This window comes from Triticum urartu, chromosome 7A, assembly GCF_056163025.1.
Source record: "Triticum urartu cultivar PI428250 chromosome 7A, HENAU_Tu73, whole genome shotgun sequence".
NCBI classification, from domain to species: Eukaryota; Viridiplantae; Streptophyta; class Magnoliopsida; order Poales; family Poaceae; genus Triticum; species Triticum urartu.
This window is the reverse complement of record NC_141879.1, coordinates 614,218,170-614,290,258: the sequence shown is the minus strand read 5'-3', so window position 1 is coordinate 614,290,258 and position 72,089 is coordinate 614,218,170. Positions and strand designations below refer to the sequence as shown.

The 72,089-nt window shown below is 46.8% G+C and overlaps 1 long non-coding RNA gene and 1 pseudogene across 1 annotated transcript; one reads left to right on the top strand and one right to left on the bottom strand.

The window, feature by feature from the left end:
* The first annotated feature begins 27,799 nt into the window (after positions 1–27,799).
* On the top strand, positions 27,800–29,752 carry LOC147960691 (uncharacterized). The gene is made up of 7 exons (XR_015611934.1): positions 27,800–27,934; positions 28,203–28,248; positions 28,333–28,424; positions 28,580–28,676; positions 29,057–29,161; positions 29,241–29,340; positions 29,413–29,752. It is a non-coding gene; the product is annotated as an uncharacterized LOC147960691 (long non-coding RNA).
* Positions 29,753–30,684: 932 nt separating this feature from the next.
* On the bottom strand, positions 30,685–38,169 carry LOC125525529 (L-lactate dehydrogenase B-like; annotated as a pseudogene).
* Between the last annotated feature and the right edge of the window lie 33,920 nt (positions 38,170–72,089).

The window sequence follows — 72,089 nt, the reverse complement described above, 5'->3', positions numbered from 1 at the left end:
ATCAAGGAGTTGATCACGGGATGATGTGTTACGGAACGAGTAAAAGAGACTTGCCGGTAACGAGATTGAACAAGGTATCGGGATACCGACGATCGAATCTCGGGCAAGTAGCATACCGATAGACAAAGGGAATTGTATACGGGATTGATTAAGTCCTTGACATCGTGGTTCATCCGATGAGATCATCGTGGAACATGTGGGAGCCAACATGGGTATCCAGATCCCGCTGTTGGTTATTGACCGGAGAGTCGTCTCGGTCATGTCTGCATGTCTCCCGAACCCGTAGGGTCTACACACTTAAGGTTCGGTGACGCTAGGGTTATAGAGATATTAGTATGCGGTAACCCGAAAGTTGTTCGGAGTCCCGGATGAGATCCCGGACGTCACGAGGAGTTCCGGAATGGTCCGGAGGTAAAGAATTATATATAGGAAGTGCTATTTCGGCCATCGGGACAAGTTTCGGGGTCATCGGTATTGTACCGGGACCACCGGAAGGGTCCCGGGGGTCCACCGGGTGGGGCCACCTGCCCCGGGGGGCCACATGGGCTGTAGGGGGTGTGCCTTGGCCTATATGGGCCAAGGGCACCAGCCCCAAGAGGCCCATGCGCCAAGAGATGGGAAAAAGGGGAGAGTCCTAAAAGGGGAAGGCACCTCCGAGGTGCCTTGGGGAGGATGGACTCCTCCCCACCCTTGGCCGCACCCTTCCTTGGAGGAAGGGGCAAGGGCTGCGCCTCCCCCTCTCTCTTGGCCCTATATATAGTGGGGAAAAGGAGGAGCAAACCAATCTAAGGCCTGGCGCCTCTCTCTCCCTCCCGTGACACATCTTCTTCCTCCCGCAGCGCTTAGCGAAGCCCTGTTGGAATCCCGCTACTTCCACCACGCCGTCGTGCTGCTGGATATCCATCAACCTCTCCCTCCTCCTTGCTGGATCAGGGCATGGGAGACGTCTCCGTTCCGTACGTGTGTTGAACGCGGAGGTGCCGTCCGTTCGGCGCTAGGATCATCGGTGATTTGGATCACGACGAGTACGACTCCATCAACCCCGTTCTCTTGAACGCTTCCGCGCGCGATCTACAAGGGTATGTAGATCCACTCCTCCCTCGTTGCTAGATGACTCCATAGATAGATCTTGGTGACACGTAGGAAAATTTTGAGTTTATGCTACGTTCCCCAACAAAAGGACGGTAATGAGAGAGTCGGATCCTCTAACATGCTCAAGAAATGTCATAGAGCTACAGTGTTCTTGTGTAAAAAAGAGAAAGAAAGTCAGGGAGCTTATGAAATTGAAATAGTTCTTTTGAAAAAAGTGAAACCAGTTTTTCTAAAATTGAAATGAGTCTTTTAAAATTGAACATGGTGTCACGAGTTGAAATTGATCTTTTAGAAGTTGAAACATGTTTTTTGGAAATTGAAATAAGCACTGTTCATGGGCTAAGAGTGAAGGGAAGTTAGGTTACTGTAGCTTACCTACCTTCCATTCGAATGTTAGAGGATCCAACTCCGGTAATGAGGGCGTTTAGACCATGTTGCTTCGTGGCACACGTGTGACACTTATTATTTGGGTTGCAATTTGCGAGCTGTGGAATTTTGGACGCGCCAGTCGACTCCGCGATGAAGAATAACAGACGATTCTGATGAAGAATAGCGGCACATCTAGTTGACTAGTTCCAAGGCAGTTCTAAGGCATCACAAGTTGTAGCGAGCGAGAACCGGCGAGCAGATATGAGTTCGAGACTTGACAAGTGTTGGTGGGAGTCTTTCCAGACTAATCCTAGTTGGATTAGATGAAGTCCAAACCGAAGTTGGGAGTGAAGGAAATATGCCCTAGACGCAATAATAAAGTTATTATTTATTTCTTTATTTCATGATAAATATTTATTATTCGTGCTAGAATTGTATTAACCGGAAACATAATACATATGTGAATACATAGACAAACAGAGTGTCACTAGTATGCCTCTACTTGACTAGCTCATTAATCGAAGATGGTTGAGTTTCCTAACCATAGACATGAGTTGTCATTTGATTAATGGGGTCACATCATTAGGAGAATGATGTGATTGACATGACCCATTCCGTTAGCTTAGCACCCGATCGTTTAGTATGTTGCTATTGCTTTCTTCATGACTTATACATGTTCCTATGACTATGAGATTATGCAACTCCCGTTTACCGGAGGAACACTTTGTGTGCTATCAAACGTCACAATGTAACTGGGTGATTATAATGGTGCTCTACAGGTGTCTCCAAAGGTACTTGTTGGGTTGGCGTATTTCGAGATTAGGATTTGTCATTCCGATTGTCGGAGAGGTATCTCTGGGCCCTCTCGGTAATGCACATCACTTAAGCCTTGCAAGCATTGCAACTAATGAGTTAGTTGCGGGATGATGTATTACGGAACGAGTAAAGAGACTTGCCGGTAATGAGATTGAACTAGGTATAGAGATACCGACGATCGAATCTCGGGCAAGTAACATACCGAGGACAAAGAGAACAACGTATGTTGTTATGCGGTTTGATCGATAAAGATCTTCGTAGAATATGTAGGAGCCAATATGAGCATCCAGGTTCCGCTATTGGCTATTGACCGGAGACGTGTCTCGGTCATGTCTACATAGTTCTCGAACCCGTAGGGTCCGCACACTTAATGTTTCGATAACGGTTATATTATGAGTTTATATGTTTTGATGTACCAAAGGTTGTTCGGAGTCTGGATGTGATCACGGACATGACGAGGAGTCTCGAAATGGTCGAGACATGAAGATTGATATATTGGAAGCCTATGTTTGGATATCGGAAGTGTTCCGGGTGAAATCGGGGTTTTACCGGAGTACTGGAAGGTTACCGGAACCCCCCAGGGGCTTAATGGGCCTACATGGGCCTTAGTAGAAATAGAGGGCAGCAAGGGGAGTGTGGGCGCGCCCCCCAAGGCCCAAACTGAATTGGTTTAGGGCAAGGGGACCGGCCCCCTCTTTCCTTTTCCCCCTCTCACTTTCCTTCTCCCAAGTCCTAATCCAACTAGGAAAGGGGGGAGTCCTACTCCCGATGGGAGTAGGACTCCTCCTGGCGCGCCTCCTCCCTGGCCGGCCGCACCCCCCCTTGCTCCTTTATATACGGGGGCAAGGGGGCACCCCAGAGACACAATAATAGATCATTTGATCTTTTAGCCGTGTGCGGTGCCCCCCTCCACCATAGTCCAGTTCGATATTACTGTAGCAGTGCTTAGGCGAAGCCCTTCGTCGGTAGAACATCAACATCGTCACTACACCGTCGTGCTGACGAAACTCTCCCTCAACACTCGGCTGGATCGGAGTTCGAGGGACGTCATCGGGCTGAACGTGTGTTGAACTCGAAGGTGCCGTACGTTCGGTACTTGATCGGTCGGATCGTGAAGACGTACGACTACATCAACCGTGTTGTGCTAACGCTTCCGCTTTCGGTCTACGAGGGTACGTGGACAACACTCTCTCCTCTCGTTGCTATGCATCACCATGATCTTGCGTGTGCGTAGGATTTTTTTTGAGATTATTACGTTACCCAACAGTGGCATCCGAGCCTGGTTTTATGCGTAGATGTTATATGCACGAGTAGAACACAAGTGAGTTGTGGGCGATACAAGTCATACTGCTTACCAGTATGTCGTACTTTGGTTCGGCGATATTGTTGGATGAAGCGGCCTGGACCGACATTACGCGTACGCTTATGCGAGACTGGTTCTACCGACGTGCTTTGCACACAGGTGGCTGGCGGGTGTCAGTTTCTCCAACTTTAGTTGAACCGAGTGTGGCTACGCCCGGTCCTTGGGAAGGTTAAAACAGCACCAACTTGACAAACTATCGTTGTGGTTTTGATGTGTAGGTAAGAACGGTTCTTGCTCAGCCCGTAGCAGCCACGTAAAACTTGCAAGAAACAAAGTAGAGGACGTCTAACTTGTTTTTGCAGAGCATGTTGTGATGTGATATGGTCAAAGCATGATGCTAAATTTTATTGTACGAGGTGATCATGTTTTGTAACCGGGTTATCAGCAACTGGCAGGAGCCATATGGTTGTTGCTTTATTGTATGCAATGCAATCACCCTGTAATGCTTTACTTTGTCACTAAGCGGTAGCGATAGTCGTAGAAGCATAAAGATTGGCAAGACGACAACGATGCTACGATGGAGATCAAGGTGTCGCGCCGGTGACGATGGTGATCATGACGGTGCTTCGGAGATGGAGATCACAAGCACAAGATGATGATGGCCATATCATATCACTTACATTGATTGCATGTGATGTTTATCTTTTATGCATCTTATCTTGCTTTGATTGACGGTTGCATTATAAGATGATCTCTCACTAAATTTCAAGATAAAAGTGTTCTCCCTGAGTATGCACCGTTGCCAAAGTTCGTCGTGCCCAGACACCACGTGATGATCGGGTGTGATAAGCTCTACGTCCATCTACAACGGGTGCAAGCCAGTTTTGCACACGCAGAATACTCAGGTTAAACTTGACGAGCCTAGCATATGCAGATATGGCCTCGGAACACTGAGACCGAAAGGTCGAGCGTGAATCATATAGTAGATATGATCAACATAGTGATGTTCACCATTGAAAGCTACTCCATTGCACGTGATGATCGGTTATGGTTTAGTTGATTTGTATCACGTGATCACTTAGATGATTAGAGGGATGTCTATCTAAGTGGGAGTTCTTAAGTAATTTGATTAGTTGAAATTTAATTTATCATGAACTTAGTCCTAGTAGTATTAACATATCTATCTTGTAGATAAATAGCTCGTGTTTAACTCCCCTATTTTATTATGTTCCTAGAGAAAACTAAGTTGAAAGATGTTAGTAGCAATGATGCGGATTGGATCCAAGATCTGAGGATTATCCTCATTGCTGCACAGAAGTATTATGTCCTTAATGCACCGCTAGGTGAAAGAACTATTGCAGGAGCAGATGCAAACGTTATGAACGTTTTGACAAAAGTTTGGTATGATGACTACTTGATAGTTTAGTGCACCATGCTTTACGGCTTAGAATCGGGACTTCAAAGACGTTTGGAACGTTATGGACCATATGAGATGTTCCAGGAGTTGAAGTTAATATTTCAAGCAAATACCCGAGTTGAGAGATATGAAGTCTCCAACAAGTTCTGTAGCTAAAAGATGGAGGAGAATAGCTCAAGTAGTGAGCATGTGCTCAGATTGTCTGGGTACTACAATCGCTTGAATCAAGTGGGAGTTAATCTTCCAGATAAAATAGTGATTGACAGAATTCTCTAGTCACCATCACCAAGTTAGTAGAACTTCGTGATGAACTATAGTATGCAAGGGATGACAAAAACGATTCCCGAGTTTTTCATGATGATGAAATCGATGAAGGTAGAAATCAAGAAAGAGCATCAAGTGTTGATGGTTGACAAGACCACTAGTTTCAAGAAAAGGGCAAAGGTAAGAAGGGGAACTTCAAGAAGAACGGCAAGCAAGTTGCTGCTCAAGTGAAGAAGCGCAAGTCTGGACCCGAGCCTGAGACTAAGTGCTTCTACTGCAAAGGGACTAGTCACTGGAAGCGGAACTGCCCCAAGTATTTGGCGGATAAGAAGGATGGCAAAGTGAACAAAGGTATATTTGATATACATGTTATGAATGAGTACTTTACTAGTGTTTATAGTAACCCCGCGGTATTTGATACTAGTTCAGTTTCTAAGAGTAGTAACTCGAAACGGGAGTTGCAGAATGAACAGAAACTAGTTAAGGGTGAAGTGATGATGTGTGTTGGAAGCAGTTCCAAGATTGATATGATCATCATCGCACACTCCCTACACTTTTGGGATTAGTGTTGAACCTAAATAAATGTTATTTGGTGTTTGCGTTGAGCATGAATATGATTTGATCATGTTTATTGCAATATGGTTATTCATTTAAGTTAGAGAACAATTGTTGTTCTGTTTACATGAATAAAACCTTCTATGGTCATACACACCAACGAAAATGGTTTGTTGGATCTCGATCATAGTAATACACATATTCATAATATTGAAGCCAAAAGATGCAGAGTTGATAATGATAGTGCAACTTATTTGTGGAACTGCCGTTTAGGTCATATTGGTGTAAAGCGCATGAAGAAAATCCATGCTGATGGGCTTTTGGAATCACTTGATTATGAATCAGTTGATGCTTACGAACCATGCCTCATGGACAAAGATGACTAAGACTCCGTTCTCCAGAACAATGGATCAAGCAACTGACTTATTGGATATAATACATACTGATGTATGAGGTCCGATGAGTGTTGAGGCTCGCGGCGGGTATCGTTATTTTCTGACCTTCACAGATGATTTGAGGAGATATGGGTATATCTACTTAAAGAAACATAAGTCTGAAACATTTGAAAAGTTCAAAGAATTTCAGAATGAAGTGGAAAATCATCGTAACAAGTAAATAAAGTTTCTACGATCTGATCGCAGAGGCGAATATTTGAGTTACGAGTTTGGTCTTCAATTAAAACAATGTGCAATAGTTTCACAAACTCATGCCACCTGGAACACCACAGCGTAATGGTGTGTCCGAATGTCATAACCATACTTTATTTGATATAGTGCAATCTATGATGTCTCTTACCGATTTACTACTATCGTTTTGGGGTTATGCATTAGAGACAGCTGCATTCACATTAATAAGGGCACCATCTAAATCCGTTGAGACGACACCGTATGAACTGTGGTTTAGCAAGAAACCTAAGCTGTCGTTTCTTAAAGTTTGGGGTTGCGATGCTTATGTGAAAAAGTTTCATCTTGATAAGCTCAAACCCAAGTCGGAGAAGTGCGTCTTCATAGGATACCCAAAAGTAACTGTTGGGTACACCTTCTATCACAGATCCGAAGGCAAGATATTTGTTGCTGAGAATGGATCCTTTTTAGAGAAGGAGTTTCTCTCGAAAGAAGTGAGTGGGAGGAAAGTAGAACTTGATGAGGTAACTATGCCTGCTCCCTTATTGAAAAGTAGTTCATTACAGAAATCTGTTTCTGTGACTCCTACACCAATTAGTGAGGAAGCTAATGATGATGATCATGTAACTTCAGATCAAGTTACTACCGAACCTCGTAGGTCAACCAGAGTGAGATCCGCACCAGAGTGGTATGGTAATCCTGTTCTGGAGGACATGTTAATTGACCATGACGAACCTACGAACTATGAGGAAGCGATGATGAGCCCAGATTCCGCGAAATGGCTTGAGGCCATGAAATCTGAGATTGGATCCATGTATGAGAACAAAGTATGGACTTTGATTGACTTGCCCGATGATCGGCGAGTCATTGAGATTAAATGGATCTTCAAGAGGAAGACAGACGCTGATAGTAGTGTTACTATCTACAAAGCTAGATTGTCGCAAAAGGTTTTCGACAACTTCAAGGTGTTGACTACGATGAGAGTTTCTCACTCGTATCTATGCTTAAGTATGTCCGAATCATGTTAGCAATTGTCACATTTTATGAAATCTGGCAAATGGATAAACAAAACTACATTCCTTAATGGATGTATTAAAGAAGAGTTGTATATGATGCAACAAGAAAGTTTTGTCAATCCTAAAGGTGCTAACAAAATATGCAAGCTCCAGCGATCCATCTATGGACTGGTGCAAGCATCTCGGAGTTGGAATATACACTTTGATAAGTTGATCAAAGCATATAGTTTTATACAGACTTGCGGTGAAGCTTGTATTTACAAGAAGTGAGTGGGAGCACTACAACATTTCTGATAAGTATATGTGTATGACATATTGTTGATCGGAGATAATGTAGAATTATTCTGCAAAGCATAAAGGAGGGTGTGGGAGTCCTGGATTAGGGGGTCTCCGGACAGCCGGACTTTATCCTTTGGCCGGACTGTTGGACTATGAAGATACAAGATTGAAGACTTCGTCTCGTGTCCGGATGGGACTCTACTTGGCATGTAAGGCAAGCTAGGCAATACAAATATGGATATCTCCTCCCTTGTAACCGACCTTGTGTAACCCTAACCCTCTCCGGTGTCTATATAAACCGGAGAGTTTTGGTCCGTGGAACAACATCAACTACAACATACAATCAAACCATAGGCTAGCTTCTAGGGTTTAGCCTCTCTGGTCTCGTGGTAGATCTACTCTCGTACTACCCATATCATCAATATTAATCAAGCAGGACGTAGGGTTTTACCTCCATCGAGAGGGCCCGAACCTGGGTAAAACATTATGTCCCCTGCCTCCTGTTACCATCCGGCCTAGACGCACAGTTCGGGACCCCCTACCTCAGATCCGCCGATTTTGACACCGACATTGGTGCTTTCATTGAGAGTTCCTTTGTGTCGTCACCGTTAGGCTTGATGGCTCCTACTATCATCGATAGCGATATAGTCCAGGGTGAGACTTTCCTCCCCGGACAGACCTTCGGGTTCGGCGGCTTCGCACTTCGGGCCAACTTGCTTGGCCATCTGGAGAAGATCGAAAGTTACGCCCCTGGCCGTCAGGTCAGGTTTGGAAGCTTAAATTACACGACCGATATCCACAGAGACTTGATCTTCGACGGATTCGAGCCCTTGCCTTGTGCGCCACACGGTCACGGTGAGTACGATTTAGCTCTACCATCGGACCGTATTCAGGTGATCGCACCGGCAGCCGCTCCGAGCCTCAATTCGGAGCCAGTTGCGCCACCCATGGACGGGCGGATAGACCCCGTCACGAAGGCCATATCCTCAGCGGCGATCGAGACGAATATCGACCTTACCCTTCGCAAGAGCCGTGTTGTTAAACCGCCGGATACTTCTCCGACCACGGACTAAGAACCGCTTGCGCCCGTTCCTATCGAATCCGGTCGGGCGCCGATCATGGAGTTTACCTCCGCGGATATCTTTCAGCACTCGCCCTTCGGCGACATACTGAATTCATTTAAGTCTCTCTCCTTGTCAGGAGAGTCCTGGCCGAACTATGTCCGGCAGGACTGGGGTACGGACGACGAAGAAATTCGCGACCCACCCACCACCCATTTAGTAGCCACTGTCGACGACTTAACCGACGTGCTCGACTTCGACTCCAAAGACATCGACGGTATGGACAACGATGCGGGAGATGAACAGGAACCACTGCCTACAGGGCACAGGATGTCCACCTCATCACATGACGTATACATGGTGGACACACCAAAGTACTCAACGCAGCAGCAAAGTACGGCGACAATCGCCCCACCAAGAGTTACCCAAAGCGGAAGTTACTACCCGAATTCAATGAGGAGGCCTTAGATCCCCCGCAACCAAAAATTAAAATGGCCACCTGGCCGGATAGACGACCTCACGGCCAACATAGAGCGGCAAACAATGCCACATATAAGCCAATACGCGATCCACGCGAGGGCTCGCATCAAAAGGATGGCGCAACCAGATCCATCTATGGACCACGCAAGCGCTCTCCAGCATACGATGCAACACAACAAACATCTGAACAATGAGGCACGCCCAGATACAGGGGCGCCGCACACCCCCTATGTTTCACCGATGAGGTGCTGGACCATGAATTTCCAGAAGGATTCAAACCCATAAACATAGAGGCATATGACGGAACAACAGACCCTGGGGTCTAGATTGAGGACTATATCCTCCATATCCATATGGCTCGAGGAGATGCTCTCCACGCCATTAAATACTTACCCCTTAAGCTCAAAGGGCCAGCTCGGCACTGGCTTAAAAGCCTCCCCGAAAACTCCATCGGAAGCTGGGAAGAGCTCGAAGACGCTTTCCGGACAAATTTTCAAGGGACTTATGTCCGACCTCCGGACGCGGACGATTTGAGTCATATAACTCAACAGCCCGGAGAGTCAGCCCGAAAGCTCTGGAATAGGTTTCTTACTAAAAAGAACCAAATTGTCGACTGTCCGGACGCCGAAGCCTTGGCAGCCTTTAAGCATAGCATCCGTGACGAATGGCTTGCCAGACACCTCGGCCAAGAAAAGCCGAGAACAATGGCAGCATTAACAAGCCTCATGACCCGCTTTTGCGCGGGTGAGGATAGCTGGCTAGCCAGATGCAACACCAGCGACCCTAGTACATCCGAAGCTAGAGATGAAAACGGGAAATCACGGTGCAACAACAATAACAAACGCCGGAATAAGGAAGACATCACGAAGAGCACGGCAGTAAACGCCGGATTCAAAAGCTCTCGGCCAAGTCAGCAAAAGCCGCCCTTTAAAGGCGCCAGAGACGGACTGTCTAGCCTAAACAAAATTCTAGACCAAGTATGTCAGATCCTTAGCACCCCCGGTAAACCCGCCAATCATACCCACAGAGAATGTTGGGTCTTCAAGCAGTCCGGCAAACTCAACGCCATAGACAAGGGGGAGGATACACCAAGCGAAGACGAGGATGAGCCTCTCAAGCATGACACTGGGGAACAAAAGAAGTTTCCACCAGAAGTCAAAACAGTAAACATGTTACACGTGATCAAGGGGAGCAACAAAGCGGCACTCCCAGATAAATATGCCCAAGGGCCTATCACCGCCGAGCCCTGCCACTGGTCATTTCAACCGATCACTTTCGACCATCATGATTACTCAGCAAGTATCCGGCGGGCAGGATGGGCTGCCCTGGTACTAGACCCAATTATTGACGGATACCACTTTACACAAGTCCTGATGGATGGTGGCAGCAGTTTAAACCTGATATATCAGGATACAATCCCGCGAAATGGCGATAGACCCAACGAAAATCCGCCATAGCGACGCTACCTTTAAAGGAGTAACGCCAGGCCCAGGGGCTCACTGCATGGGCTCCCTGCTACCTTCATCCGTAGCGAACATTTAAGCTTCCACATCGCTCTGTTCCAATACCGCATTATGCTTCCCTCACGCTCAAGATGCCCGGTCCACGTGGCATCATTACAGTGAGCGGAAATATTGAGCGATCTTTGCGCGCCGAAGAGAATGCGACTGCCTTGGCAGCCGCACACTAAAAATGGCCTCACCAACTACAACATTTGACAGGTCGTCAGGACCACGGACGCGGTTTGACGAGTCCGGCGCTGCTATATGTAATTTGTACCGGATTGAGGGCCACAGCCTTATTATAAATACAAGGGGCTCAACGCGCGCAGACAAGTGGCAATTTTTACTCATTCTTAATTATACATGGTTTCTTTAGAAAACTACCTTTTTGCACGACAACTTTTTCACCTAAGTTCCTCTCTTTTATAGATGATCATCGTGCTACACCCATCCAGGATACGGCACAACGGAGACACAGGCGCAGACGTGCAGCAGGGACCCGCTCCAAGGATTCTTTTTAGATTAAGATCCTGCGTAAACCTTTTTTACTATCTCTTGTTGATACACATCCCTCGAACTCTCAGCGTAATTGAGAAGGATGCTGACGTCTTGGCATGTGGCCACGTCAGAATAATGCACGTACCTGGACACAAGGGGCTTCTTACAAAGGGCACTATTCAGGCCCAGTTTACACCGTAAAGACCGAATACCTTAGGGAGTATTCGGCGTCGCGAGTTTGGCCTTATATGCATCAGCTCTGAATCATGTCTTTGGTCAAATGTTGGGTTTGCCCGGCTCCTATGTTTTGGTACCTTATGTTCCGCTCTATCGGTTAAGATAGCACTAGGAGAACTACTGCGATTGTGCCCCGGGTCATCCGGACGAGCACCTCAGTAGAGAAAGCCGAAAACTGACTATCATGATATAGCGTGAGACTGGTCAACCACTCGATGACCTATCGGAATGTTAGAATTCCTCCGCCTTAACGAAGGGCCATTTCCTGGCCAGGCATGAACGCACCCCGAATTCGAGAGAGTGCGGAGCCAACAGGGGCTATATAGTAGTCCCACCGTCAAACTCCTATGGCTAAGTGAAAGTGCTAAAGCATTATAGTCCGGTTGCCTTGTTCGCTGCGCTATCACCTCCTTAATATGACCAAGACGTTGGGTCAAGAGTGAACACGCTTCTTCTGCAAACACCCCCGCATTATATGCGTGGGGGCTGAAGCCGACGACTGCAATCTTTTAGGTTATACGCATGTATACATAAACGGCCGCACAGGAGGCATCATATTACTTTCAGGGAAAAGTATAAATATATCCTTAATAAATTTCATAAAAAAACATTGTGTTTACAATGGGAATACATGTCACTCAAACATAATATTCTTTGAGCATTGGGACTCTATCAAACGAGCACCCTCAAGAACCTCTTCGAAATAGTGCTCGGCAGCCACTCATCCTATGGCCGAACCCTGCGCCGCAATAGCGGTAGCATCCATCTCCGCCCAGTATGCTTTAACACGGGAAAGGGCCATCCACGAACCTTCTATGCACGCCGACCTCTTCAAAGCATTATTGCGCGACACGACACCAAGGAACTGCTGCACTAGGCTGAAATAGCTGTTCGGCTTCGGCTTTTCCGGCCACAGCTGATCCACAACGGACCTCATGGCGAGTCCGGACAACCTATTAAGTTCAGCCCATTCGGCTAGCTGATCCGTCAGGGGAAGCGGACGCTCTGGAATGTTAAATTGCGACCAGAATAACTTGTCCACTTCACGATCTGACTGTTCTCGGAAGTACTCGACCGCGTCGGCAGCGCTTGCCGCCAAGTCCATATACGCGTCTTCCGAACTCCACAGCCGATCCAGAGGGGCATAACACGGATCTCCGAACTTCCTCTACAGCAGAAAGGGCTTCCCAGCCGCAATATCCCCGTCTTCGCACAGCTCCTCCATCTTCGCCCTCATAGCGGAGCGAGTGTCTTTGGTCGCCATCGTGGCCTTCTCAAGGTCCGCTGCCTTCACTCGGTTCTCTTCTTCAAGGAACTGGAAACGGTCGGCAGTGCCTTTTAATTCCACAGCCATCTTGGCCATTTTTTCTTTACTTTCACAATGGGCGGCCTTCTCAGCTCTTAACTCTTCGGCTGCCTTCAAAGCAGCCGCATTACTAACCCTCGCTTGTTCCTCGGCTCGGGCAAGTTCCGCCTGAAGGGTCTCCACGATGGCAGATCCGTCTGCAGTCACAACATATTAAAGATACTGGCATTATGCTGCTCTTATTATGTGACATTCACCAGGAAAACATCACTTACCCCGTGACTCGTCAAGCCGCCTGTTAACAAGCTCGATGTCGGCGTCCGCCGCATCTAGTTGCCGCTTTAGCTCGGCAAACTCATGAGTCCGGCTAGCCACCGGAGCTCCCATTACCTGCACATTAAAGCGGTATAATTATTGCCTGGGACTATGATCCTCTGTTCGCCGCCATTTTCGATGACAACCAGAGTCTCAGGGGCTACTATCTACACAGGGCACACTTCACATGTGCGGTACTATAAAAAAGTATATCATTTCATGTACCTCAAAACCCGTCAGTAGACTCATAAAAGCTTCATGCAATCCGCTTTCGGCGAACGAAACTCTTTCCATCACCGTACCCATTAACATACGGTGTTCCTCTGAGATGGTTGCTCGCCCCAACAGCTCCCTCAGTATGTCCGACCGCATACCGGACGGTGCCGGACTCTTCTGTTCGCTCTCTTCATGAGCCGGATGCTGAGGACTTCGAGTGGCTGTAGGATTATCTCCTGGCCTCACCAAATCCGGAGAGGCCCTCCATGATGACACTTCAAGGTCACCCTCTTCTTGAGCAGGGGAGTCCGGAGGAGGCGTTTCGCTCTCCATCATCTCCGGAAGAAGATCCCCCGAAGATGAGCTCCGTAGAGAAGGGCTAAGATCCGAACTGCAAGATAAACGCTTCGGTTATTTTCCTCAGAGGAAAGGTAACATACCTTCACTATTGAAGTGCTTTCTAAATACTTACAGCTCGTTGGAGGGCTGACCCTCGCGCGGACTTTGTGCGGTAAAAGTGTTGGGGAACGTAGCAGAATTTTAAAATTTTCTACGCATCACCAAGATCAATCTATGGAGTCATCTAGCAACGAGGGAGAGAGGAGTGCATCTACATACCCTTGTATATCACGAGCGGAAGCGTTCAAGAGAACGGGGTTAATGGAGTCGTACTCGTCGTGATCCGAATCACCGAAGATCCTAGCGCCGAACGGACGGCACCTCCGCATTCAACACACGTACGGAGCGAGGATGTCTCCCGCGCCTTGATCCAGCAAGGAGGACGGAGAGGTTGAGGAATAGGGCTCCAACAGCAGCACGACGGCGTGGTGGTGGTGAAGCTGCAGTACTCCGGCAGGGCTTCGCCAAGCTCTTACGGAGGAGGAGAGGTGTTGGGGAGGGGAGGGGCTGCGCCTTGGATGTTGTGTGCAGCCCTCCCCTTGCCCCTCTATTCATAGGGGATGGAGGAAGGGGGTCGGCCCCCTCTAGATGAGATCTAGAGGGGGGGCGGCGGCCAAGGGGAGGGGGCTTGCCCCCCAAGCAAGGGGGGCGCCCCCTTTAGGGTTCCACCCCCCCAACCCTAGGCGCATGGGCCCAAGGGGGGGATGCGGCCAGCCCATGTAGGGCTGGTTCCCTTTCCTCTACAGCCCATTAGGGCCTCTGAGAGAGGTGGCCCCTCCCAGTGGACCCCCGGAACCCCTCCGGTGGCCCCGGTACAATACCGATATGCCCCCGAACCTTTCTGGTGACCGTATGACAACTTCCTACATATAAATCTTCACCCCCGGACCATTCCGGAACTCCTCGTGACGTCCGGGATCTCATCCGGGACTCCGAACAACATTCGGTAATCACATACAAGTCTTCCTAACAACCCTAGCGTCACCGAACCTTAAGTGTGTAGACCCTACGGGTTCGGGAGACATGCAGACATGACCGAGATGACTCTCCGGTCAATAACCAACAGCGGGATCTGGATACCCATGTTGGCTCCCACATGCTCCACGATGATCTCATCGGATGAACCACGATGTCGAGGATTCAATCAATCCGTATACAATTCCCTTTGTCAATCGGTACGTTACTTGCCCGAGACTCGATCGTCGGTATCCCAATACCTTGTTCAGTCTCGTTACCGGCAAGTCACTTTACTCGTACCGTAATGCATGATCCTGTGATCAACCACTTAATCACATTGAGCTCATTATGATGATGCATTACCAAGTGGGCCCAGAGATACCTCTCCGTCATACGGAGTGACAAATCCCAGTCTCGATTCATGCCAACCCAACAGACACTTTCAGAGATACCTGTAATGAACCTTTATAGTCACCCAGTTACGTTGTGATGTTTGGCACACCCAAGGCACTCCTACGGTATCCGGGAGTTGCACAATCTCATGGTCTAAGGAAATGATACTTGACATTCAGAAAAGCTACAGCAAATGAACTACACGATCTTTGAGCTATGCTTAGGGTTGGGTCTTGTCCATCACATCATTCTCCTAATGATGTGATCCTGTTATCAATGACATCCAATGTCCATAGTCAGGAAACCATGACTATCTTTTGATCACGAGCTAGTCAACTAGAGGCTCACTAGGGACGTGTTGTCGTCTGTGTATTCACACATGTATTACGATTTCCAGATAACAAATTATAGCATGAACAATAGACAATTATCATGAACAAAGAAATATAATAATAACCATTTTATTATTGCCTCTAGGGAATATTTCCAACAGTCTCCCACTTGCGCTAGAGTCAATATTCTAGTTACATTGTGATGAATCGAACACCCATGCAGTTCTGGTGTTGATCATGTTTTGCTCTAGGGAGAGGTTTAGTCAACGGATCTGCTACATTTAGGTCCGTATGTACTTCACAAATCTCTATGTCTCCATTTTGAACACTTTCACGAATGGAGTTGAAGCGACGCTTGATATGCCTGGTCTTCCTGTGAAACCTGGGCTCCTTGGCAAGGGCAATAGCTCCAGTGTTGTCACAGAAGAGAGTCATCGGGCCCGACGCATTGGGTATGACTCCTAGGTCGGTAATGAACTCCTTCACCCAGACTGCTTCTTGTGCTGCCTCCGAGGCTGCCACGTACTCCGCTTCACATGTAGATCCCACCACAACACTTTGCTTGCAACTGCACCAGCTTACTGCCCCACCATTCAAAATATACACGTATCCGGTTTGTGACTTAGAGTCATCCAGATCTGTGTCGAAGCTAGCATCGACGTAACCCTTTACGACGAGCTCTTCGTCACCTCCATAAACGACAAACATTTCCTTAGTCCTTTTCAGGTTCTTCAGGATATTCTTGACCGTTGTCCAATGTTCCATGCTGGGATTACTTTGGTACCTTCCTACCAAACTTACGGCAAGGTTTACATCAGGTCTGGTACACAGCATAGCATACATGATAGACCCTATGGCCGAGGCATAGGGGACGACACTCATCTTTTCTCTATCTTCTGCCGTGGTCGGGCATTGAGCCGTGCTCAATCTCATACCTTGCAATACAGGCAAGAACCCCTTCTTTGACTGATCCATTTTGAACTTCTTCAATATATTGTCAAGGTACGTACTCTGTGAAAGACCAATGAGGCGTCTCGATCTATCTCTATAGATCTTGATGCCTAATATATAAGCAGCTTCTCCAAGTTCCTTCATTGAAAAACACTTGTTCAAGTAGGCCTTTATGCTTTCCAAGAATTCTATATCATTTCCCATCAACAGTATGTCATCCACATACAATATGATAAATGCTACAGAGCTCCCACTCACTTTCTTGTAAATGCAGGCTTCTCCATAAGTCTGCATAAACCCAAACGCTTTGATCATCTCATCAAAATGAATGTTACAACTCCGAGATGCTTGCACCAGCCCATAAATCGAGCGTTGGAGCTTGCACACCTTGTCAGCATCCTTAGGATCGACAAAACCTTCTGGCTGCATCATATACAATTCTTCCTTAAGGAAACCATTAAGGAATGCCGTTTTGACATCCATTTGCCATATCTCATAATCATAGAATGCGGCAATTGCTAACATGATTCGGACGGACTTCAGCTTCGCTACGGGTGAGAAAGTCTCATCGTAGTCAACCCCTTGAACTTGTCGATAACCCTTAGCGACAAGCCAAGCTTTATAGATGGTCACATTACCATCCGCGTCTATCTTCTTCTTAAAGATCCATTTATTTTCTATGGCTCGCCGATCATCGGGCAAGTCAGTCAAAGTCCATACTTCGTTTTCATACATGCATCCTATCTCGGATTTCATGGCTTCCAGCCATTTGTCGGAATTCGGGCCCCCCATCGCTTCTTCATAGTTCGAAGGTTCACCGTTGTCTAACAACATGATTTCCAAGCCAGGGTTGCCATACCACTCTGGTGCGGAACGTGTCCTTGTGGACCTACGAAGTTCAGTAGTAACTTGATCTGAAGTTTCATGATCATCATCATTAACTTCCTCTCTAGTCGGTGCAGGCACCTCAGGAACATTTTCTTGAGCTGCGCCACTTACCGGTTCAAGAGGTAATACTTCATCAAGTTCTACTTTTCCTCCCACTTATTTCTTTCGAGAGAAACTCTTTCTCTAGAAAGGACCCATTCTTGGCAACAAAGATCTTGCCTTCGGATCTGAGGTAGAAGTTATACCCAACAGTTTCTTTAGGGTATCCTATGAAGACGCATTTTTCCGATTTGGGTTCGACCTTTTCAGGTTGAAATTTCTTGACATAACCATCGCATCCCCAAACTTTTAGAAACAACAACTTAGGTTTCTTCCCAAACCATAATTCATATGGTGTCGTCTCAACGGATTTTGACGAAGCCCTATTTAAAGTGAATGCGGCAGTCTCTAAAGCATAGCCCCAAAATGACAGCGGTAAATCGGTAAGAGACATCATAGATCGCACCATATCTAATAGAGTGCGATTACGACGTTCGGACACACCATTACGCTGAGGTGTTCCAGGCGGCGTGAGTTGTGAAACTATTCCACATTTTCTTAAGTGTGTGCCAAATTCGTGACTCAAGTATTCTCCCCCACGATCTGATCGCAAGAACTTGATTTTTCTATCACGTTGATTCTCAACCTCACTCTGAAATTCCTTAAACTTTTCAAAGGTCTCAGACTTGTGTTTCATTAAGTAGACATACCCATATCTACTCAAGTCATCAGTGAGGGTGAGAACATAACGATAGCCACCGCGAGCCTCAACACTCATTGGACCGCACACATCAGTATGTATGATTTCCAATAAGTTGGTTGCTCGCTCCATTGTTCCTGAGAACGGAGTCTTGGTCATTTTACCCATGAGGCATGGTTCGCACGTGTCAAATGATTCATAATCAAGAGACTCTAAAAGTCCATCTGCATGGAGCTTCTTCATGCGTTTGACACCTATGTGACCAAGGCGGCAGTGCCACAAGTATGTGGGACTATCATTATCAACCTTACATCTTTTGGTATTCACACTATGAATATGTGTAGCATTATGCTCGAGATTCATTAAGAATAAACCATTCACCATCGGAGCATGACCATAAAACATATCTCTCATATAAATAGAACAACCATTATTCTCGGATTTAAATGAGTAGCCATCTCGAATTAAACGAGATCCTGATACAATGTTCATGCTCAAAGCTGGCACTAAATAACAATTATTGAGGTTTAAAACTAATCCCGTAGGTAAATGTAGAGGCAGCGTGCCGATGGCGATCACATCGACCTTGGAACCATTCCCGACGCGCATCGTCACCTCGTCCTTCGCCAGTCTTCGTTTATTCAGCAGCTCCTGCTTTGAGTTACAAATGTGAGCAACCGCACCGGTATCAAATACCCAGGAGCTACTACGAGTACTGGTAAGGTACACATCAATTACATGTAAACATATACCTTTCGTGTTGCCGGCCTTCTTGTCCGTTAAGTATTTGGGGCAGTTCCGCTTCCAGTGACCACTTCCCTTGCAATAAAAACACTCAGCCTCAGGCTTGGGTCCATTCTTTGGCTTCTTCCCGGCAGCTTGCTTACAGGGCGCGGCAACTCCCTTGCCGTCCTTCTTGAAGTTCTTCTTACCCTTGCCTTTCTTGAACTTAGTGGTTTTATTCACCATCAACACTTGATGTTCCTTTTTGACTTCTACCTCTGCTGATTTCAGCATTGAATATACCTCAGGAATGGTCTTTTCCATCCCCTGCATATTGAAGTTCATCACAAAGCTCTTGTAGATCGGTGGAAGTGACTGAAGGATTCTGTCAATGACCGCGTCATCCGGGAGATTAACTCCCAGTTGAGTCAAGCGGTTATGCAACCCAGACATTTTGAGTATGTGCTCACTGACAGAACTATTTTCCTCCATCTTACAGCTGAAGAACTTGTCGGAGACTTCATATCTCTCGACCCGGGCATGAGCTTGAAAAACCATTTTCAGCTCTTCGAATATCTCATATGCTCCGTGTCTCTGAAAACGCTTTTGGAGCCCCGGTTCTAAGCTGTAAAGCATGCCGAACTGAACGAGGGAGTAATCATCAGCACATGACTGCCAAGCGTTCATAATGTCTTGGTTCTGTGGAACGGGTGCGTCACCTAGCGGTGCTTCTAGGACATAATCTTTCTTGGCAGCTATGAGGATGATCCTCAAGTTCCGGACCCAGTCCGTATAGTTGCTGCCATGGTCTTTCAGCTTGGTTTTCTCTAGGAACGTGGGCCATTTGATCTACAAGACATATTGTAAAGATTTTAGACTAAGTTCATGATAATTAAGTTCATCTACTCAAATTATTCAATGAACTCCCACTCAGATAGACATCCCTCCAGTCATCTAAGTATAACATGATCCAAGTTAACTAGGCCGTGTCCGATCATCACGTGAGACGGACTAGTCAACATCGGTGAACATCTTCATGTTGATCGTATCTTCTATACGACTCATGCTTGACCTTTTGGTCTTCTGTGTTCCGAGGCCATGTCTGTACATGCTAGGCTCGTCAAGTCAACCTAAGTGTATTGCGTGTGTAAATCTGGCTTACACCCGTTGTATTCGAACGTTAGAATCTATCACACCCGATCATCACGTGGTGCTTCGAAACAACGAACCTTTGCAATGGTGCATAGTTAGGGGGAACACTTTCTTGAAATTATTTCGAGGGATCATCTTATTTAAGCTACCGTCGTTCTAAGCAAATAAGATGTAAAACATGATAAACATCACATGCAATCAAATAGTGACATGATATGGCCAATATCATTTGCTCCTTTTGATCTCCATCTTCGAGGCTCCATGATCATCGTTGTCACCGGCATGACACCATGATCTCCATCATCATGATCTCCATCATCGTGTCTTCTTGAAGTTGTCTCGTCATCTATTACTTCTACTACTATGGCTAACACTTTAGCAATAAAGTAAAGTAATTACATGACGTTTATGTTGACACACAGGTCATAAATAAATAAAGACAACTCCTATGGCTCCTGCCGGTTGTCATACTCATCGACATGCAAGTCGTGATTCCTATTACAAGAACATGATCATCTCATACATCACATATATCATTCATCACATCCTTTGGCCATATCACATCACAAAACACTTGCTGCAAAAACAAGTTAGACGTCCTCTAATTGTTGTTGCAAGTTTTTACGTGGTTGCTATAGGTTTCTAGCAAGAACGTTTCTTACCTACGCCAAAACCACAACGTGAATTGCCAATTTCTATTTACCCTTCATAAGGACCCTGTTCATCGAGTCCGATCCGACTAAAGTGGGAGAGACAGACACCCGCTAGCCACCTTATGCAACTAGTGCATGTCAATCAGTGGAACCAGTCTCACATAAGCGTACGTGTAAAGTCGGTCTGGGCCGCTTCATCCCACGATGCTGCCGAATCAAGAAAAGACTAGTAACGGCAAGCAAATTGACAACTTCGACGCCCACAACTGCTTTGTGTTCTACTCGTGCATAGTAACTACGCATAGACCTAGCTCATGATGCCACTGTTGGGGAACGTAGCAGAATTTTAAAATTTTCTACGCATCACCAAGATCAATCTATGGAGTCATCTAGCAACGAGGGAGAGAGGAATGCATCTACATACCCTTGTAGATCACGAGCAGAAGTGTTCAAGAGAACGGGGTTGATGGAGTCATACTCGTCGTGATCCAAATCACCGAAGATCCTAGCGCCGAACGAACGGAACCTCCGCGTTCAACACACGTACGGAGCGAGGACGTCTCCCGCGCCTTGACCCAGCAAGGAGGAGGAAGAGGTTGAGGAAGAGGGCTCCAACAGCAGCACGACGGCGTGGTGGTGGTGAAGCTGCAGTACTCCGGCAGGGCTTCGCCAAGCTCTTACGGAGGAGGAGAGGTGTTGGGGAGGGGAGGGGATGCGCCTTGGATGTTGTGTGCAGCCCTCCCCTTGCCCCTCTATTTATAGGGGAAGGAGGAAGGGGGTCGGCCCCCTCTAGATGAGATCTAGATGGGGGGCGGCGGCCAAGGGGAGGGGGCTTGCCCCCCAAGCAAGGGGGGCGCCCCCTTTAGGGTTTCCCCCCCCCCAACCCTAGGCGCATGGGCCCAAGGGGGGATGCGGCCAGCCCATGTAGGGCTGGTTCCCTTTCCTCTACAGACCATTAGGCCCTCCGAGAGAGGTGGCCCCTCCCGGTGGACCCCCGGAACCCCTCCGGTGGCCCCGGTACAATACCGATATGCCCCCGAACCTTTCCGGTGACCGTATGACAACTTCCTACATATAAATATTCACCTCCGGACCATTCCGGAACTCCTCGTGATGTCCGGGATCTCATCCCGGACTCCGAACAACATTCGGTAATCACATACAAGTCTTCCTAACAACCCTAGCGTCACCAAACCTTAAGTGTGTAGACCCTACGGGTTCGGGAGACATGCAGACATGACCGAGACGACTCTCCGGTCAATAACCAACAGCGGGATCTGGATACCCATGTTGGCTCCCACATGCTCCACGATGATCTCATCAGATGAACCATGATGTCGAGGATTCAATCAATCCGTGTACAATTCCCTTTGTCAATCGGTACGTTACTTGCCCGAGACTCGATCGTCGGTATCCCAATACCTTGTTCAGTCTCGTTACCGGCAAGTCACTTTACTCGTACCGTAATGCATGATCCTATGATCAACCACTTGATCACATTGAGCTCATTATGATGATGCATTACCGAGTGGGCCCAGAGATACCTCTCCGTCATACGGAGTGACAAATCCCAGTCTCGATTCATGCCAACCCAACAGACACTTTCGGAGATACCTGTAATGAACCTTTATAGTCACCCAGTTACGTTGTGATGTTTGGCACACCCAAGGCACTCCTACGGTATCCGGGAGTTGCACAATCTCATGGTCTAAGGAAATGATACTTGACATTCAGAAAAGCTACAACAAACGAACTACACGATCTTTGAGCTATGCTTAGGATTGGGTCTTGTCCTTCACATCATTATCCTAATGATGTGATCCCGTTATCAATGACATCCAATGTCCATAGTCAGGAAACCATGACTATCTTTTGATCAACGAGCTAGTCAACTAGAGGCTCACTAGGGACGTGTTGTGGTCTATGTATTCACACATGTATTACGATTTCCGGATAACACAATTATAGCAGGAACAATAGACAATTATCATGAACAAAGAAATATAATAATAACCATTTTATTATTGCCTCTAGGGCATATTTCCAACAAAAAGCACCCTCCAAGGCAGGACCCTCTAGTGGGGATTTCTTCTCCCGTTTGGAAGCCTCGGTTTCCGAATCGTCTGAGGCAGTCCTCTTCCTTCCCCGAAGCGAGAGAAGTTCGGATTCTTCTCCTTGGTTGTCCTCCTTCACGGAGGCGCTCGTTCCCTCGGTTGGAACTAGCAGCGACGGGGGCCTGCTTCCGCCCATATTATTCCCCCCCCCCCCCCCGTATCTTCCCTTGAGGGCTCCAGGCAAGGTGCGAGCTTGAGCATCTTTTCCAGCACCAGATTTTCCAAGCCCTCAGGGTGGGGGGCCGAACACCGGATCATCTTCGCCTTTGTTAGCCAGTCCTGGTCAAAGAGCAATCCCTCAGAAATGACGTCATAAATAAAAGACGGTGTGTTCGGCTAGAGGATTACTTATTTGTTCGGCGGCGCGGTTGCTGCTCAGGCCCACGTCCTCGGTGGTATCCGGACACTCTATTTGAGGTCTGAAGAATGACTGGTACATTTCCTCGTGCGTCAGGCCGATGAAATTCTGAATGGCCCGTGGTCCTTCTGGGTTGAACTCCCACAAGCGAAGGGGCCGGCGTTTGCAAGGTTGGACTCGACGAACTAGCATAACTTGTATTACCACAATCAAATTAAAATCTCCCTCGAAGAGATCATGAATACGGCTTTGCATTATAGTCACGTCCTTGGCTGGACCCCAGCTCAGACCTCTACTGATCCATGACATTAGTTGTGGTGGGGGGCCCGAGCGGAAAGCGGGGGCGGCCGTCCACTTGGCACTTCTGGGAGCTGTGATGTAAAACCACTCCTGTTGCCCGGACACCTCTGGAAAGAAACCCTTCGGCCACGGAGCTCCGGCCATCTTGCTTATTGGCGCGCCTCCGCACGCCGCATGTTGCCCCTCGATCATCTTCGGCTTCACTTCGAAGGTCTTGAGCCACAGGCCGAAGTGAGGGGTAATGCGGAGGAAGGCCTCACACATGACAATAAATGTCGAGATGTGGAGAAAGGAGTCCGGGGCTAGATCATGGAAATCTAGCACGTAATAGAACATCAAGCCTCTGACGAAGGGATCCATAGTAAGGCCTAGGCCTCGGAGGAAGTGGGATATGAACACAACGTCTTCGTTGGGTTCAGGAGTAGGGACGACCTGCCCTCGGGCAGGCAGCCGATGCGAAACCTCGACGGTCAGGTATCTGGCCTCCCTCTACTTCTTAATGTCTTCTTCCGTGACGGAGGAAGGCATCCATCGGCCTTGAAGGCTAGATCCGGACATGATTGAAAGTTCGGAGCACCTGACCTGGGCTTTGGGTGTTAGAACTCGAGGCGGGGGAAGGATTCGATTGAGCACAGGAGGGAAAAAGTAAAAGCCTTGTCCCTTTATAAAGAGGGTGAATATCAAGCGTCCTCTCCAAAACCGTTTGGACTTGCCTATAATCTAGGAGTCCTAGACACGGTTGGGTTACCCACACCCGTATTGATGAGGATCCCGTAATCAGGGGACACGATCTCTGCCTTGACAAGACGTGTCAAAAAACTGCCTCGCGTTATGTGCGGGGCTAGTTAAAAGAAACGGTTTGAATAAGCATCGGGACATGGCATGATGTCATGTTGCCAAAACGTGTCAGCAGATTAAAGATTTGTGGAAATATTATTCTCTCTACGGTGGTATGTGGAATTTGTTTTTGCAGGGTCGGACACTATCCTTATATTCAAAATTCTTCCGTGGTGTATTCGGAGGAGGAATCCGCCTTGCAATGCCGAAGACAATACTACGCGCCGGACTCATCATCATTGAAAGCCTGGTTCAGGGGCTACTGTGGGAGTCCTGGATTAGGGGGTCTCCGGACAGCCGGACTATATCCTTTGGCCGGACTGTTGGACTATGAAGATACAAGATTGAAGACTTCGTCTCGTGTCCGGATGGGACTCTACTTGGCGTGGAAGGCAAGCTAGGCAATACGAATATGGATATCTCCTCCCTTGTAACCGACCTTGTGTAACCCTAACCCTCTCCGGTGTCTATATAAACCGGAGGTTTTGGTCCGTGGAACAACATCAACTACAACATACAATCAAACCATAGGCTAGCTTCTAGGGTTTAGCCTCTCTGATCTCGTGGTAGATCTACTCTTGTACTACCCATATCATCAATATTAATCAAGCAGGACGTAGGGTTTTACCTCCATCAAGAGGGCCCAAACCTGGGTACAACACTGTGTCCCGTGCCTCCCATTACCATCCGGCCTAGACGCACAGTTCGGGACCCCCTACCCGAGATCTGTCGGTTTTGACACCGACAGAGTGTTTGAAAGGAGTTTTTCAAAGAAAGACCTCGGTGAAGCTGCTTACATATTGAGCATCAAGATCTATAGAGATAGATCAAGACGCTTGATAAGTTTTTTCAATGAGTACATACCATGATAAGATTTTGAAGTAGGTCAAAATGGAACAGTCAAAGAAGGAGTTCTTGCCTGTGTTGCAAGGTGTGAAGTTGAGTAAGACTCAAAACCCAACCACGACAGAAGATAGAGAGAGAATGAAAGTCATTCCCTATGCCTCAGCCATAGGTTCTATAAAGTATGCCATGCTGTGTACCAGACCTATTGTATACCCTGCCCTAAGTTTGGCAAGGGAGTACAATAGTGATATAGGAGTAGATCACTGGACATTGGTGAAAATTATCTTTAGTGGAATAAGGATATGTTTCTCGATTATGGAGGTGACAAAGATGGTTAGTGCAAGGGAGTACAATAGTGATATAGGAGTAGATCAAAGATGGTTAAGTTTCCTAACCATACACATGAGTTGTTATTTGATCAATGGGATCACATCATTAGGAGAATGATGTGATTGACTTGACCCATTCCGTTAGCTTAGCACTTGATCGTTTGTTGACTGCTATTGCTTTCTTCATGACTTATGCATGTTCTTATGACTATGAGATTATGCAACTCCCGTTTACCGGAGGAACACTTTGTGTGCTACCAAACGTCACAACGTAACTAGGTGATTATAAAGGTGCTCTACAGGTGTCTCCAAAGGCACTTGTTGGGTTGGCGTATTTTGATATTAGGATTTGTCACTCCGATTGTTGGAGAGGTATCTCTGGTCCCTCTCGGTAATGCACATCACTTAAGCCTTGCAAGCATTGCAACTAATGAGTTAGTTGCAGGATGATGTATTATGGAACAAGTAAAGAGACTTGCCGGTAACGAGATTGAACTAGGTATTGATATACCGACGATCGAATCTCGGGCAAGTAACATACCGATGACAAAGAGAACAACATATGTTGTTATGCGGTTTGACCGATAAAGATCTTCGTAGAATATGTAGGATCCAATATGAGCATCCAGGTTTCGCTATTGGCTATTGACCGGAGACGTGTCTCGGTCATGTCTACATAGTTCTCGAACCCGTAGGGTCCGCACGCTTAACGTTTCGATAATAGTTTTATTATGAGTTTATATGTTTTGATGTACCGAAGGTTGTTCAGACTCCCGGATGTGATTGCGGACATGACAAGGAGTCTCAAAATGGTCGAGACATGAAGATTGATATATTAGAAGCCTATGTTTGGATATGGAAGTGTTCCGGATGAAATCGGGATTTTACCGGACTACCGGGAGGTTACCGGAACCCCCCGGGGTTTAATGGGCCTACATGGGCCTTAGTGGAAATAGAGGGCAGCAAGGGGAGTGTGGGGCGCCCCCCCCAAGGCCCAAACCGAATTGGTTTAGGGCAAGGGGGGCCGGCCCCCTCTTTCCTTCTCCCCCTATACCTTTCCTTCTCCCAAGTCCTAATCCAACTAGGAAAGGGGGGAGTCCTACTCCCGGTGGGAGTAGGACTCCTCCTGGCGCGCCTCCTCCCTGGTCGGCCGCACCCCCCCCCCTTGCTGCTTTATATACGGGGGCAAGGGGGCACCCCAGAGACACAACAATAGATCATTTGATCTTTTAGCCGTGTGCGGTGCCCCCTCCACCATAGTCCACCTCGATATTACTGTAGCGGTGCTTAGGCGAAGCCCTGCGTCGGTAGAACATCAACATCGTCACCACGCCGTCGTGCTGACGAAACTCTCCATCAACACTCGGCTGGATCGGAGTTCGAGGGATGTCATCAGGCTAAACGTGTGCTGAACTCGGAGGTGCCGTACGTTCGGTACTTGATCGGTCGGATCGTGAAGACGTACGACTACATCAACCGCGTTGTGCTAACGCTTCCGCTTTCGGTCTACGAGGGTACATGGACAACACTCTCCTCTCTCGTTGCTATGCATCACCATGATCTTGCGTGTGCGTAGGATTTTTTTTGAAATTACTACATTCCCCAACAGGGAGACCCCGCATCGCTGGTGAGGCTCGGACACGAGCTCGCCGAAGGCGAGGCGGGGCCGAGAAATTGATTCCAGGAGGGAGAGCTCGTGCGCTGCTCTGTAATCTACAAAACTCATATGTAGCTATTGTGAAGAAAATCTACTATCCTAAATTGTAAATTCAGGCGACTTATATATATAGCTATTGCGAAGAAGAAGAAAAACAGTTGACTCGCACACATGTGCTCCATACAAATATGGTCAAGGTGTCTTTATTCTTACGACTTATGTCCTCCCTCCGGTCCTTTTTACTCTGCACATAAGAATTGTCTGAAGTCAAACTTCTCAAAATTTGACCATATTTATATGAAAAAATATTAATATATAGCATGCTAAAGTTATACAATATGAAACTTTAAGTCCTGATGCATAAACTAGTATTGATTTCACATTGTGAATGTTGATATTGTTTCTATGAAGTTGGTCAAATTTTACGCGACTTGACTTCAGACAAATCTTATATGCGAACTAAAAAGGATCGGAGGGAGTACATAGTACAACCTCCGTTTTAAATTATTTATTTTAAATGTGTCTAGATATGAATATATATAGACACGTTTTAGTGTTAGATACATTTAGATATATTAAAACTAAGCACTTTTCCAGCCCTCTCAGGGCATCAGCGCTCCGAGCCGTCTTTTTATCCGTCGGATCTTCACTTCTAGGCTTCATTGGCCGTCCGATTGCCTCTTAATCGAAGCTAAGTCGTGCGTACAGGCTTCGTTGACAGCGTAACGAGCGCTAACCCTCTCGGGCCGCTGCTCCGGCGGTTTTTTTGGGCATTTGACATTCAATTGGGCCTACTGGGCCTGTAGTAGGATCCCGTGCAATGTAAAAGTGGAGAACCCTAGACACTCGCGACCGCGACGGACAGCGCATCATCAGATGCACGGACGCGAGCGGCGCGATGGGGTGGGATGTGACGGCGAACAGCCGTGAGAATCGCCAAGGGTGCTTGATTGAAAGGTTAATAAGCCATTAGTGCCAATCGATGCTCCGGTCAGTTACAATGGCGATTCATATTTTCCATTCAATTCATACGAGCCCATATATTTCCAACCTTGCCGCTGATCCTTTTCCACCACTGCTCACTTTTGCAAACCATTCTCCATCACAGAGCGAAGTTTGATGCCTAGGGTCCAGCCCAATTCTCCCTGTTTGCTGCATCTACTGTTCACCCAATTCTTCCTCAATTTTCAGTGATATACTGTTCTTTGTTTTTTTTTAAACGCAGGTTCCACACGTTGACAGATTTGAGCCTCCTTCTGCTGGGTTAGAAGGTGATGCACTGGTTTCAATTCTCAATTGTTGTCTACATATACTGATGTGTTCTCTGTCTATTTCATAATCTCAAATGATTGCAGGCTTCACTACAAGAAGGAATTCCAGCTATGTACTGCTTTGTTTCTTTCGTTCTTCTAGGTAAATCTGCTGGAATACAATGACTAATGGAAAGGTCAGTATCAATTTTCTCTTGTGCCTCCTTTAATTATGACTCATCTCACTATCTATGTATTGTACTATGTACCTTTCATTCACATGATATGATTTCACTCTATGATTGTTTGAAATAATCAAAGTACCGCCTACTGTTCCTGTGCTATGTAGCAGGTTATTTAGCAAGTGAAAGATGCGCAGAAGACAAATGTTGTACAAGGCACCGAAGGATCAAATGATAATATTGTGCTTCCCAGATCGTGACATGATGGTAAGCCCAAATTTGCTCAGGTTATACATGATATACTGATCATGAAACTGAAAACAGAACAAAAGCATTGTGTAAAGAAGATGATTTTGATGGTGAATTGGATCGCAACATTGTCGCAAAACTAATGCAAATGTTAAATGGTGTAAACCGACAGAAATTCACTCTTCACTTCACTGTCAAGGAGAAGTTCCTTCGCTATGGGCTACTCTCTTTCCAAGTGAACAGCATAACACAGATTCACACAAAGACAAATGTATTTGAATTCAACAAACTTAGCGTTGGGTCAAGCAGCACATCAACAGATATTTAAATTTCCAGTTTATTTACTTCCACCTGCCTCAAGTTGTAGTACACTAACCTATAGTATATCTCTTTTACAGGTAAACACTAGCAGTAACAACAAAGAACCCGAGGACAAGGACATGGACAACACTAATGAAAGTGATAAAAGTGAAGGACAGATCTCTCCGTCACTGGATTCAATAGTACAATCATTTCTCATTTTCTTATATCCTTGACAAATATATTTACTTGATTATGACCATGATCTTTCAATAAATAAAGGAACAGATACACCATCTTCTGCCAAGGAACATGAAGGGCCATCTAAAATTGCTGCAAGCAAAAATGGTTCACAGGGCACTAGCAAGAAGCCATCAAAAAGGTAACACCAAAACTTGCAAACTAAAACCATGCCCACTTACTATTTATTTACAAACTTCTCTATGGACTACAGGGACAGAACTGAAGCCAACAAATCAACTTCGGCAAAGTAAAAGATGCACTTATCATAAAAAGAGCTTCGATCAGCGTATTTCAAAAGCAAATATAGAAATGGCGACCTTCTGCATTCGTCCATCTTTTGAAGTTATTTCATTTTCCATTAATAAATATATCATGTATGTGCGAATGCTACTGTATCATCATCTGATCAACAACTTTGTCTTCAGCAGTTAATGTGTCTCGGTAGTATGTTTTGCAGAAACTATTCTTCTTGTGCACTGAATAATGAAACAACTTATGCATTTCTTATTAAGATAATGCACTTCTTAAATCTTCTACTATTCTGCCAAGAATATTTAAATCTCAATGCTGTAATATCTCGTTCTATTAGTATAAAAATGCACCTTTTCATTTTCCAGTTCATCTTTCTCTTGACATGCAGAAACTAACATTTCATCATAGTTTGTAAATTCATATGCAAAATGACGATTATTACCCTAAATTCAGCAGAGGAACAAGACCTTACGTGTCCACGCCTAAAATTTTTTGCAGCGTGGAGCTTCTAATTCCTCTCATGTATCATTGTTTCTCCTCAAAAAACATCAGTTATAGATGCGTGGTGCAAAATGATACTGAATACTTCTAAATGTCTGAATATTAAACACCCATTAAACACCATATAATATTTATTAGCCTGACCTCAAACACCATTCTTCTATGGTTAGAGTATTAGCTAATTCCTGCTAAGAGGTACCTATGTTCTCAATTTATGTTTGTCGCATGGCTTTTTCAGAGCTGACATATTTTCATACCCTAGCTTCAGATGGATAACAATATCAATGAACACATTCTAGAGACTGCTGAGGCATGAGAGAAGGCCCTGTCGAAGATCATACTTCTAGATAAATTGAAAAGGGCCAGCCCAAGAACGAACTAATAGCCCAATATCTTTGGCTTGTTTAATCCTCCTGGCATTTCATGTATACCTTTGATTTCCAATATTCAACAAAGGATGGATGGAGGTACAATTAAAAATAAAATCTCAAGCTAAAATTACAATACAAAATTACTGAACAACGTGTCTCCGTATATTCATATCAATGCCTACCATTAAATCGCACAAATCGATGGGTGCAGCAACGCGCGCCGGCATGGTCTAGTATAAATGATAATTAAGTTGGGACGAGGGAGTACAATGTATGCATCTTATTTACTGTTTATCGGCAGCAAAGTCGACTTGGCTGACGCCCAGGACATTTTCAGGCGCTTACATGAACGCGCTTGATTATAGCTCGAGCGCCTGACGGTAGCCCTAGAGCGTCTCGGCGGACCGGTGGAGCGTCGTTTCTTCGTCGCCGGTGAGCTCCAGCTCAGCGGCAATCCCTGTTGGAATTTTGCTAGTAGGCCTTTGGCCCAAAGCCCAACTAAAATTCCGAAATTCTCTTGGCCCATTCATGCACACATGTGAGTGGAGTGAGTGAGGCTAAAGTTTAGTCCCACCCCGGAAGTTGAGAGAGAGTTGCACCTCTTTATAAGGTGAGCTCTTCTACCACTTGTATGAGCATGAGAAGAGGAGACCTACACGCGCGCTCCTCCTCCTCGCTCGCCACGACGCGTCGCGTCGCGGATTGCGGGATTGAGCCGAGCCGAGGACAGAGCTATGCACGTTGTCTATATTTTTGCTGCATGGAAAAATTAATGAGTCATTAATTAATAATTAACGGAGGCGTTAATTACTGAACCGTTTCCGATTCTTTTGGATCGTGACGACTCGGACGTGGGGTTTACTCCCACGACCTACCCGGCCCACACTATATAGCCAGGCAGACGTCTACCCTAGCCGCCGCTTCGTATGGTTTCTCACCACCGTTCCAGATCATTGCGCCGCCAAGCAAGTCTTCTCCATCCCTCCTTCCGGCGTGCACCGCGAGAAGGGACAACAGGCCTCCGGAACCCCGCCTCTCATGATCCTGTACGGGAGAGGGGCGATCAGGTTTTTGGGGAGCGCACTCGCGCGACTGCTGGCAGCGACGACTTCGCGAACGACGACTTCTTCCCCGACCTCGGCAACCTCATCCTCGACGACATGGGCGACAACGTCAACGCCGGCGGTGCTGCACCCGCTGCACCGTATGTGATTCTATCCTTCCTGTTCAAGATCGTGGTAGAATTCATGTTTCTAGTATGTGCCCTAGATTTGATATGTTCATCTGCTATGCTAGTTCGCATGACTAGTTTAATCTCTGCTGCTGTGGTGATGATTTATCTTCTGTTTATTCGGATTAAATCTCGTAGTAATTTGCTCATATTTCCAACAATCCAAAAACCTGATTATAGGCAATTTACTCTGAGTGGTTTTGCTGCGCATCTGAAGCCGCCTGCCTTTAAAGGGGCGCAATATAAGAGGTGGCGCATGAGAGCAGTCTACTGGTTTCAGACCATGGGCTGCTATGATGCCACCAAGGGCAAGCCCGAGGGCGATCTTAATCCAGCACAGCTGGAAGCTTTTGAGAAGATCGATGCCCTCTTTAAAGGCGCTCTTCTGAGTGTTCTTGATGACTCCATTGTGGATTCGTATATGTCGTTTGACAACGGCAAGGACATGTGGGCTGCGCTCGAGGCCAAGTTGGGTGCCTCGGACGCCGGCAGCAAGTTGTACGTCATGGAGCAATTCTATGACTACAAGATGACTGATGAGTGCCCTGTTGTACAGCAGGCTCATGAGATACAGTCGCTCGCAAAAGAACTTGAGTACTTCAAGTGTGTGTTGCCGGACAAATTTGTTGCCGGAGGCATCATTGCCAAGCTTCCACCTTCGTGAAACAATTTTGCTACTTCCCTGAAACACAAGAGACAGGAGTTTTCCGTTGCGGATCTCATTGGTACTCTTGATGTTGAAGAGAAGGCGAGAGCAAAGGACACACGTGCTCGAGTTGCTGAGGGAGGTTCTAGTGCCCACATGGTACAGAAGAAGAACTCCCAGCCCAACAAGTTCAAAAACAATAAGAACAAAACTCAGGTCAAAGGCAAGTTTGATACAAAGAACAAGCCATCACATTCTACCAACTTCAAGAAGAATTCTCATAAGAAGGGGAAGGGACTTTGCCATGTCTGCGGTGATCCTAATCACTGGGCTCCGAAGTGTCCTAACCGCTTTGAGGAGCGCGAACATGAGAAGAGCGGCAAGTCCGCTAATGTTGTCATCAGTGATACTGATATGAAGGAATCAGGGTACGGTATTTTTCCTATCATCCTTTCAGTATTTCAATCCCCTGATTGGTTAATTGACACCGGTGCCAATCTACATGTTTGTGCTGACGCCTCCATGTTTTCTTCTTACCAGGCAACAGGGACTTCACCCGTACCGATGGGGAACGGGTCACATGCCATCGTTCGAGGTGTTGGTACGGTTGATCGGAAGTTTACTTCGGGGAAGACTGTGCGTCTGAAGAACGTTCATCATGTGTCGTCCATCAATAAAAATCTCGTTAGCGGTTCCCGTTTATGTCGAGATGATTTTAAGTTGGTTTTTGAATCCTTGTAATTTCTAAGTGTGGACAATTTGTTGGAAAAGGCTATGAGTGCGGAGGCTTGTTCCGCCTATCTTTGTCAGATATTTGCACTAAAGTTATTAATAATGTTTGCCACAATAATGAGTCTGATATTTGGCATTCACGACTCTGTCATATTAGCTTTGGTTGCATGACGCGGTTAGCCAATATGAATTTAATTCCAAAAATCTCTACTGTTAAAGGCTCCAAGTGCCAAGTATGTGTGCAAGCTAAGCAACCTCGCAAGTCCCATAAGACTGCAGAGGCAAGAGACTTGGCGCCACTAGAGCTTATACATTCTGATCTTTGTGAGATGAATGGCGTGTTGACAAAAGGTGGAAAGAGATACTTCATGACGTTGATTGATGACTCCACTAGATATTGTTATGTGTATCTTCTGAAATCAAAAGATGAGGCTTTAACTTTCTTTAAAAAACTATAAAGCTGATGCAGAGAACCAACTTGATCGAAAAATTAAACGGCTTAGGTCCGATCATGGTGGAGAGTATTTTTCCAATGAATTTGATCTGTTTTGTGAGGAACATGGTATAATCCATGAGAGGACGCCTCCCTACTCACCCCAGTCAAATGGGGTAGCCGAAAGAAAGAACCGAACTCTAACTGATATGGTTAACACCATGTTAGACACTTCGGGTCTATCCAAGGAATGGTGGGGGGAGGTGCTAATGACTGCGTGTCATGTCCTAAACCGAGTTCCCACAAAGCATAAGACCATGACTCCATTTGAGGAATGGGAAAGGAAAAGGTTGAAACTATCTTACCTACGTACTTGGGGTTGTTTGGCGAAAGTCAATATACCAATTCCCAAGAAGCGCAAGCTTGGACCAAAAACCGTGGATTGTGTTCTTCTGGGCTATGCTTTTCATAGCATCGGCTATAGATTTTTGATAATAAAATCTGAGGTATCCGACATGCATGTTGGTACGATTATGGAATCAAATGATGCAACTTTCTTTGAGGACATATTTCCTATGAAGGATATGTTGAGTTCATCAAATCAGGAGATACCTACTCCATCTAGTGAGGAATTCACTGTAATTCCCGAACCCACCATTGTGATGGAACACGTTGAGAATCCTGTTGAGGGTAACAATGGAACTCCTGTGAGGAGTAAGAGACAGAGGACTGCAAAGTCTTTTGGTGATGATTTCATTGTGTACCTCGTGGATGACACACCCAGGACTATTTCAGAAGCCTATGCATCTCCTGATGCTGACTACTGGAAGGAAGCTGTACGTAGCGAGATGGATTCCATCTTAGCTAACGGTACCTGGGAGATCACTGACCGTCCTTATGGGTGCAAACCTGTAGGATGTAAGTGGGTGTTCAAGAAGAAGCTTAGACCTGATGGTACGATTGAAAAGTACAAGGCATGGCTTGTGGCCAAGGGTTATACCCAGAAAGAAGGTGAAGACTTCTTTGATACTTACTCACCCGTGGCTAGACTGACCACAATTCAGGTGCTACTATCACTGGCTGCCTCACATGGTCTTCTCGTTCATCAAATGGACGTTAAGACGGCTTTCCTCAATGGAGAGTTGAAGGAGGAAATTTACATGGATCAGCCAGATGGTTGTGTAGTACCTGGTCAGGAAGGAAAGGTGTGCAAGTTATTGAAGTCTTTATATGGCCTTAAACAAGCTCCTAAGGAGTGGCATGAGAAGTTCGAAAGAACATTAACTGCTGTCGGCTTTGTAGTAAACGATGGTGACAAGTGCGTGTACTATCGCTATGGTGGGGGCGAAGGAGTTATTCTTTGTCTGTATGTCGACGACATATTGATCTTTGGAACCAAACTTGATTTAATCAAGGAGGTTAAGGATTTTTTATCTCGCTGTTTTGAGATGAAGGATCTAGGGGTAGCTGATGTTATCTTAAACATCAAGCTGTTGAGAGATGAGAATGGTGGGATCACACTGCTTCAGTCTCATTATGTGGAAAAGGTCTTGAGTCATTTTGGGTATAGCGACTGCATGCCTTCTCCAACTCCATGTGATGCTAGTGTGTTGCTTCGAAAGAATCGACGGATTGCTAGAGATCAACTGAGGTATTCTCATATTATTGGCTCGCTTATGTATTTGGCGAGTGCCACGAGGCCTGACATCTCTTTTGCTGTGAGCAAGCTGAGTCGGTTTGTGTCAAAACCGGGAGATGATCATTGGCATGCTCTTGAGAGAGTTATGCGCTATTTGAAAGGCACCGCGAGCTATGGGATTCACTACACCAGGTATCCAAGGGTACTGGAGGGTTATAGTGACTCAAACTGGATATCTGATGCTGATGAGATTAAGGCCACAAGTGGTTATGTTTTTACACTTGGTGGTGGCGCTGTTTCCTGGAAGTCTTGCAAGCAGACCATCTTAACGAGGTCAACTATGGAAGCAGAACTCACAGCATTAGACACTGCCACTGTTGAAGCAGAGTGGCTTCGTGAACTCTTGATGCACTTACCTATGGTTGAAAAACCAATACCCCCTATCCTGATGAACTGTGATAATCAAACTGTGATCGTCAAGATAAACAGTTCTAAGGACAATATGAAGTCCTCAAGGCATGTGAAGAGGAGACTAAAATCTGTCAGAAAATTGAGGAACTCCGGAGTTATTACGTTGGATTATATCCAAACATCGAAAAACTTGGCAGATCCCTTCACAAAGAGTCTATCACGTAATGTGATAGATAATGCATCAATGGAGATGGGTTTGAGACCCACCGCATGAGTTGTCCATAGTGGTAACCCACACTATGTGATCGGAGATCCCGTGAAGTAGAAGTGGGAGACAAGCTGTTGGTCAGCTGGGAGGAGAGTATCCCTATATTAATTATCCCACTCCGTGAAGATGCAATACTCTCCTGATCTGCATGGCAGGTTGATACTTATCTTAATGTGTTCCAAGTGGCTTATTCGGGTAAGCAGAGATGTTGTCCTGCAGAACATCTTCTGAGGAACACACCTATATGAATTTGACTGTTAACGTCGCAGTCTGTGAGAATTGGGTGTTCTCTAATAAATTCATGAAAGGCCCTGGAGTATGACGTATACGCTCCACCCGCGGGGAAGCCTTGCGGCAGCCCAGTATCGGTCAAGAATTTGTGTGAAACTAGTTTCACAGAAAACTTGTAGTTCAAGGCATAGTCCACTATTCAAGTTGTGATCTAGTGTAGCATAAATTTCTAAGTGGAAGTTCAACTTCACAGTCTCCACTAAGCACCGATATATAAAACAATGTTTTGGAACTAAATGATGAGATGCGCCAATGAGACTTTGTGGGGGATTGTTGGAATTTTGCTAGTAGGCCTTTGGCCCAAAGCCCAACTAAAATTCCGAAATTCTCTTGGCCCATTCATGCACACATGTGAGTGGAGTGAGTGAGGCTAAAGTTTAGTCCCACCCCGGAAGTTGAGAGAGAGTTGCACCTCTTTATAAGGTGAGCTCTTCTACCACTTGTATGAGCATGAGAAGAGGAGACCTACACGCGCGCTCCTCCTCCTCGCTCGCCTCGCCACGACGCGCCGCGGGTTGCGGGATTGAGCCGAGCCGAGGACAGAGATATGCACGTTGTCTATATTTTTGCTGCATGGGAAAATTAATGAGTCATTAATTAATAATTAACGGATGCGTTAATTACTGAACCGTTTCTGATTCTTTTGGATCGTGACGACTCGGACGTGGGGTTTACTCCCACGACCTACCTGACCCGCACTATATAGCCAAGCAGACGTCTACCCTAGCCGCCGCCGCTTCGTATGGTTTCTCATCACCGTTCCAGATCATTGCGCTGCCAAGAAAGTCTTCTCCATCCCTCCTTCCGGCGTGCACCGCGAGAAGGGACAGCAGGCCTCCGGAACCCCGCCTCTCGTGATCCTGTATGGGAGAGGGCTGATCAGATTTTTGGGGAGCGCACTCGCGCGACTGCTGGCAGCGACGACTTCGCGAACGACGACTTCTTCCCCGACCTCGGCAACCTCATCCTCGACGACATGGGCGACAACGTCAACGCCGGCGGTGCTGCACCCGCTGCACCGTATGTGATTCTATCCTTCCTATTTGAGATCCTGGTAGAATTCATGTTTCTAGTATGTGCCCTAGATGTGATATGTTCATCTGCTATGCTAGTTCGCATGATTAGTTTAATCTCTGCTGCTGTGGTCATGATTTATCTTCTATTTATTCGGATTAAATCTCGTAGTAATTTGTTCATATTGCCAACAATCCCGAGCACGCCGCGGCGCCCGAGCCTGGCCGGGAGGCTAAGGAAGACCTCGTGGGCGTTGCCGGGGACGAACCCCTTGGAGAGCACCGACACCGGGTGGACGCGCCGCTGGTCGCGGAGGAGCGACCGGGCCAGGCTGGCCGCCGAGTAGCCGATGGCCCAGGACGTGTACCCCTTGAGGCCGATCACCTCGCCCGCGCCGCCCACCACCGCCCGCCGGATCCCCTCCAGGGCCTCCGCGTCAAACAACGAGTGGGTCTTCTGGAGGTAGCTCAGCACCGGCATGCCGCCGACGCGGACGCTCGACCACAGCGCCAGCGCGCCGTCTCCATGCTCGCTGACCATGTACGCCTGCACGTCCTGCGCGCCCACGCCGAGGTGCTCGGCCAGGAGGCACCGCAGCCTGGCGGAGTCGAGGTCCGTGCCGGAGCCGATCACGCGGCTCGACGGGAACCCCGACAGCTTCCACGCCGCATACGCCAGCACGTCCACCGGGTTCGAGACCACCAGCAGCAGCGACTCGGGCGACCCCTCCGCCACCGTCGGCACGACCTCCCTTAGCAGCGCCACGTTCCTCCTCAGCTGGTCCATCCGCGACGCCGCCGCCGTCTCCCTGGGCACCGTGATGAGGGCCAGGTCGGAGCTCCTGGTGAGCGCGAGCACGTCGGTGCCTGCGACGATGCGGACGCGCGGGAGGAACGTCGCGGCATGCTGCAGGTCCAGCATCTTGCCGCGGACCCTGTCGGCCTCTGCGTCCACGAGCGCGATCTCATCGGCGAGGCCCTGCGTGAGGATGGTCTGCACGATCGCCATGCCCACGTTGCCAGCGCCGATGACGGAGACCTTGGTGAGCCGCTCACAAGGCTGCAGCACGATCAGTTCCCCATCGTGGACGGGCGATGGAACCTGGCAGAAGAAGCCCGCGCCCTTGTCGATGTCGAAGCCGAGCTTGCACAGCGAGGACGCCTCCTTCATCAGGCTCATGGTGTCAGTCAAATCGATCTCGGGGGTTGTGTTGATAACTTATATTGTGCTTATTCGTTCAGTTGGGTTTGGAACTTTGGGTGCAATGCATGGTGCATACGTAGCTGAGAGCTCTCCTACTTATACTACCACAATAGCAAAGTAGTGGGCACAAAGGAGGGTTGCTGTGAGGCCTATCTCTAGATCATAAGAGCATCTCCAACAGGCGCCGGTCGCGTCGCGCGCAAAAAACAGATATGCCGCGCGCGCATCGTCTGGTTTGGCGCGGCGTGCAACGCTGGCTCCAGCAGCCGCACAAAAATGCAGCCTGCGCGCGCCGCTGCAGCGCGCCAAAATGCAGCGCGCGTGACTAGCACAAACAATATATGCATTCGAAAACAGAAGCAAAAAGATCAAAACAAACAAAAATAAATAGTTCAATTTCGTTTATTACAACTCAAACAAACAGTTTTTATCGTTCAATACAACAAATAGTGCAATTAAACACAACAAATAGTTCAACAATACAATAACGAACTTACAAATCATGATGCTCTTTGTCGTCCATTCCATGCCCACCACTCCTCAATGAGATCCTTTTGAAGATCATTATGCGCTGCGGGACGTTGAATGGCATGATAGGAGGCAACAAAACGGGCCACCCTTTCAGCCCTCCATCACACTCGCACGGGATGTCCCAAGAGCTCATACTGAGAGTAGTCTACATCTTGGCCACGCTCATTCTCGATGATCATGTTGTGCATGATCACACAAGCGTGCATTATGCACCAAAGCATCTTCTGATCCCAAAATCTAGCCAGTCCTCTCACAATAGCAAATTGGGCTTGCAAAATTCCAAAAGCTCTCTCCACATCTTTTCTAGCCGCCGCCTGAGCATTGTGGAAATCAAGATTTTTCTTACCTTCTGGCTTTTTCAACGGCTTGACAAAGGTTTGCCATTTTGGATAGATGCCATCCGCTAGATAATAGCCATAGTTGTATGTACGGCCATTTGCTACAAACTGCACTGGTGGCAACTCTCCATTTGCAATCTTACTCATCAGTGGTGACCAGTTGACAACATTGATGTCATTTAAAGATCCAGGCATTCCAAAAAATGCATGCCAAATCCAAGTCTCTTGATCGGCCACCGCTTCAAGGATTATAGTGGAACCCTTTTTTTTGGCCGTGGAATTGGCCATGCCATGCCTTTGGACAATTCTTCCAAGTCCAATGCATGCAATCTATTGAGCCAAGCATGCCAGGAAAATCGCGAGCTTTGTTCATCGCTAAAAGTCTTGCGACGTCTTCAGCGTTGGGAGATCTCAAATACTCATCGCCAAACACTTGCACAATTCCGACTGCGAAGCGCTTGACACACATGATGGCTTGGCTCTCACCCATAGCCAAGTGATCATCAACTAGATCAGCCGGTATACCGTATGCCAACATACGCAAAGAGACTGTCACCTTCTGAAAGGTCCTATGCCCGAGCTCTCCGGCGGCATTCCTCGTTTGCTGAAAAAGCGGTCATGGCTCGCTAGTTTCTCTGCAATGCGCCTGAACAACTCGGTGCTCATCCTAAACCGGCGACGAAAATACGATTCGGGGTATGTGGGATTCTCCGCAAAATAATGCCTGATCAATCTATTGTGGGCATCGATCCTATCCCTCCAAATTTTTTGACGACCCATAACCGAACCACCGTGCTTCGGTTTTTTATTAATATGCATAGCTAGGATCATTGCAAGATCCTCCTCTTCCATATCAAATTCTTCTTCGAAAGAATCATACGACGAACTCATCTACAATGTTGAATACTATGCTATAAATACAAAACTACAATCAACATGCACGAAATTCATGGCTTTTGAGCAATACATACCTTCTAGGCGTTTTGTCGAACACCTTGCGGGCGCTGTTCGTCGGAGGACTAGCACGCGCGCGGGGCGGCGGGACTAGAGGGGGGCCGGAGAAAGCGCGCGCGGGGCGGGGATAGGCCGGGGAAGCGCCGGAACGGTCGCCGGGTGGCGCGGTCGGCGGCGGCGGCGCGGCTGAAGGGGGGTGGGAGGTGCGAGCGAGCGCGCGAGAGTCCAGCGCGCGGGAGCGGGTGCAGCAAATAAGCGGCGCGCGATTGCGTTTCGGCCCGCGCGCTGGACTACGTATGCCGCGCGCGCGGTTTTCGCGCGCCCGCTGGAGCAACTATTCCGGTTGCGCACGTGCTAAAAGGGGGGATTTTGCGGCGCGGCGCTAGTTTGGCGCGCCTGTTAGAGATGCTCTAAGTGTATCTATTTTTCTCCGTCTTCTTTTTGTCTGTCGGGAAAGCGAACCTAGGAAAGAAACCGAAGTCTATATGTCGACGGAAATAAATAAGGGAGCACCTGAAACTCATCTAGCTGAGACATAACTATGGTCTCATTCACGGATGATGTCCTGTTCTAGTGAGTTTGTTTCTCGCTCCCCTACGATCTGGTTGTCTTCGATTTTTGTGTGTGGCTGGCCTAGTGCGTTTTCTTGATTTTAGTTGGGCCGGACTTGGCCTAGCCACTTCTCGTGTTGTGCGGCAAGACTACTACATTTTGCCAAGACGCTTGAGCTACTAGTAGTTGCTACCGCTCAAACAAAAAAACTAGTAGTTGCTGTTTAAAGACACGGGAGCTAGGTGGAAGCTTGTAGAAAAAATATTGATGCCACAATTGACATCACAAACTTATTACCCATGACATTTTGTTGATTTTCTATTATTCCATTTCACCATAATACGTTGGCAAAAATGTTGTTGCAAGTATATTAACGGAACCATTTAGATTTCGTGTTGTTCCCTTACAGCATAAAACATGTGATTTTCGGTTTCAAAATTGTTGACGGATATAAAAATCTCCCTACATTTAAAAATGTTCGTCAAATACAAAAAGAATATATAAAATGTTCACCAACATTTAAAAATCATGAAGTTTGAAGAAAACACAATTTCTCCAAAATGTTCACCGTTTAAAAAAATCATGATTAAAAATAGAAATAATAAATAAATAAATATGAAACCCACCACCAGTTGTAACCACCTTGGAGGCCCGTCCTGTTGCGATTCCTCCTTTGGGACATGCAATTGCAACAAAACCTAGAAAATGTGGAGTTGCAGTTCCACCTTGGGCAGATGCAATTGCGACAAACCCCTAGAAAACTTGCAGTTGTGACATGCCTCGGAAACCATGCGGTTCTGATTCTCACCCTTGGGGCTTGCAATTGCGACAAACCTAGAAAACTTGCAGTTGTGACCTACCTTGAAGAACTTGCAGTTGCGGCACCCCCCCCCTCGGGACATGCAATTGCGACAAATCCTAGAAAACTTGCAATTTTGACTTGCCTTGAAAAACATGCAATTACGATTTCCCCCTTGGGGACATGCAATTGTAACAAACCCTAAAAAAATTATAGTTGCGACATGCCTTGGAAACTGTCAAGTTCCAAATCCCACCCTTTGGGCTTGCAGTTGTGACCTACCTTGAAAAACATGCAGTTGCGACTCCTCCCTTGGGGACATGTAGTTGCGACAAACCCTAGAAAACTTGTAGTCGACATGACTTAGAAACATCACAGTCCCGATTCACGCCTCTTGGGGGCTTGCAGTTGCGACAAACCTAGAAAACTTGCAGTTCCGACCTACCTTAAAGAACTTGCAGCTGCCCCCCTGCCTCGGGACATGCAATTACGACAAATCCTAGAAAACTTGCAGTTGCGACCCCTCCCCCCGGGACATGCAATTGCGACAAATCCTAAAAAACATGCAGTTGCAACTTGCCTTGAAAAACATGCAGTTGCGATTTCCCCTTGGGGACATGCAATTGCAGCAAACCCTAAAAAACTTGTAGTTGCGACATGCCTTGGAAACTGTCAGGTTCCAAATCCCACCCTTGGGGCTTGCAGTTGTGACCTACCTTGAAATATGCAGTCGTGATTCCTCCCTTAGGGACATGCAGTTGCAACAAACTCTAGAAAACTTGCAGTTGCGACATGACTTGGAAATAGTGTAGTCCCGATTCACACCTCTTGGGGGCTTGCAGTTGCGACAACCACTGGAAACTTGCGATTGCGACCTGGCTTGGGAAAAAGTTGCATTTGTGATTCTCCTTGGGGACATGCAGTTGTGATTCCCCATCTTAAAGTTGCCTTTGGAAATGCGTAGTTATGGTTCCCCCTTGGGGACATGCAATTGTGCCCCCCCCCCTCTCGAGATCTTCAAAGTTGTGACCCCATCTCAAAAGAACTTGCGGTTGCAAGCCCCTCAAAAACACTTGTCGTGGCACCCTCGAGCATGTCATTTTATATCTTTTATTTTTCTAAAAAGGAAAGAAAAACATGACACAAAAAAGGAAGTAAAAACAAGAAAAAAAACTTGAAAAATAAAAATAAAAATCTTATGCAAATTGTGATCGACATTGGAAAAACATGGGAGTTGTGACATGCCTTGGAAAATCAACGATCTCCCCTCTCTCTGCTCACTCTAGTATCTTGAGGGATGATCAGAAAACGTCGGCAGGGAAGTGGGGATATTAACAACGGTAAGCAGGCTTGAGATAACGGGCCAATGCCGCGCTGTAAATGTCAACTGTCGAAAATGGATGGGAAAAACAGAAGAAAACAACCCATGGCAGATAAAAAGCCAACAAGGACCACATACCACCGGGACAACCTTGCGAGCTAGGAAAGCACGAACCCCTAACAAAAAGTAAGGAAAGCACAAGAACCCCTCACAAAAAGTAAGGAAAGCACAAATCATGACAGAAAAAAATTCCAACGGATACAATGAATACTTGCAAACTAAAACTCAGCTAGCAAAACCGATAAAGAAATAAAAAATAATATTTTGAAAAAATAAAAGTAAAGCTGAAAATGGAAAAACAAAAAAAGGCAAATAAAAGAAAATGTTGGGAAAAAATCAAAGGAGAAAAGGCCAACATGGCCCGATACACATATATACAGTGACTAACACATAATGAAACAAACCACATGAAACATGTGGTAAGCAATCCAAACAATTTTAAAAAAAACACATAATGAAACAAGGCAGCGTCGCTACCCCTGAAAAAAAAAACAAAGGCAGCATCGCTATCCCTGAAAACTAAAGAAGGAGCATCGCTACCTCTTCTTGGAGCAACGACGGGAGGACCTAACGGGCTGCGACGGGCCACCAACACGACATAACAAACAACCGAGAAAAAACAGGCCGAGGACAACTTCGCTGGGACATGCACGAATCGCTATGCGATTTTTGATCCAACGAATGTGTACGTGAATGAGACCATAACTAAAACTCAGCTAGCTGAGTTTCAGCAAAACCGAATAAATAAATAAATAAATAAATGTGACTTTACAATACCAGGGAAGATCCTGCTGGTTTTGACCCACGGTTCGTTCGTTGGAGTATGCATAAAGGGAGTTGAGTGACTTGAGATAGTTGAGAATTGGAGATCTGCTTATCGTGCATTGCTCTTTTCCATGCAACTAGTTTTGGTTTTCAAGCCAAGAAAAGTTGACGCAAACTGATAGTTCGGCCGACTTTTGCTGACCACAGATTCTGCAAGAAAATAGTTTTTTTTAATGTGCAAGAAAATAGTTGAATTCATGAGTCAATACCAGGGGCATGCTTTCTGTTTCTCTTGTATCGTTTGTTGGTTTGGCAGTTGACACCTTTTTGGGAGAACTTTAACAAGTGGACATGCTTGTGGCATTCACGTCATTTCTTTTTGAGAAAATTCCTTATTTGATACTATTTTAAAATCTGCTTCCTTATTTGATACTGAAAAAAAAAATTCTTCCCTATTTGACAGAAGTTTTAAATTTTATTCCCTATATGATATTTCCGTTCATTTTGAGCCTAAATGACACCTGAAAAGACTCTTTTGCCCCTCATGTGGTATGTGTGGGGGGCAATAGCGCACACACGCAGCACCAGTGCGAGGGCAGGAGCACACACGCAGCAACACATACACATGCACCAAGACACACGCATGCGCACACACACGCAACAGCACGCACGCAACAACACGCACGCGCACGTGCACACACACACGCACACACATGCACGCGCACGCACACACGCAGCAACACACACGCACGCAGCAAACACACACACACAGCAGCAGCAGCACACACGCAGGCAACACATAGGCACGCAACATCACACACACGCGTGCACGTACACACGCAGCGGCACACATGGACACACACATGCAGCAGCAGCACACATGTGCGCGCGCACCCACACACGCAACAGCACACGCGTGCGCACACACATACCGCATGAGGGGCAAAATCGTCTTTTCAGGGGTCATTTAGGCTCAAAATGGACGGAAGTGTCGTATAGGAAATAAAATTTAGGACTAGTGTCAAATAGGGAAGAAAAACTTTTCCAGTGTCAAATAAGGAACCGGATTTTAAAACAGTGTCAAATAAGGAATTTTCTCTTTCTTTTTTATGGCGAGAGCATCTACAGCCGGGCGTCCCAAATCCGTCTCATACGCCCGGGAGAGCCGCCCGATCACTGACCGGTCACGATTTCGACCTAGACGAGCGCTTCAAACGGGCCTTAAACGCCCGGGCTTACCGGCACCTCTCATATCCCGTCCAAATATGAGGCGGATAATGGGGTGCTCGGGCGCGTCCGTCATGTCAGACCCGACTCATGCTGACCCAGCCGACCCCACATATATTCGTCCCCATTTGCTCGCCGGATCAAACCCTAGCCACTTCACTCCACTCCCCTCCGCCACCCATGCTCCCGCCCGGCGATCTCCGGCCGTCTCCGGCATGCGAGCAGCGGATCTGACTCCGACCATTCCGGATCCGTCGACTGAAGTGTCATTCCGTGCGGGTTGGAGGAGGCAATGGCCGCCCGCATTGCACTCTGCTGCTCCCGGAAGGACATCGCCTGACCGATGGCAGGATTTACCCGGCGCGACTACATAGCGTTGGTTCAAGGGCGCTCGGATCCTCTGGGGCTGGATCATCCCGGTCCCGGCAGCCGGAAAATCTCTCCTTCCCCATCACCGGTTGGGCGGACTATGAGTCCCACCAGGACCGGTCTGCCCGCCATGGGAAGGAGAGGATAAACAGCCAAGGCCCGTCTCACTGCCGACATGGCGGTGGCGGCGGCTGATGCGGTGGCGCGGGCGGTCGCAGAAGAGGAAGCCATCTGCGCCAGCATTGTGAAGAAGCGGCAACGGAGGAACACGCGCGCCCTCGCCTGAGAGCAGAATCGAGCGGTCTGTGCCATGGCCGGACTACCACCAAAGGAGGAGAAGGGGGACAATGATGGTAAGGACAGCTCCGGCAACGAGCAGATCCAGGTGAATCCCTACCGCGTCTTCGACCGGTACTTCCGCGAGAAGGAGGAGAAGGAGGACAACGATGGTAAGAACATTCACACCTTTTTTAGAATCCACATCCCAACGTATAAGGATATGATATACATTTCACAATGGGCCACTAGATTTACTATCGACAAACACACTAGGCCTCGTATAGGACTAGAGTTGGTGGTGATAAGTTTACTACCCGCTCCACCTCAAGCTTTCTCGTTCATCTACAACCTACACCTTCTGGTTTGAAAAATAATCATCATTTTCATGAGTCCGTAGGTCCAACACACTTCTGCAAGGTGATTTTAGCACCTAGGTTGGAGTTAGTTTCGATCCCCGATGCCTTCCGTGAACACATGATCACCATCCTAGTAGAGGTCGTTTTGAGAATGAACACCGGGCGCAATTAGAGAGTCAAGCTCCGGAATGTCAATGAGAGGCTTATCACGGATGAAGGGAAGGCCAGCTTCGCCATAGCTCACCAGCTGAAGATCAGGCACTTCTTTACCATCAAGGTCGTGACCGAATCATGTTTTAGGGTCATCGTATTTGACCTTTCCAGCGTAGAAGTGGTGGCGAAGTGCCCCAAGCATGATGAAGGGTTTGTCATGATCCCAAAAATGTAATGTATCAATGCATTTGCCTCAGATTATAGCAATGTGCAGTTACTATGATTGTTGCTTGTTCAAAGTGGTAGGTTCAAACTATTATGTGTGGTTATCATGTATGTGTGGTTATCATGTATGTGTGCCTATGCATGCATCTGAGTATGTTTGTAAATGTGGTGTGTATACGTGTTTGAAGTGGTATGTTCCTCATCCTCTATAACATTATGTTCCTTAGTTTTAAAGAGCCCACATTCAATTAAGGTCACCAATCACTACTGTGGGATGCTGCTAACGCGACACTACGATCAGAGACCCTTCGAGAAACTATGTGCGAAGCAATAATCGCAAACGGTGTTGTATGAAAACTGTCAGAAATGATGCAAAACGTTCGCGAGGAATGATACATCAAACACGGTTTAGATTATAGTTGCGTGTGCGATGAGGGGCATGCGGTTGATCTGCACGAACTATTTGCGATGAGACAGAACAACAGAAACGGGCAGCCAGATAAAGGTGTGTGCGATATACGGCATAGAGTTCACTCCGATGAACCATTTGTGATGAGTGAGGTGAACACAAACGATTCGGTGTAACAAGATGTGTGTGATACCCGACAAACAGGTCGGTAACCAGAATTTTGTGCGATCATTATAGACAGCCCATACGGTCTTTTTTTGTGAATTATGTGCTCGTCAGGGCACAAAGTTCAACAAACCAACCTGTTGGCGATAATGTAGAAGATCTCTGTCGAATACATATTACTAACCGTCTGCGATGAGATTGACAAGATAAACAAAGGTATATACAGTCTTCTTAATTTAGTCCTTCTTCTTATGTTGTTCTTGTTGGATGGCCCCGCGACATCATCTTGGCGAGGACGCTTCTTGCCACTGATCGTTGTCTTTTCATCGCCGTCGTCGTCGTCATCGTCATTGATGTCGTCGTCGTCCTCCTCTTCGTTCGACCATTCCTCATCATCATCATCGTCGTTGAGGGAGTCCAGGATTAGGAGGTCTCCGGACAGCCGGACTATATCCTTTGACCGGACTGTTGGACTATGAAGATACAAGATTGAAGACTTCGTCCCGTGTCCGGATGGGACTCTACTTGGCGTGCAAGGCAAGCTAGGGAATATGGATATGGATATCTCCTCCTTTGTAACCGACCTTGTGTAACCCTAGCCCCCTCCGGTGTCTATATAAACCGGAGGGTTTTAGTCTGTAGGACAACATATAATCATACCATAGGCTAGCTTCTAAGGTTTAGCCTTTCCGATCTCGTGGTAGATCAACTCTTGTAATACTCGTATCATCAAGAATAAATCAAGCAGGACGTAGGGTTTTACCTCCATCAAGAGGGCCCGAACCTGGGTAAAACATCGTGTCCCCTGCCTACTGTTACCATCCACCTTAGACGCAAAGTTCGGGACCCCCTACCCGAGATCCGCCGGTTTTGACACCGACATTGGTGCTTTCATTGAGAGTTCCTCTGTGTCGTCGCCGTTAGGCTTGATGGCTCCTACTATCATCGATAGCGATGTAGTCCTGGGTGAGACTTTTCTCCCCGGACAGATCTTTGTGTTCGGCGGCTTCGCACTGCGGGCCAACTCGCTTGGCCATCTGGAGCAGATCAAAAGTTACGCCCCTGGCCACCAGGTCAGGTTTGGAAGCTTAAATTACACGGCCGATGTCCGCGGAGACTTGATCTTCGACGAATTCGAGCCCTTGCCTTGTGCGCCACACGGTCACGATGAGTACGATTTAGCTCTGCCATCGGACCGTATTCAGGAGACCGCACTGGCAGCGGCTCCGAGTCTCAATTCGGAGTCAGTTGCGCCATCCATGGACGGGTGGATAGACCCCGTCACGGAGGCCGTATCCTCAGCGGCGATCGAGCCGAATATCAACCTTACCCTGCACGAGAGCTGTGTTGTCAAACTTCCGGATCCTTCTCCGGCCACGGACTCCGAACCGCCTGCGCCCGTTCCTATCGAATCTGATTGGGCGCCGATCATGGAGTTTACCTCCGCGGATATTTTTCAGCACTCGCCCTTCGGCGACATACTGAACTCATTAAGGTCTCTCTCCTTGTCAGGAGGATCATGGCCGAACTATGTCCGGCAGGATTGGGATTCGGATGACGAAGAAATTCGCCGCCCACCCACCACCCACTTAGTAGCCACTATCGACGACTTAACCGACATGCTCGACTTCGACTTCGAAGACATCGACGGTATGGATGACGATGCAGGAGACGAAGAGGAATCACTACCCGCAGGGCACTGGATAGCCACCTCATCATACGATATATACATGGTGGACACACCCAAAGAAGGCAATGGCAACGAGACAACGGAGGATGACCCCTCCAAGAAGCAACCCAAGCGCCGACGTCAGCGGCGCCGCTCTAAGTCCCACCAAGGCAAAAGTGGTGATACCGGCACAGGAGATAATAGCACTCCGGACAGTGCCGAAGACGGCAACAATCCCCTCCAGCAAGATTTAGAGCAGGAGGATGGAGAAGCCAGCCCTCCTGAGAGAGCGGCAGATGGAGAGGCGGAGGATGATAATTACATGCCTCCCTCCGAAGACGAGGCAAGCCTCGGCGATGATGAATTAGTCGTGCCAGAGGATCCCGTCAAACAAGAGCGCTTCAAGCATCGACTTATAGCCACGGCAAATAGCCTTAAGAAAAAGCAGCAGCAGCTTCAAGCTGATCAAGATTTGCTAGCTGACAGATGGACTGAAGTCCTTGCGACCGAGGAATATAAACTCGAATGCCCCTCCAAGAGTTACCCAAAATGCAGGTTGCTACCCCGACTGGAGGAGGAAGCACCAAAACCTACATCCCCGGCATATGACGCGGCTGATCGGCCACCTAGCGGCCGCGACAGAGAGGCATTCCAGCCAAAAGCTCAGCCCGCACCCCGACGCCATTCAAATAAAAAGGCATGGGGAAATACGCCAGACATGCGAGACATATTGGAGGACAAAGCAAAACATGCAAGATCGATCTACGGATCACGAGGGCGCGCCACTATGCGAGGCGATAATCGTCACGCCGGATATAGTAAAAGTAAGTCCGGCCGGGCCGAACACAGCGGGCAAGACTCATTTGAGCTGCGTCGCGATATAGCCCAGTATAGAGGCGCCGCACACCCATTATGCTTCACAGACGAAGTAATGGATCATCAAATCCCAGAGGGTTTCAAACCCGTAAATATAGAATCATACGACGACACAACAGATCCTGCGGTATGGATCGAGGATTTCCTCCTGCATATCCACATGGCCCGCGGTGATGATCTACACGCAATTAAATACCTCCCACTCAAACTCAAAGGACCAGCTCGGCATTGGCTCAACAGCTTGCTAGCGGAGTCCATTGGCTATTGGGAAGATCTGGAAGCCGCATTCCCCGACAACTTTCAGGGCACTTATGTGCGACCACCAGATGCCAATGACTTGAGCCACATATATAATTAAGCAGCCAGAGGAATCGGCCAGGCAATTCTGGACACGGTTCCTAACAAAGAAAAATCAAATCGTCGATTGTCCGGATGCAGAGGCCCTAGCAGCTTTTAAGCACAACCTCCGTGACGAATGGCTCGCCCGGCACCTTGGCCAGGAAAAGCCAAAATCTATGGCAGCCCTCACGACACTCATGACCCGCTTTTGGGCGGGAGAGGACAGCTGGTTGGCTCGCAGCAATAACATATCAAAGAACCATGTTACTTCGGATACCAAGTATGGCAACGGCAGGTCACGTCGCAACAAACATAAGCGCCGCATTAACAGCGACAATACCGAGGATACGACAGTTAATGCCGGATTCAAAGGCTCTAAACCTGGTCAGCGGAAAAAGCCATTCAAAAGAAGCACTCCGGGCCCGTCCAGTTTGGACCGCATACTCGATCGCTCGTGTCAAATACACGGCACCCCCGACAAGCCAGCCAACCACACCAACAGGGATTGTTGGGTGTTCAAGTAGGCCGGCAAGTTAAATGCCGAAAATAAAGATAAGGGGTCACATAGCGACGACGAGGAGGAGCCCCGGCAGCCGAACACCGGAGGACAGAAGAGGTTCCCCCACAAGTGCGGACGGTGAACATGATATACGCAACCCACACCCCCAAAAGGGAGCGGAAGCGTGCGCTCAGGGACGTATATGCGTTGGAGCCAGTCGCCCCAACCCATGGTCCTCCTGTCCGATCACCTTCGATCGCAGGGACCACCCTACTAGTATCCGTCATGGCGGATTCGCCGTACTGGTCCTAGACCCAATCATTGACGGATTTCACCTCACTCGAGTCCTTATGGATGGCGGCAGCAGCCTGAACCTGCTTTATCAAGACACAATCCGCAAAATGTGTATAGACCCCTCAAGGATCAAACCCACAAAAACGACCTTTAAAGGCGTCATACCATGTGTAGGAGCCCATTGCACAGGCTTAGTCACACTAGAAGTGGTCTTCGGATCCCCGGATAACTTCCGAAGCAAAGAGCTAATCTTCGATATAATCCCGTTCCGCAGTGGCTATCATGCACTGCTCGGGCGAACCGCATTTTGCGAGATTCAATGCGGTACCGCATTATGCATACCTCAAGCTCAAGATGCCAGGACCTCGGGGGGTCATTACAGTTAACGGAAACACAGAGCGCTCTCTCCAAACGTAGGAGCATACTGCGGCCCTCGCAGCAGAAGTGCAAGGCAGCCTCTTAAGGCAATCCACTAGTTTGGCGATTAAGGACCCGAACACCTTCAAGCGCGCCCGGGGTAATCGGCAACAGGACTGCCTGGCACGTTCCGAGCTCGCATAGCAATGCGGCCCCCACTCCGGCCCAAGCCAAATGGAGAAATCCGCGCCACGCGTACATAATTACGCATTAAAAATACCATGGGCACAGGTAGGGAGGGGGCACGACTACTGCACGCTCCAAGACGCGGCTTAACCGCACTAGGGGCTTCCCGCTTTGTTATTTTTCTCTTTCAGGACTTTAATCTCTGGAAACCTTGTCCGGCAGCATGATTGCCGAACACATGATGCAGCAACCAAGGAGGCAGAAAACTACGTCACACCACGGACCTCCCAGGTGGATTACGATAACGAGTGAAATATTTGCTTTAATATTATTCCTCAGCTTGCCCTTGGAAGGGACATGCCAAACAGTCCTACTTTTTGCTTATCGCACTACTTGTATCATTCTGCTTTAACACACCTTTTTGAATAAGCAATGTATAGTATTAAGACTATTATTGCATTCCTCGTTTATATATATATATATGTTCATTCATGAAATCTAGCACCCGTACACTCTGGTACGGCCAATACGCTAGGGGCTTAAGCATACCCCATAATACGGCGTGAGAGGTCCGAACACTTTCGACAGTGCAGCACCCCAAACTTATAGCATTATATGCATCAGCTTCGAATCATGTCTTGGGTCAATAGTTGGGTTTTCCCGGCTCCCATGTTTTGGTACCTTACGTTCCGCTATATCGGCAAAGGTAGCATTGGGAGAACTACTGCGATTGTGCCCCGGTTCTGCTGGGCTAAGCACCTCAGTAGAGAAAGCTAAAACTGACTGTCATGATAAGGCGAGAGACTGGTCGCTGTTCGAGAGGTTTCAAGTCCCTAAAGACTTATGCCGCTTAGAGCGAGAAGTCGGCCCTGTCCGGCTTAAGGCGTGTATAGTGCCCCGAATTCGGCCTTTCGAACACTAGGGGCTTCGCCGAAATTTAAAATTATAGAATTCTATGGCTAAGTGAGAGTGATAACGCATTACAGTCTGATTGCCTTGTTCGTTGTGCTGAGCACCTCCCTCGAAGGACCCAAAAATGGGAACAAGAGTGCTCAGGTTTATCCCGAACACCCCAGCACTTGTGGCATGGGGGCAGAAGCCGACGACTAGCCATCTCTCAGACTTGATAAACAGCCGAACAGAAGGCAATATTTTAAATTCAAACAAGCGTCCCTTCAGGATTACACGAGCAAGTTTACTCAAATATTACATCTTTTGTACACTCGTCCGCTATGAGACGGGCACCCTTCAGGACACCCTCATAGTACATCTCGGGGTTGCGATGCTCCTTGCCCGCCGGCGGCCCCTCCTTCACCAGCTTCACGGCGTCCATCTTAGCCCAATGCACCTTCGCACAGGCGAAAGCCCGGCGTGCACCTTTGATGCAGACGGACCGCTTGATGACTTCCAGCCATGGGCAGGCATCCACAAGCCGCCTCACCAGGCCGAAGTAGCTGTTGGGAAGGGCGTCATCAGGCCACATCCAGACTATAAAGCCCTTCATGGCCTGTTCGGCCGCCTTGTGCAGCTCGACCAGTTGCTTCAACTGGTCGCTCAGAGGCATCGGGTGTTCGGTCCCAGTATACTAAGACCAGAATAGCTTCTTCATTGAGTTTCCCTCCTCGGCCTGGTAAAACTGTGCGGCATCCAACATGCTGCAGGGCAAATCTACGAATGCTCCTGGAGAGCTCCGAACTTGGGTAAGTAACAAGTAATTTACTTTCACATGCTTGCTTTGCATATTGAATGCCTTACCCGCCGCTATCTTCTTCATCGCATCAATCTCCTGGAGGGCCTTTTGGGCTTCTGCCTTGGCACTCTTTGCACTCTCAAGGGCCGCGGCAAGCTCAGACTCTCGCGTCTTCAAGTCAAGCTCCAACGCCTCGTGCTTCGTCACGAGCGCGTGGAGCTCTTGTTGCACCTCGCCCACCCGTGCCTCCTACCTTTCCCGCTCAGTGCGCTCCTTGGCCGCTTTGTTTTTGGCCTCGGATAGCGCTTGCTTCAGGGTCGCCACCTCGGTCGTCGCCCCTGGAAAATTTACGATGATCCTGTCATTTTGCAATCGCATTCTTTTTATATATATCCATAGACTAGGTACTACTTATCTTTGTTCTCCTCGAGCTGCCTCTTAGCAAGGCCGAGCTCTTTCTTGGACCCTTCGAGGTCCTGCTTCAGTACGGCGACCTCCACAGTCAATGCGGCAGAGGTCAGCAGCGAAGCCTGCATACGCATATAGACATACTTATATTAGACTCCTGAAGATATTAGTTGATCCTCTATTCGGCTTTTCTTTTTGAACACCAAACAGAGCATCAGGGGCTACTGTCTATGCGGTAACATTTTTCCTATGTTTCAAATACTTACCTCAAAGCCTGTTAGAAGGCTGGCATAGGCTTCGGTCAGTCCGCTCTTGGCGGACTGAACCTTCTGGACCACCGCACTCATAATAGTGCGGTGCTCTTCATCGATGGAAGCGCTGCGAAGCGCTCCCAGCAGATTATCCGGTGCCTCCGGATGGACGGGGGTCACCGGCACAGGCGTTTTTCCCCTTTTGGAATAAGGCCGCCTGCCCGAGTCCGGAACCACTGGAGGTTCCGGTGCGATGTTCGGCTGAGGGCCGAACTCGGAGCCCTCAGGAGCCTTGCTCCCTCTGCTCTCGTAGTCCGGAAGGTCGCCTTGAGGCGCCTCCGAGACTGTCTCCCCTTGACCCGGTGCCTCTTGGGACAATACCTCGGTGTTGTCCGTAGGGCAAGGGGAGGTGGCGGTCGGAAGTGGATCGCTATCCATATCCGACGAGTCCAGGGAGCCGTCCGACGAGGATACGTCGATACGGGCTCGGGGCGGTCTGCATAACCATAATTCAGTGGTAGGAGAAGCAGTGTGACAAAGGCATGCTATGAGTTACTCTGGTATCTGAATACTTATGACTTCGCCGGGGGCTTGGCCCTGAGCAGCCACTCGTCTTCGCCTTCGGCGGCGGTGGTGGTGGAGTAGTCCGATACCACCTGGTGCCAGGAACTCTTTCGGGTTCCCCTGGCCTTCTTGGTCTTCTCCGGCACCTTGTAAGGAGCCGGAGTCAGCATCTCCGTCAGGAGAGCATCCGTAGTGTCTTCGGGCAGAGGGGCCGGACAGTTAATATGCCCTAACGTCTCCACCCAGTCCTATCAAAGGCATGGAACTCAGACCCCGCACATGGTTCTACCGGATGTATAGAACTCACCGAATGCGCTAGGCGCTTCGCGCTTAGCCCGCGGTCCTTGGTAAGAGAAGGAGGGACCTCGGCGCCCTTGAACAGCACCCTCCAAACGTCTTTGTGCATCGTGTCAAAGAGCTCGCTTAGAGTCTGGTGCCGGGCCGGGTTGAACTCCCATAAATTGAAATCCCGTTGTTGACACGGGAGGGTCCGGCGGACGAGCATGACCTGGACTATGTTGACAAGCTTGAGCTTCTTGCTTGCCATGTTCTGGATACATTTCTGAAGTCCGTCCAGCTCCACCGATGAACCCTAGGACAGGCCCTTCTCTTTCCAGGAGGTGAGCCGCGTAGGGAATCTGGATCGAAACTTGGGGGTCGCCGCCCAGTTGGTGTCGCATGGCTCGGTGATGTAGAACCAGGCCGATTGCCAGCCCTCAAGCCATATAACATTGGGCATCTTTCCCACCATGGCTCCGCCGCATTCCGCTTGTTGGCCGCCCACCACCTTCGGCTTGATATTGAATGTCTTCAGCCACAGACCGAAGTGGGGGCGGATGCGGAGGAAAGCCTCACAGACGATGATGAACGCCGAAATGTTGAGGATGAAGTTTGGGGCCAGATCATGAAAGTCGAGCCCATAGTAGAACATAAGACTGCGGACGAATGGATGAAGGGGAAACCCCAGTCCGCGGAGGAAGTGGTGGAGGAAAACTAACCTCTCATGAGGTTCCGGGGTGGGGATGATCTGCCCCGCAGCGGGCAGCCGATGCGCGATACTCGCGGCTAACTATCCGGCTCCGCGTAGCTTTTTGATGTGTCCCTCCATAACGGAGGAAGCCATCCACTTGCCTCCTCCTCCGGACATGTTTGGAGAAGGTTGAGGAGAAGGATGTGGACTTGGGCGTTGGAGCTCGAGTCCGCGAGAATGGATGAGCAAGGAGGAAGAAGGCGTGGGTAGAAAAAGGTTAAACCTTATCCCTTTATAAGGGCGGACGAAGCTATGCGCCCCCACTAGCCTGGTAAAACTCGCTTATCCCCCAAGCGCCGTAATTGATGGTGCGGTTGGGTTACCCACGCCCATATTGATGGGAATCCCATAATAAGGGGGACACTATCTCTGCTTTGACAAGACGTGTCAAGGAACTGCCTCGCGTTATGTGCGGGGCTGGTTAAAGAAAAATGGTTCGAATAATCATCGAGCCATGGCATGATGTCATGTTGCCAAAGCATGTCAGCAGATTGGATTCATGGAAATATTATTCTCTCTACGGTGGAATGTGGAACTTATTTTGCAGGGTCGGACATTGTCCTTTTAATCAAACTCTTTTGTGGTATATCCGGAGGAGGAACCCGCTTTGCAATGCCGAAGACAACACTGCGCGTCGGACTCATCGTCATTGAAGCCTGGTTCAGGGGCTACTGAGGGAGTCCGGGATTAGGGGGTCTCCGGACAGCCTGACTATATCCTTTGGCCGGACTGTTGGACTATGAAGATACAAGATTGAAGACTTCGTCCCGTGTCCGGATGGGACTCTACTTGGCGTGGAAGGCAAGCTAGGCAATACGGATATGGATATCTCCTCCTTTGTAACCGACCTTGTGTGACCCTAGCCCCCTCCGGTGTCTATATAAACCGGAGAGTTTTAGTCCGTAGGACAACATACAATCATACCATAGGCTAGCTTCTAGGGTTTAGCCTTTCCATGGTAGATCAACTCTTGTAATACTCGTATCATCAAGAATAAATCAAGCAGGACGTAGGGTTTTACCTCCATCAAGAGGGCCCGAACCTGGGTAAAACATCGTGTCCCCTGCCTCCTGTTACCACCCGCCTTAGACGCACAGTTCGGGACCCCCTACCCGAGATCCGCCGGTTTTGACACCGACAGTTGTCCTCTTCTTCGTCCTTCGACGGCTCCTCGTCCATCTGGTTGTAGTCTGATGACTCCGGAGGCGGAGTCCCTTCCATGAACCGGATATAATCGAGGTCTCGGCTCGATGATGGACCCATGGAAGACGAGCGGGATGATTCCGATGTTGACCTATCATCGGGCGCCAGACTGTTGGCCGAACTGTCATCCTCGCTATCACTCAACATAACTGCAGAGTGTGTGCCGGTGTGTAGTGCGGCCTGCCGGGGACGATGTAGATGGTGGACACTTAAGCAAGGTATGCAGGGAAGAGGAACTACCAATTGAAGCGGGGGTTGATGTATTATCTAACCGCTGATATAATCAACCGCAATTACTTGTACCCAGTCGCTCCAAATTCCCGAGGTTGTGCAGGACTCCTATTGGCTATTTGGCTGGTTTCCTTTTTCAGGACAAAAACAAGGAACGAGTTTTGGGATTATGCACCGGTACCGGTGCGAACGGAGTAGGATGTTGGCAAGCAATACATTGAGCTCTTCTTATTGATAAAGCCAGTAATAATCAAACTAGAAAGGAAAAGAAAAAAGACAAAGAAAAATATCTGCATGAATCTTCGTGTAACATCAATGGCATAGGACCTGGATGTGCATTACTTAGAGCAGATCTAGATGTGCTTTAGCAATACTGTCAAACAAAACCTCTAATCATCATTGCAAACAGCGCATAGAACATGGCTAATGCGACAACCACAACTACACATGCTAGTTCCATCTTATCTCTTGCTTTCATCTGTTGCCTATGATTGATTCTTTCTTGCTTCATCGTACTGATTGTATATTCTAGATCATCCAGTTTCTTCTTCAGCTTTACGTTATCTTCTGCGAGCTTGGTGATAACACTCCGAGCCCTGCCATGCCATTCTTCATCTAGCCAGTTAACAAAGGCACAAGCCTCAAATCCCTGCCAATGTTAAATAGTATTCTGGATGAGCGGTGGCATTAACTGAGGGTTTGTCATGATCCCAGAACTGTAATGTATCAATGCCTTTGCCTCAGATCATACCAATGTGCAGTTATTATGATTGTCGCTTGTTCAAAGTAGTATGTTCAAACTATTATGTGTGGTTATCATGTATGTGTGCCTATGTGTAACACCCCGGATGTAACTTGCCATATTTGTAACTCTGACTTTTGCCATATTTTTAACTCATGACATTCCCTTCGTGTTTTGGTTTTGTCTTTCGTTTTGTATTTTGCTCATGTCATGCATTTCATATCATGTCATCATGTGCATCGCATTTGCATTCGTATTCGTCTCATGCATCCGAGCATTTTCCCCGTTGTCCGTTTTGCAATTCGACACTCCCACATGCACCCGGCGCACCCCTTTTGCCTCTTTTCGTGATAGGGAGAAAAACATTCTCGGAATGGGTTGAGATTTGTCAAGTGGCCTTGGTACACCACCGGCAAAACCGCCTGTCAAATTTCGTTCCATTTGGAGGCCTTTGATGCTCCAATGGTTAACCGAGTAACCATAAAAGCCTCTCTGTGTTGCAGACCAACACCCCCTCCAAAACAGTCCAATAATCCATCTAAACCACCTCCATGTTCTCCATCGTCGGATCACGATCTTGTGGGCGAAAACCGCACCTCATTTCGACACTCATATCTCCATCTACCTATAAATATGCATCTCCCCGTCCAAATCCGGGTCCTGAAATCCTAGCCCGGTCCCCCCCGCCGCCGGACGCGTCCGGACCGCGCCGGACACGTCCGCGCTGCCACTCCCCTCCACTCATGAGCCGCCACGTGTCCAACTTGGGCGCCCCGCCGCCGCGGCCCGGTGAGCCCGAGGAGGGCCCGCTCGGCCCATCGCGTCGCGCCGCCACGAGCCTCCGCCCAACGCCGTCGCCTCACCGCTCACCGCCGCCGTCCGACTCCGCCGCGCGCGCCGCCGCGCGCCGGCGCCGCCCCGTCACCCACCTCGCCGGCGCCCACGCGCCCCGGCTCCGGTCGTCTACCGCCGTCCCCGGCCACCAACTCCGGTGCATCTCCCGCGAGCTCGAGATCCGGCCTCGGTTTGCGTGTGTGTCAGCAACCCTAGATCTCGCGAGGTTCACCCCTGAAATCTCACTAAGCCCTAAAAGTCTGTAACATTTGTATGCCTTCTTCATCGCATCATATCTCCATGACCGTGGCTCCAAATCATGCATATGATATCTCAAAATGTTCGTATCATTGAGCTCTTCATGTTAGAAGTATTTCCATGCACTTTACTGTCCATTATGATGCCTTTTTTATCGTTGCAAGAGTGCTATAAAATGTTAACTGATGGTTCTTAACAGAACATGGAGATTTGTCATTTTTGTTGCATTTTCTGTGAGCATCTTATGAGCATGAGGTCTACATGTGTTTTGAACTACAACATGTCATATTTATAGACGTGCAAGCCTCGTATTTTTGTGATCTATGTGGTGACTAAAACAAGCATGCAAACTAGGCTCCATAATGGTGCTGTTTTCAGGGACTTTGGATTTTGCTAAGTCCTTTTCCTGTTGTTATTTTGATGCCATGTAAACTTGATGCTGCAGCAAAGTGTTTAGTAGCAAAGGAATATGATAGTAGTGGTAACGGTGGAAAAAAGTAATGATAGTAAAAGTAATGTTTTTGGTATTTTGTAGTGATGATAGCAATAGCAACGGAAAAGTAAATAAGCGAAGAACAATATATGGAAAGCTCGTAGGCAATGGATTAGTGAGGAGAATTATGCCGGATGCGGTTCATCATGTAACAGTCATAACCTAGGGTGACACAGAACTAGCTCCAATTCACCGATGTAATGTAGGCATGTATTCCGAAGATAGTCATACATGCTTATGGAAAAGAACTTGCATGCCATCTTTTGTCCTACCCTCCCGTGGCAGCGGGGTCCTTACGAAAACTAAGGGATATTAAGGCCTCCTTTTAATAGAGTACCAGAACAAAGCATTAACACATAGTGAATACATGAACTCCTCAAACTACGGTCATCACCGGTAAGTATCCCGATTATTGTCCCTTCAGGGTTAACGGATCATAACACATAATAGGTGACTATAGACTTGCAAGATAGGATCAAGAACTTGTTCGGGATCGTTGCAGAAATTAAAAAAAATTCTATGCATCACCAAGATCAATCTATGGAGTAACTAGCAATGAGAGAGAGGGGAGTGCATCTTCATACCCTTGAAGACCGCGAGTCGGAAGCGTTGCAAGAACGCGGTTGGAGGAGTCGTACATGTAGCGATTCAGATCGCGGCCGAATCCAATCTTAGCACCGAACAACGGTGCCTCCGCGTTCAACACACGTGCAGCCTGGTGACGTCTTCCGCGCCTTGATCCAGAAAGGAGGAGGGAGTGGTTGAGGAAGAGGGCTCCAACAGTAGCACGACGGTGTGGTGGTGATGGAGTGGCAGTACTCCGGCAGGGCTTCGCCAAGCTCTTGCGGAGGAGGAGAGGTGTTGGGGAGGGGAGGGGCTGCACCTTGGATGTGTTCTTGCAGCACTCCCCTCGCCCCTCTATTTATATGGAGAAGTGGGAAGGGGGCCGGCCCCTCTAGATGGGATCTAGAGGGGGGCGACGGCCAAGGGGGAGGGGGCTTGCCCCCCAAGCCAAGGGGGGGGGGGTGCCCCCTTTAGGGTTCCCCCCAACCCTAGGCGCATGGGCCCTGGGGGGGTTGGCGCCCCAGCCCACATGGGGCTGGTGCCCTTCCACCTACATCCCATAAGGCCCTCCGGGGCATGTGGACGCTCCCGGTGGACCCCCGAAACCCCTCTGGTGGTCCCGGTACAATACAGGTATACCCCCAGATATTTCCGGCGACCATATGATGACTTCCCATATATAAATCTTCACTTCCGGACCATTCCAGAACTCCTTGTGACATCCAGGATCTCATCCGGGACTCCGAACAACATTCGGTAATCACATACAAATCTTCCTTATAACCCTAGCGTCATCGAACCTTAAGTGTGTAGACCCTACGGGTTCAAGAACCATGCAGACATGACCGAGACAACTCTTCGGCCAATAACCAATAGCGGGATCTGGATACCCATGTTGGCTACCACATGTTCCACGATGATCTCATCGGATGAACCACGACGTCGAGGATTCAAGCAATCCCGTATACAATTCCCTTTGTCAATCGGTACGTTACTTGCCCGAGATTCGATCGTTGGTATCCCAATACCTCGTTCAATCTCGTTACCAGCAAGTCACTTTACTCGTTCCGTAATGCATGATTGATACGTCTCCAACGTATCTATAATTTTTAATTGCTCCATGCTATATTATCTACTGTTTTGGACTATATTGGGCTTTATTTTCCACTTTTATATTATTTTTGGGACTAACCTATTAACCGGAGGCCCAACCCAGAATTATTGTTTTTTGCCTATTTTAGTGTTTCGAAGAAACGAAATATCAAACGAAGTCCAAACGGAATGAAACCTTTGGGAACGTGATTTTCTCACCGAACGTGATCCAGGAGACTTGGACCATACGCCAAGGCATCAGAGATGCGGTCACGAGGGTGGGGCCCCCCTAGGGCGCGCCCCCTGCCTCGTGGGCCCCTCGGAGCTCCACCGACGTACTTCTTCCTCCTATATATACCTACGTACCCCCAAACGAACAGAGATGGAGCCAAAAACCTAATTCCACCACCGCAATTTTCTGTATCCACGAGATCCCATCTTGGGGCCTGTCCGGAGCTCCGTCGGAGAGGGCCGTCATCACGGAGGGCTTCTACATCATCATAGCCTCTCCGATGAAGTGTGAGTAGTTTACCTCAGACCTTCGGGTCCATAGTTAGTAGCTAGATGGCTTCTTCTCTCTTTTTGGATCTCAATACAAAGTTCTCCCCCTCTCTCGTGGATATCTATTCGATGTAATCTTCTTTTTGCGGTGTGTTTGTTGAGACTGATGAATTGTGGTTTTATGATCAAGTCTATCTATGAATAATATTTGAATCTTCTCTGAATTCTTTTATGTATGATTGGTTATCTTTGCAAGTCTCTTCGAATTATCCGTTTGGTTTGGCCAACTAGATTGGTAGTTCTTGCCATGGGAGAAGTGCTTAGCTTTGGGTTCGATCTTGTGGTGTCCTTTCCCAGTGACAGAAGGGGCAGCAAGTCATGTATTGTATCGTTGCCATCGAGGATAACAAGATGGGGTTTATTTCATATTGCATGAATTTATCTCTCTACATCATGTCATCTTGCTTAAAGCGTTACTCTGTTTTTAACTTAAAACTCTATATGCATGCTGGATAGCGGTCGATGAGTGGAGTAATAGTAGTAGATGCAGAATCGTTTCGGTCTACTTGTCACGGACGTGATGCCTATATACATGATCATGCCTAGATATTCTCATAACTATGCTCAATTCTGTCAATTTCTCAACAGTAATTTGTTCACCCACCGTAGAATACTTATGCTCTTGAGAGAAGCCACTAGTGAAACATATGGCCCCCGGGTCTATTCTCATCATATCAATCTCCATCACTTTAATCTTGCTTTGCTTTTTTACTTTGCCATTTACTTTTTACTTTGCATCTCTATACCAAAAATACCAAAAATATTATATCTATCAGATCTCACTCTCGTAAGTGACCGTGAAGGGATTGACAACCCCTAATCACGTTGGTTGCGAGTAGCTATCATTTTGTGCAGGTACGAGGGACTTGAGCGTGGCCTCCTACTGGATTGATACCTTGGTTCTCAAAAACTGAGGGAAATACTTACGCTACTCTGCTGCATCATCCTTTCCTCTTCGGGGAAATCCAACGCAAGCTCAAGAGGTAGCAAGAAGAATTTCTGGCGCCGTTGCCGGGGAGTCTACGCAAAAAGTCAACATACAAGTACCCATCACAATCCCTATCTCTCGCATTACATTATTTGCCATTTGCCTCTCGTTTTCCTCTCCCCCCAATTCACCCTTGCCGTTTTATTCGCCCTCTCTCTCTCTCTATCCTCCCTCTCTTTCTCTATTTGCCTCCTTTTGCCCGCTTGCTTCTTGTTTGCTCATATGGTTAGAATAGTTGTTTATTTATTACTAAACAGAGAACCTAAGATATATGGATCCTCATCCACTTGCTAATCTTTTTAAGAGGTCCAATTATGATAAACCAATTGCTAGTGAGTTTTGTGCACTAGATTATCTTTATGAAGTTTTGCTTGAAATTCGTGAATCTGAAAAGTGTGATAAATTACCTCATGAAGAGATTCACCATATATCTTTGAATAGAAAGCATGATTGCAATGATTCTATTATAAATTCTATTAATGTCAATTGTGCTAATAATATGCAAAACCCTAAGCTTGGGGATGCTAGTTTTGCTATGTCCTCTACTTGTTGCAATGATCATGATTGGGGTGATTCTTCTTTTGATCTTGAAAATTTATTTAAACCCCATAATGAATATGAGATTGATTATAATGTTTGCAATAATATTAAAAGTGGGTTTGAAAAGTTCATGACTTTAGTTAATGTTAATCCCACTATTTTGGAAGAGTGTCAACTTTGCATGCATGTGGATCATGTTGAAAATATTTTATGTGATAGCTATTTTGTTGAATTTGCTTATGATCCTACATATAATTATTATGAGAGAGGAAAATATGGTGGTAGAAATTTTCATGTTACTAATTTACCTCTCGTTATGATGAGATTGCTATTGTTTCTTTCCGCTTCCTTGCATAGGCTAGTTTTTGCTTGCCTTGATAGTTTGTTTGCCTATAAGATGCCTATGCATAGGAAGTATGTTAGACTTAAATGTGTTTGTCACTTGTTTTATGATGCTCTCTTTGTGCTTCAATTCTTGTCTTTCATGTGAGCATCATTGAAATATTATGCCTAGCTATACGGCTTTGAAGAAAAGCGCTTATTGGGAGTCAACCCAATATTTATCCTTAATGTTATTTAATAAATAAGTTATTTAGCCTCTTTTTTGTTTGTGTTTTTTGTGTTTAATTAATGTTTGTGCCAAGTAGAACCGTTGGGAAGACTTGGGGAAAGTCTTGTTGAACTTGCTGTAAAAACAGAAACTTTAGCGCTCACGAGAACTGCTGTAATTTTTATTTGGAGAGTGATATTTAGTTAATTATTTCTGAAGATGGTTAATAGATAAATTCCTCACGTCCAGCAATTTATTTTAGAATTTTTGGGGTTCTAGATCTTGTGCTAGCTACAGATTACTACAGACAGTTCTGTTTTTGACAGATTCTGTTTTTCATGTGTTGTTTGCTTATTTTGATGAATCTATGGCTAGTAAATTAGTTTATAATCCATAGAGAAGTTGGAATACAGTAGGTTTAACACCAATATAAATAAAGAATGAGTTCATTACAGTACCTTGATGTGGTCTTTTGTTTTCTTTTGCTAACGGAGCTCACGAGTTTTCTACCTTAAGTTTTGTGTTGTGAAGTTTTCAAGTTTTGGGTAAGGATTTGATGGATTATGGAACAAGGAGTGGCAAGAGCCTAAACTTGGGGATTCCCATGGCACCCCCAAGATAATATAAGGACACCTAAAATCCAAAGCTTGGGGATGCCCCGGAAGGCATCCCCTCTTTCGTCTACTTCTATCGGTAACTTTACTTGGAGCTATATTTTTATTCACCACATGATATGTGTTTTTCTTGGAGCGTCTTGTATTATTTGTGTCTTTGTTTGTTAGTGTGCCACAATCATCCTTGCTGTACACACATTTTGAGAGAGCCATACATGAATTAGAATTCGATAGAATACTCTATGTGCTTCACTTATATCTTTTGAGCTATGTAGTTTTGCTCTATGTGCTTCACTTATATCTTTTGAGCTATGTAGTTTTGCTCTATGTGCTTCACTTATATCTTTTGAGCTATGTAATTTTTCTCTATGTGCTTCACTTGGATCTTTTAGAGCACGGTGGTGGATTTGTTTTAAAGAAACTATTGATCTCTCGTGCTTCACTTAAATTATTTTGAGAGTCTCTTAATAGCATGGTAAATTGCTTAATAATAATATGCTTGGTATTCAAGATTTGTGAAACTTTCTTTTGAGTGTGTTGAATACTAAGAAAATATTGAAGCATGATACTTGTTTTGAGATATGGAGGTGATAATATTAAAGTCATGCTAGTTGAGTAGTTGTTAATTTAAAGAATACTTGTGTTGAAGCTTGTGATTCCCGTAGCATGCACGTATGGTGAACCGTTATGTGATGAAGTCGGAGCATGATTTATTTATTGATTGTCTTCCTTATGAGTGGCGGTCGGGGACGAGCGATGGTCTTTTCCTACCAATCTATCCCCCTAGGAGCATGTGCGTAATACTTTTCTTTGATAACTTGTAGATTTTTGCAATAAGTATATGAGTTCTTTATGACTAATGTTGAGTCCATGGATTATACGCACTCTCACCCTTCCACCTTTGCTAGCCTCTCTAATACCGCGCACCTTTCGCCGGTATCATACACCCACCATATACCTTCCTCAAAACAGCCACCATACCTACCTATTATGGCATTTCCATAGCCATTCTGAGATATATTGCCATGCAACTTTCCACCATTCCGTTTATTATGACACACTCCATCATTGTCATATTGCATATCCCGGTACACCGCCGGAGGCATTCATATATAGTCATATTTTGTTCTAAGTATCGAGTTGTAATTGTTGAGTTGTAAGAAAAATAAAAGTGTGATGATCATCATTATTAGAGCATTATCCCGGTGAGGAAAGGATGATGGAGACTATGACTCCCCCACAAGTCGGGATGAGACTCCGGACGAAAAAAAGAGAGGCCAAAGAAGCCCCAAAAAAGGAGGCCATAAAAAAAGAGAAAAGGCCCAAATAAAAAAATAAAAAATGAGAGAAAAAGAGAGAAGGGACAATGTTACTATCCTTTTACCACACTTGTGCTTCAAAGTAGCACCATGATCTTCATAGTAGAGAGTCTCTCATGTTATCACTTTCATATACTAGTGGGAATCTTTCTTTATAGAACTTGGCTTGAATATTCCAATGATGGGCTTCCTCAAATTGCCCTAGGTCTTCATGAGCAAGCAAGTTGTATGCACACCCACTTAGTTTCTTTTTGAGCTTTCATATACTTATAGCTCTAGTCCATCCGTTGCATGGCAATCCCTACTCACTCACATTGATATCTATTGATGGGCATCTCCATAGCCCGTTGATATGCCTAGTTGATGTGAGACTATCTTCTCCCTTTTTGTCTTCTCCACAGCCACCATTCTATTCCACCTATAGTGCTATGTCCATGGCTCACGCTCATGTATTGCGTGAAGATTGAAAAAGTTTTGAAAAAGTTAGAGTATGAAACAATTGCTTGGCTTGTCATCGGGGTTGTGCATGATTTAAATATTTTGTGTGGTGAAGATAGAGCATAGCCAGACTATATGATTTTGTAGGGATAACTTTCTTTAGCCATGTTATTTTGAGAAGACATAATTGCTTTATTAGTATGCTTGAAGTATTATTATTTTTATGTCAATATAAACTTTTGTCTTGAATCTTTCTAATCTGAATATTCATATCACAATTAAGAAGATTTGCATTGAAATTATGCCAAGTAGCACTCCACATCAAAAATTCTCTTTTTATCATTTACCTACTCAAGGACGAGCAGGAATTAAGCTTGGGGATGCCTGATACGTCTCCAACGTACCTATAATTTTTGATTACTCCATGCTATATTATCGACTGTTTTGGACTATATTGGGCTTTATTTTCCACTTTTATATTATTTTTGGGACTAACCTATTAACCGGAGGCCCAGCCCAGAATTGCTGTTTTTTGCCTATTTCAGTGTTTCGAAGAAACGGAATATCAAACGGAGTCCAAACGGAATGAAACCTTCGGGAACGTAATTTTCTCACCGAACGTGATCCAGGAGACTTGGACCCTACGCCAAGGCATCAGAGAGGCGGTCACGAGGGTGGGGGGCGCCCCGTCTAGGGCGCGCCCCCTGCCTCTTGGGCCCCTCGGAGCTCCACCGACGTACTTCTTCCTCCTATATATACCTATATACCCCAAACGAACATAGATGGAGCCAAAAACCTAATTCCACTGCCGCAACTTTCTGTATCCACGAGATCCCATCTTGGGGCCTATTCTGGAGCTCCGCCGGAGAGGGCCGTCATCAAGGAGGGATTCCACATCATCATAGCCTCTCCGATGAAGTGTGAGTAGTTTACCTCAGACCTTCGGGTCCATAGTTAGTAGCTAGATGGCTTCTTCTCTCTTTTTGGATCTCAATACAAAGTTCTCCCCCTCTCTCGTGGAGATCTATTCGATGTAATCTTCTTTTTGCGGTGTGTTTGTTGAGACCGATGAATTGTGGGTTTATGATCAAGTCTATCTATGAGTAATATTTGGATCTTCTTTGAATTCTTTTATGTATGATTGGTTATCTTTGCAAGTCTCTTCGAATTATCCGTTTGGTTTGGCCAACTAGCTTGGTAGTTCTTGCTATGGGAGAAGTGCTTAGCTTTGGGTTCGATCTTGCGGTCTCCTTTCCCAGTGACAGAAGGGGCAGCTAGGCACGTATTGTATCATTGCCATCGAGGATAACAAGATGGGGTTTATTTCATATTGCATGAATTTATCTCTCTACATCATGTCATCTTGCTTAAAGCATTACTCTGTTTTTAACTTAATACTCTAGATGCATGCTGGATAGCGGTCGATGAGTGGAGTAATAGTAGTAGATGCAAAATCGTTTCGGTCTACTTGTCACGGATGTGATGCCTATATACATGATCTTGCCTAGATATTCTCATAACTATGCTCAATTCTGTCAATTGCTCAACAGTAATTTGTTCACCCATCGTAGAATACTTATGCTCTTGAGAGAAGCCACTAGTGAAACCTATGTCCCCCGGGTCTATTCTCATCATATCAATCTCCATCACTTTAATCTTGCTTTGCTTTTTTACTTTACCTTTTACTTTTTACTTTGCATCTCTATACCAAAAATACCAAAATTATTATATCTATCAGATCTCACTCTCGTAAGTGACCGTGAAGGGATTGACAACCCCTAATCGCGTTGGTTGTGAGTAGCTATCGTTTTGTGCAGGTACAAGTTACTTGAGCGTGGCCTCCTACTAGATTGATACCTTGGTTCTCAAAAACTAAGGGTAATACTTACGCTACTCTATTGCATCAACCTTTCCTCTTCGGGGAAATCCAACGCAAGCTCAAGAGGTAGCAATGATTCCGTGACCAACTACTTAGTCACAATGAGCTCATTATGATGATGCATTACCGAGTGGGCCCAAAGATAGCTCTCCGTCATACGGAGTGACAAATCCCAGTCTCCATTCGTGCCAACCCAACAGACACTTTCGGAGATACCTGTAGTGCACCTTTATAGCCACCCAGTTACGTTGTGATGTTTGGTACACCCAAAGCACTCCTACGGTATCCGGGAGTTGCACAATCTCATGGTCTAAGGAAATGATACTTGACATTAGAAAAGATCTAGCAGACGAACTATATGATCTTGTGCTATGCTTAGGATTGGGTCTTGTCCATCACATCATTCTCCTAATGATGTGATCCCGTTATCAACGACATCCAATGTCCATAGTCAGGAAACCATGACCATTTGTTGATCAATGAGCTAGTCAACTAGAGGCTCAGCAGGGAGATGTTGTGGTCTATGTATTCACACATGTATTACGATTTCCGGATAACACAATTATAGCATGAACAATAGACAATTATCATGAACAAGGAAATATAATAATAACCATTTTATTATTGCCTCTAGGGCACATTTCCAACAGTCTCCCACTTGCACTAGAGTCAATAATCTAGTTACATTGTGATGAATCGAACACCCATAGAGTTCTGGTGTTGATCATGTTTTGCTCGAGGAAGAGTTTTAGTCAACGGATCTGCGACATTCAGGTCCGTATGCACTTTACAAATATCTATGTCTCCATTTTGAACATTTTCACGAATGGAGTTGAAGCGACGCTTGATATGCCTGGTCTTCCTATGAAACATAGGCTCCTTGGCAAGGGCAATAGCTCCAGTGTTTTCACAAAAGAGAGTCATCAAGCCCGACGCATTGGGAATAACTCCTAGGTCGGTAATGAACTCCTTCATCCAGATTGCTTCTTGTGTTGCCTCTGAGGCTGCCATGTACTCTGCTTCACATGTAGATCCCGCCACGACGCTTTGCTTGCAACTACACCAGCTGACTGCCCCACCATTCAAAATATACATGTATCCGGTTTGTGACTTGGAGTCATCTAGATCTGTGTCGAAGCTAGCATCGACGTAACCTTTTACGACGAGCTCTTCGTCACCTCCATAAACGAGAAACATATCCTTAGTCCTTTTCAGGTACTTCAGGATATTCTTGACCATTCTCCAGTGTTACATGCCGGGATTACTTTGGTACCTTCCTACCAACTTACGGCAAGGTTTACATCAGGTCTGGTACACAGAATGGCATACATAATAGACCCTATGGCCGAGGCATAGGGGACGACACTCATCTTTTCTCTATCTTTTGCCGTGGTCGGGCATTGAGCCGTGCTCAATCTCATACCTTGCAATACAGGCAAGAACCCCTTCTTGGACTGATCCATGTTTAACTTCTTCAATATCTTGTCAAGGTACGTACTTTGTGAAAGACCAATGAGGCGTCTCGATCTATCTCTATAGATCTTGATGCCTAATATATAAGCAGCTTCTCCAAGATCCTTCATTGAAAAACACTTGTTCAAGTAGGCCTTTATGCTTTCCAAGAATTCTATATCATTTCCCATCAATAGTATGTTATCCACATATAATATGAGAAATGCTACAGAGCTCCCACTCACTTTCTTGTAAACACAGGCTTCTCCATAAGTCTACTTAAACCCAAACGCTTTGATCATCTCATCAAATTTAATGTTCCAACTCCGAGATGCTTGCACCAGCCCATAGATTGAGCGTTGGAGCTTGCATACCTTGTCAGCATTCTCAGGATCGACAAAACCATCTGGCTGCATCATATACAATTCTTCCTTAAGGAAACCATTAAGGAATGCCGTTTTGACGTCCATTTGCCATATCTCATAATCATAGAATGCGGAAATTGCTAACATGATTCGGACGGACTTCAGCTTCGCTATGGGTGAGGAAGTCTCATCGTAGTCAACCCCTTGAACTTGTTGATAACCTTTAGCGACAAGCCGAGCCTTATAGATGGTCACATTACCATCCGCGTCTCTCTTCTTCTTAAAGATCCATTTATTTTCTATGGCTCGCCGATCATCGGGCAAGTCAGTCAAAGTCCATACTTCGTTTTCATACATGGATCCTATCTCGGATTTCATGGCTTCCAGTCATTTGTCGGAATCTGGGACCGCCATTGCTTCTTCATAGTTCGAAGGTTCACCATTGTCTAACAACATGATTTCCAGGACAGGGTTGCCATACCACTTTGGTGCGGAATGTGTCCTTGTGGACCTATGAAGTTCAGTAGCAAATTGATCTGAAGTTTCATGATCATCATCATTTTCTTCCTCTCTAGTCGGTGCAGGCTCCTCAGAAACATTTTCTTGAACTGCGCCACTCTCCGGTTCAAGAGGCAATACTTCATCAAGTTCTACTTTCCTCCCACTTATTTCTTTCGAGAGAAACTCTTTCTCTAGAAAGGACCCATTCTTGGCAACAAAGATCTTGCCTTCAGATCTGAGGTAGAAGGTATACCCAACAGTTTCTTTAGGGTATCCTATGAAGACGCATCTTTTCGATTTGGGTTCGAGCTTTTCAGGTTGACGTTTCTTGACATAAGCATCGCATCCCCAAACTTTTAGAAACGACAACTTAGGTTTCTTCCCAAACCATAATTCATACGGTGTCGTCTCAACGGATTTTGACGGAGCCCTATTTAAAGTGAATGCGGCATTCTCTAAAGCATAGCCCCAAAATGACAGCGGTAAATTGGTAAGAGACATCATAGATCGCACCATATCCAATAGAGTGCGATTATGATGTTCGGACACACCATTGTGCTGAGGTGTTCCAGGCGGCGTGAGTTGTGAAATGATTCCACATTTCCTTAAGTGTGTGCCAAATTCATGACTCAAATATTCCCCTCCACGATCTGATCGTAAGAACTTTATTTTCCTGTGACATTGATTTTCAACCTCACTCTGAAATTCCTTGAACCTTTCAAAGGTTTCAGACTTGTGTTTCATTAAGTAGACATACCCATATCTACTTAAGTCATCAGTGAGGGTGAGGACATAACGATAGCCACCGCGAGCCTCAACGCTCATTGGACCACACACATCAGTATGTATGATTTCCAATAAGTTGGTTGCTCGCTCCATTGTTCCGGAGAACGGAGTCTTGGTCATTTTGCCCAAGAGGCATGGTTCACACGTGTCAAATGATTCATAATCAAGAGACTCCAAAAGTCCATCTGCATGGAGCTTCTTCATGCGTTTGACACCAATGTGACCAAGGCGGCAGTGCCACAAGTATGTGGGACTATCATTATCAACCTTACATCTTTTGGTATTCACACTATGAATATGTGTAACATTACGTTCGAGATTCATTAAGAATAAACCATTGACCAGCGAGGCATGACCATAAAACATATCTCTCATATAAATAGAACAACCATTATTCTTAGATTTAAATGAGTAGCCATCTCGTATTAAACGAGATCCTGATACAACGTTCATGCTCAAAGCTGGCACTAAATAACAATTATTGAGGTTTAAAACTAATCTCGTAGGTAAATGTAGAGGTAGTGTGCCGACGGCGATCACATCGACATTGGAACCATTCCCGACACGCATCGTCACCTCGTCCTTCGCCAGTCTCCGCTTATTCCGCAGCTCCTGTTTTGAGTTACAAATATGAGCAACCGCACCGGTTTCAAATACCCAGGAGCTACTACGAGTACTGGTAAGGTACACATCAATAACATGTATATCACATATACCTTTAGTGTTGTCGGCCTTCTTGTCCGCTAAGTACTTGGGGCAGTTCCGCTTCCATTGACCACTTCCCTTGCCATAAAAAACACTCAGTCTCAGGCTTGGGTCCATTCTTTGGCTTCTTCCCGGCAGCTTGCTTGCCGGGCGCGGCAACTCCCTTGCCATCTTTCTTGAAACCCTTTTTACCCTTGCCTTTCTTGAACTTAGTGGTTTTATTCACCATCAACACTTGATGTTCCTTTTTGATTTCCACCTCCGCTGATTTCAGCATCGAATATACCTCAGGAATGGTTTTCTCCATCCCCTGCATATTGAAGTTCATCACAAAGCTCTTGTAGCTCGGTGGAAGCGACTGAAGGATTCTGTCAACGACCGCATCATCTGGGAGATTAACTCCTAGCTGAGACAAGCGGTTGTGTAACCCAGACATTTTGAGTATGTGCTCGCTGACGGAACTATTTTCCTCCATCTTACAACTGTAGAACTTGTCGGAGACTTCATATCTCTCGACCTGGGCATGATCTTGGAAAACCATTTTCAGCTCTTGGAACATCTCATATGCTCCGTGCTGCTCGAAACGCTTTTGGAGCCCGGTTCTAAGCTGTAAAGCATGCCGCACTGAACCAGGGAGTAATCATCAACACGGGACTGCCAAGCGTTCATAACGTCTTGGTTTGCTGGGACAGGTGCTTCACCTAGCGGTGCTTCAAGGACATATGCTTTCTTGGCAGCTATGAGGATGACCCTCAAGTTCCGGACCCAGTCCGTATAGTTGCTACCATCGTCTTTCAGCTTGGTTTTCTCTAGGAACATGTTGAAGTTGAGGACACCATTAGCGTGGGCCATTTGATCTACAAGACATATTGTAAAGATTTTAGACTAAGTTCATGATAATTAAGTTCATCTAATCAAATTATTTAATGAACTCCCACTCAGACAGACATCCCTCTAGTCATCTAAGTGATACATGATCCGAGTCAACTAGGCCGTGTCCGATCATCACGTGAGATGGACTAGTCATCATCGGTGAACATCTTCATGTTGATTGTATCTTCTATACAACTCATGTTCGACCTTTCGGTCTTCCGTGTTCAGAGGCCATGTCTGTA